This window comes from Mesocricetus auratus, unplaced genomic scaffold (genome assembly GCF_017639785.1).
Source record: "Mesocricetus auratus isolate SY011 unplaced genomic scaffold, BCM_Maur_2.0 Super-Scaffold_100025, whole genome shotgun sequence".
In the NCBI taxonomy this organism is placed as follows: Eukaryota; Metazoa; Chordata; class Mammalia; order Rodentia; family Cricetidae; genus Mesocricetus; species Mesocricetus auratus.
Window position 1 is genome coordinate 1,273,280 of NW_024429206.1, and position 63,548 is coordinate 1,336,827.

Consider the following 63,548-nt stretch of genomic DNA (forward strand, 5'->3'; position numbering starts at 1 on the left):
CCTCAGGTCTCAGGTGTTTCTTTCCATGGAATATTGTTAAGCATGAAGTAATACTCATTTGCCCATGAACTAGTCAGCCTTCGTTTACTTAAAGACATCCCTGACATACTCATCTTACTTGGAGGAAAGGTTTATTTTGATACCTGGTTGGAGTGATTTGCTAGCTTTCTGAGCTCATTACTTGAGTGCATTGGGCCTAAATTGAGGCAACCTGCAGTTTAGAAAGCTGTTTTGGAGGAAGCTGCCCTCCTGGGAGCCACTGGGATGCACTGAGTGAGAGCAAGGGGCTGGCCCACCACCAGACAGTGGACCTGTGCTGCAGAACTAAGCCTTCAATGCACACACTGCAGAACTTGCTATTCAACTTGGGTAACTGGTCAAGGAACCCTAGCTTCCAACATTTTGTGTACTGGGTTTACAAGGCAAGCACTACATAGACTGATCTGCCCACTGGGTTCTTCTCCCAGGCTACCAAGCACGCATGTGTTGCACAGACACAGGCAGCCAAACATTCAGCATACCAAGTAAGTGAAAAACTATCAAAACAGCAAAAGCACACAATCCTCTTCATATCACCACACCCCTGTGCTCAGAGCATCCTGTGTTTTCCTGCCTCTGGGTTGGAATATGGGTAGAGGGTGAAGGCTGATGTAAGCTAACTCTCTTCTCCATAGTATCTCAGGAAATCTCTTCTTACATTAGTGTAACTAATGTAACTAAATATGTGGATAAATGCAGTGTGTTTGTATGTATGAATCCTTGCACTTGTGTGTGTTCAGGGATGTGTGTGTGTGTGTTTGTAAATGTGCATGCACATGGATGCACACATATACACATGCATGCAGACAACCCTGTCCTAAGAACACAATCTTGTAACAAAAGGGAACCTCAGAGACTGGAGGAAAATCTTCAGTCCCTGCTGAAGCAGAAGGAACTGGTTACCAAGCAAAAGGTATTGGCAGTAAAGATGCAACATTACTTCAATGTGTCTAAGATGAGGTAGTAGCCCATACTTGCAAAAGCAGGTTGAGTCAAGAGGGTCCCATGTACCTGGATCTCTGTCCCCTTTGGGTTTTTGTTTAATTTGGCAAGGTTCCTAGGCACAGCCAGGGAAAGAATACCTCGAAGTATCACGCTGGCTAAGTCAACAGGAACTTCTTCCAAGGAAACAACATGCTTGATACTCTCTGCTATGAGGATCATGTCCCCTCTTCCCTTTTTGAGATCTCTAGCTTGGTCTGAGTATCTCATCACTTAGGTTAGGTCTCCCCACAAAAATTCCCATGGTATCCCCAAACCTCGAATGGGAGGGTCAATTGTGAAGACAGAATGTCCTCCACCATTTTACTTTCCTTCAGGAATATCAGCTTTAGAGATAATTTCCTACTCTTCAGCTGATCAGCATGCATCACACTCCTGCTGATTACAGTTCTTTGCGGTGTTCATCAGTTTCCTGTGAGAAGATTTCTCTGGTCGTACACAGATTAGGAGTTGAAAAATTACTTCCATGCAGGGTCTGAGCTGTAGGAATAATCAGAACCTTCTCTGCAGTGTTTTGTAGGGTCCATTAGAGGGGAAGCATAGAGTTTTCCAGGTTATTCACATTCACCTGGTATCTAAGAGGGCAGTCACTCTCCTGGATTCTTCCCTCCCAATAAATGTATGAGGTTTCGGTGAGACCTTCTTTCACCGGAGTAGAGACCACCCTGGGCAGAGCAGAGTGAGCAGGGCTGTAACACTTTTTTCCGGGGAAACCTTCCCTGGCAAAGCAAAGTTGTTACACTCGGCTCTCCAGGGTACTGGAGCTGAACTGTAAAAACTTTGCCAGGGAAGCCCTTTCCTGCAGGAGCAGAGCTGATATACTAGGGAAGCCTTTCCCTAAAGCAAGGCTGTAAGCTGCTATGCTTACTGTGACTTGTGGTATTCCTTGGCTCCCTCGTGACAGAATATGTTTCCATATGAGCTGTAATTCTCATTATTCTTTGGTTCCCGAGTGCCATAATCCATCCCTATCCATGCCATCAGATTTGTGGAAATATTTATAATTTACAATGAGGTCACTGAGAGGACCAGCGCTGAAAGTTCTTTTGTTCATGTCTGGTACATTGGTCAGGGCTCTATGGGGTAAAAGAACTCACAGCATGAATCATAGAATGAATTTCTCTGTATATAGAAATGTATTTCTGGATATGATGGTGAAGTCCTAGAATCCAGGAGTTGCTCAGTCCATGAGCCTGGATGTCTCAGCAGTCTTTAGTAGAGTCTGTAATCCCAAAACAGTTGGCTCCAATACCAGTGAAGGAAAGGACTTGTTAGCAAGGTCAGAGCAAGCAGCTAAAGAGGAAAGGCAGGTCAGAAACCCCACGTGTCCCTCCATGGAGGGAGGAGCAGCCTCAAATCTGAAGACTGATGAAGGCACACATTTGCCATTCATCTGCTCGGGTCATTAATTTTGTCACACAACCCATAATATTCCACTTTCCATCAACTCTAGCATAAATCCTCAGGTCTGAGCACTTGCTGGGGGCTTCCCTTCCTTAGGAAGGGTGTGGTGCTGTGAAAGTTCGTTCTAGGTAAGTCTTCATGCCTGGCTTTTGTTAATCTCCATGTGCTCTGGAGTCCCCAACAAGGAACCTAAGATAGGTAGAAGGAAAAGGCATTTTTTCCTCCCTATTTATTACTTTTCTTGTAAAACTGTTATTTGTGGACCGAATGATAACAAAAAGTGTTCTTTTTAAAAAAGTGCTCTCCTCTTCAAAAACACCTATTAGAGTCACTGTAAAAGTGCATAAGTCTTCCTTCTAAGTATACCTTGGAGGTAACCAAAATAATTACAAAGAACAATGGATCAAAATGAATTGTATTTTGCAGCACCCTTTGCCACAGATCTGGTATAAAAAGGCTCAGATACAGAATGCCTTGTAGGGGTTTCAGGTATAAACTGAGCTGTATTTGCTGCAAACACTTTCAGATCTGTGTCATCTCCACAGACATCCCTGCTGCCCAGTGTCAATGAGTTCACCTTGCTAAGTGGGAATCTTTGACAGCCATGTCAACCTCACAGTAAAAACCACTGTCTGACTTAGCAGTCAGGAGTTGTGGGGAGAAGGATCATGAGTTTGAGGTCAACATGAGTAACATAGTGAGATCCTTGCTTGAAAAATATAAAAGGGCAGAGTGGAGTCGGTATATGGAATGCTGTGGAAGCTCTGGTATTGGGGTGTTCAGATCCAGGTGAGGAGGTTGGCTTTTTTCTTTGGGGAGCTTGAGATCCTTTGTTTTTCATGGGAGCCATGGTTTTGGACACTGGCATTGTGCTGGGAAGATTAACCACAACAGGGGAGTGGCAAGTGAGCTGTGGAGAAGCTTAGCTCTTGTGGTCACAGGAAAAAGAGCCCCAACCCCACTACCCTGCCTGTATGATGAGGCCCAGCCCAACTTAGCTGCTTGGATGATGAGGCTCCTCCCCTCCTTCCTAACAGAGTGATAAGGTCTGGCCTTTCACATCATTCCTGGGTGCTGAGGGCCCATTTTTTCTAGTATTCTTGGTACTTGAGGCCCTGACTCTCCCAACCTCCCTGGTACTTGAGGCCTCATCGTTCTTCAGTGTCCCATGCAGATGAGTCCTTTCCAACTTCCCAGGGATAAGAACCCCTTTCCCTGTCCCCTAAACTCCTTTGGCTATGATGCTTAGTTTCTTCTGGTCTCCTGGGACTTGAAGCTTTGCTTAAACTTTGTGGACCATTAAGGCCCACCTCTTGGGGCTTCTCTGGGCCATGAGATCCTGTTCTCTGCCTTCATAATGTGAGGACACTGCACTCCCAATTCTGTTTTTGATTCTTCTGTAAAGGGAGGAAAAATAAGACCAGGACCTCCTCCAAACCACTGCTCTGTGTGACCTCCAGCGATGGGGAGTGCATACTTTGCTCACTTCCTGGTACTCACCTGTCCAGGTTTTGGGCAACCTGGGCGGATCCTCATCCCTGTCTTTTCCAGTTAGGAGCCTCCACAGGCCATAGCTAATCTGTCCTTACCCTGCTGTAGACCCTGAATGTGGCCCTGTACTGGTGGTACCTCCTGGCGCTGGGCTTCTACATTTCACTGCTAATCACTTTGCCCTTTGACATCAAACGCAAGGTGAGTTATGAATCACACATCCATCTGGGTATGTGGGCATCATGGGAGAGATGCTTCCTAATCTCTGGGGAGGGGCTGAAGCAGAATGAATTGGCCTTGACATTGTACCCCGAGATGCCCTTGATACCTGTCAGAGGGTATGGGGTCCAGCAGCCTTATGAATCTCCTGAAGAGGCTTGCTTCCAGGCATGTGGCCCTCTGGCCATGCAGACTTGTCCCAGGGGTGAACCATGACTTCAAGAAGCAGGTGGTGCACCACTTTGTGACCGCGGGGCTGATAGCCTTCTCCTACAGCTCCAACTTTCTGCGCGTTGGCTCCGTGGCATTGCTGCTGCATGTCTGCTCTGACTACATGGTGGAAATGAGATCAGAGGAGGTCCTGCCACAATTGGGATATCTGATATGACTGCCTCTAATGCTCCCCTCCCGCCCTACCCTCTTTAGTTTCCCTGTGATATAAGGAGTCTTGGTCTCTCTGGGACAGGAAATCCACATCCCTGTGTGACTCATTTGCATATAAGACCCTGCCCCTCCCAGGCTTTCAGGGACTAGAGGCACCATGCCTCAGTCTCCCTGGAGATGGGCTGTTCTGTCTCTGCTTCTCTCACATTCTTTGCTGTTCTTAGGTAGTGCTGGAGATACGGCCTTCCCACAGTTCACTTGGCCTCACCCCATAGCTTCTTGTCCCCAAGTTGAGGACTCTCCTCGTTTGATCTACCACTTTCCGTGGATTCTTGGTCTTAAGACTGTTTCTCTTTGCTGCTCTCCCCAGGCTTGTAAGATGCTCAACTATACACTCTTTCGGCAAGTGTGCAATGCTCTCTTCATCCTCTTCTCCTTAGTCTTCTTCTACACTTGCCTCATATACTTCCCCACCCAGTGAGGCCTGAGGGTTAGGGAGACAGGAGGGTGTGTCCAGGATCCAGACAGGCCTCTCTCTTGGTGCTGCATCTCAGGAAACTGGAGGTGCTGGCTGAGATTTTCCCAAGGAGTCAACCAGAGCAGGGCTTATGCAAAGGCCCAGAGGTAAGAGGAGCAGAGACTTACTCAGAGGTAAGTGCAGCAGTAGTGCAGTGCACTCCCTGGACAGGAAGAGAGAAGGAGGAGGCTGTCCAAGTGCCTGATCACTAAAATTGTCTAGTAAATGTCTTTTGAGATTTGCTGAGCCTCTGGAATATGTCGGAGGTGAAGAGATACCAGAGAGAGACATTCGGATGCCTGAATCATTAAGATAGGTGGGGGTGAGAAAAAGGATACACAGGCAAGCAAGCAGACCACAAGGCACAAGGTAGTGCTAGAACTTGAGAAAAATCAAACTAGTGTACAGGAAGCAGGCTTGTAGGTAGCTGGCCCTGGATGAGCCCCTCTTCAGGGATGTTTCATTGATAGCTGTTGTACATAGCGAATGAATGGGGCTCAAGAACCATACTGACCATAGAGGAAGATGGGCCAGGTGGAGGGAACAGCATATGCAAAGGATCCGAGGCTAGGATCTAGTGTTGGGAGAAAGGAAATGAGCTCATGTGGTTGGAACACAGAGAAGGATAAGGTGAATGCAGGTAGGTCACCAGGGGAAGTCATGAAGGACCCTATGGGATGTTATCTGAAGGGAGGTGGGAGCCATGGAGGGCTGAGGGCAGATGGTGAGAAGCTGGGGCAGGTGGATCAGAGCAGGTGAGAGAAGACCAGAAAGAGACACCACAGGGCTAGGAGAAACTTCAGGAGGCATCAGGAGCCCAGCTACTTCCTGCTGCTTTTGAGGGGCTTGTGCTCCTTTGTAGGCATATGGGAGAAGATGGCATGGCGGGCTGCTGCTAGCTTGTGGTACGGATTTGCTCCAGGAGGCTGGGCAGTGTCATCTGTGGCTAAGGTGTGGATAAAAGCCAATTCCTAGAGTTCTCTGAGTTTTGTTGGAGACTGATGGAAGAGTTATGAGAGGGGAAGGCTGGAGTTGTTGTGAAGTTCAGTATTAAAGATCTCCTAGAGGAGAGGGAGTCAAAGGGAAGAGAGAGAAGGAAGGGGAAAGAAAGAAAGAAAATGGAGAAGATGGAGGGAAAGGTGGTGAAAAAGGATGAGGAAGGAGGAAGAGAAAGATGGAAGGAAAGAAGGAAGCGGGACTTGTTGAAGAAGATGGAGCAGTAGGAGGAGGGAGGAAGGAGAGGAGGAGGAAGGGAGATGAGTGCAGAGGAAGCAGAAGAAGTAGGGCACAAGAGTGGTGGGCATTTGGGCTCCTAGAAGTCATAAGAGTCTCAAGTGGGTGGGGGGTGAAATAGACAGGGACAAAGACTCATCAAGGGTGTATGGTTGAATATTTCTTTTTTGCATATAAAACAACAGCAGGGTTGGATTTGATGGTAAAGGTTGTGTGTTGGAAACAAAGCTGTGACCTTGCAAAGACTTGGTATGGGCAGATGGTGGAGGTGCAGGAAATTGTGTTAAGGTACTATGTCTCTTGACTGGCATCTGGTGGCTCTGGGAGTTGAGTATGTCAGTCTCAAGTTGAGGTAGAGAGTTATTGTGTATCTAGGGACAGATCAGTAATCAGAAAGGGTCACTTAGCAGGGCCAATAGGAACTAGGTACAGCCTCAGAGTTTGTGATACAGAAATGCCACTTGGCAAACTTGTATGTTCCACTGACTTAGTATAAGCAGGTCAAGAGAGATACCATCGCAGGATAGGGCACTAGGGAGTTTCAGGAGCACAGATGGCCCATGCAAGTTCCTAGAATGGGGAGCCATACAGATTGGTGTAACTCCTTCTGGCTTCCTGCCTTAGGGTTATCTATTCCACTGTGTTTGACGCCATCATGAACTCACGCCCCTTCTTCGGCTACTATTACTTTAATGTGCTCCTGGTGATGCTGCAGATTCTTCATGTGTACTGATTCTGTCTCATCCTGGGCATGGTCTGCAGTTTCCCGAGGAAGGGTCAGGTATGGAGGCCTGGCAGGGTCAGCTCCCAGTGTCCCTCCTTGGCTCATTGCTCTTTGTTCTGTTCTGAGCTCTGGAACCATCTGTTTTCACAGATGGAAAAACACATTCATAGTGATGCAGAAGAATCAGACACCAGTGATGACGGGGCAGTTCCTCGAGGTCCTCAGCTGAAGAACAGAATGGCTCAAGGGTCTGGGCCAGCCATTGCCAATGGCTCACGGAGACAGACAGCTGGTTACCTGACCAACGGGCACACCCAGGGCACCTACAACTGACATTGAGGGGTTGCTTTCAGCACTGTGGTTGTTCAGATGCTGGGTTGGTGACCTTGGGAGACAGGGAGGCCTTCCACTAGCTAAGAAGAGGACTGATGATCTGTTTCCAGTACGTCCCTCCTATCCCTTTATCCCTTTGAGCAACTGGACAGAGCCTGGAGGAGCAGTACACTCTGCATCTATCCAGAGTCACCATCAGGCTGTAGCCTGGGGGCTGTGGGGAGCCCTGGCTCCAAGGACCAATAAAACTTCAGCAGAAATGAATTCTCTGCCTGAGAGCTTTGGTTCCCTTCCCAACTCTTCCTTTCCCTTACTCTGTTGACAGGATTTCTCCCTGCCATGTTAGAATTTATGTCCATTCCTACCCACATGGCATCATGGTGTAAAGATACTCCCTGCCCCTCAGTTAGCACCTTCCATGTTCTCCTCCAGAGTAACTCCCCAGGATGTTGGCATTAGCTGAGAGCCCTGCTTTACAGGAAAAAAGTTATTGTGCTTAGATGAAGCTCCTGTTTGAGGTTACACACCATTCCTGATCCAAGTCAGAAGGTATAGCAGAAACCCAAACATGTCCTTGTAGTCCCTTGATAAAAGCAGCCTGCAGCCCAACCCTGGGGTCTTTATACTCTCCGGACAGTGGACACCAAAGGGTCAGTGTGAGGTCACTGCCTTCAGATATGCTATAGGAAAACAACCTCCTCCAAGATGGAGGCTCGGTGACCAGTGTCATTTAACTCAGAAATCAAAGCCACAGGTTCCATTCCTTGTCAGATCATACTTTCCTTGGGAGTATGCAAGAGGAACTAAGTGTCATATAAGAGAGACAAGTAGAAACAATGCAGAGAGTTGGGCCACCTCAGGGGATATCCAAAAATAAATGCTCTGGAGACAAAGAGCAGAGCCTAGCATGGCAACTCATGACTATCATCTAACACTAGGGAGGAAGAAGCCAACAGACTAGAAAAACACACAAGCCTGGGATACAAGGCACGACCCAGTCTCAAATCAAGTAATGGGAGAGAGTGTCAACGAACAGGTACCCAGAAGAGAAAACTGGACAGAAATCTGAGAGATAGGAACAGCTCAAAATAAAGATGGGGAAATGGCCAGCTCTGTATGCACAGCGGGTTATTGAGATGAGACGTGGATCTTGTTTCCTTGAGAGACATGGCAGAATGGAAGAGAAGTAAAGCATCTTTAGCAGTTCAAGGGCATCAAATTCAAGCAACATAGGCAGAGACTGCATAGAGGCTTGTGAAAGAGCCATGAAGACAAGGCAACAGAAGGAATGAAACAGGAGTCAATGTGGAAAGAGAAGAAAAGAAGAATAAAGAAAAAAGGAAAGGAGAAAGAGAAAAATGTAGATAGTGCATGGATGAGAAACCTGTAAAAGTTTAGGCAGGGTCATTTGAGAAGGAAGGAAGGAAGGAAGAGGGATATTGAAGAGAAACAGCTCCAAGAGAACTTGAGGGATGAAATGGGGTATGGTCACAAGCCAGAAATCACAGTACTATGGATGCTAAAGGATGAAGATCATAGGTTTGATGTGAGTCTTTCTCTTTTCTGCCAGCCAGATCACAAATCATAACACAAAGACTTATGAAAGTTTGACTGATAGCTTAGGTTTGTGTCTAACTAGTTTTTATAACTTGAATTAGCCTGTGTCTTTTAATCTACATTCTTTTATGTGGCTCAGTCATCTTCATTTTGTGAAACTCATGCTGCTTGCTCTGCATCTCTGGCATCTCCTCATGACTCTGCCCTTCCTCTTCCCAGTGTTCTCCATGTCCTGAAAACCCTGCCTAGCTATTGACTGTTTAGTGACACATATTAACAATGTACAAAAAGATTCTTCTACAACATTTCTCCCTTTTTGTCTAAATAAAAAGGGAAGGTTTTAACTCTAACATAGTAAAGCTATATACAATAAGAACAATTATCAGGTACTATCGAAATAGGAAGGAAAGGTATTCACTTTAACAAATGAAAGTGTAAGGTAAGGATAGTTATCAGGTAAGAATTACATATACAATGTTCATTCCATTTGTATTTGGCAAATTTTGAGAAAATACTTCATTATCTATCTTCTCTTGATGAGTCCAAAATTTCGTACTAATTTATCCTCTATCATAACTAAGGAAAACTATAACTGTTTTCAATTCTATCAAAGACCCTATAAGGATAAAATATTACCTGAATAAACAGGAAGTGCAGTACAACTTGCTTCTAAACATATAGAAATGACAGACATCTGGCTGTCTGGACAGTCACCCAAGATTCTTTTGCAATGTTGGTGCATCCATCTTCACCCTACAGGCCTAGGATATCTGGCAGGCTTTTCTATGAAGCAGGAATTTTTAAGTACTGCCCGGTCTTACCTTCACAAATTTTCCTTTGTTTTCTGCTTGTCCAGTTTGTACTTCCAGACTTTTATTGAAATTTGAAGGACTAACCTGCCTTATCTTGGCAAAGTTCAATAGTCTTTGTCCTTTGTGTCCTGTTTGAATACTATATTGTCAGCAGTCAGGGCAAGAACGTTTTCTTTGCCCAATGGCTAACCTTGCCACAATGAAAGCAAACTTCATAAGGAATTTCTTTGACTCCCATCATCTTCTCTGAAGTAAATTGGTTTTTCCAGGAGCAGACATGTCTCACTGTTAAGAAAAGCCTCAGGTTATTAAACATCTTAAATGCCATATTCTATAGGTCTTTGAAGTATTTGAAGAATATCTATCTATATTGGTTTAACCTTGATAATTATAGATGAAAAACCACTAACCTGCATTTCTTAGTTATACATTACATTTTTAAAGGAGCCGTGTAAGAACAATACCCCAAACAAGAGTAGAAATGTAATTTTGTAGAACAAAAATAATCTTAAAATTACATCAATATATAAAACTACATACCAATGTAAAATATTTGAGACAGTGTTTGTTCAAAAGTAGTCTCAAAATCCACATTTTATTCTATCATGTCTGTACATGCCTTTCCCTTCAGAAAGAGATCCCCGGATCTAATGTCCTTTATTTAACTTTCTTCCTGACCATGACCAGTAACAATTTGTAACCAACCTCCTAAATGATGACAAGCATCTATAACCCAACAAATGCCCCAAACACCCACCCCACCTCTTGGTAATTTTGGTGTTGTGTTCTCTGGGCTGCTTTCTGTTGTCTGGGGGTGCAGGCATCTTTGGGGGACCCTGAAAAATTAGGATAATGGTCAAGTTCCAGGTGGAATTGTGACATTGGATCATCTCAGCCAGCAGCCTTGAAGCTGTTCTGAATGAGGAAACTGCAACAGAGATTTTCTGAGAGGCTGGATCACCTGGGCCACCCATTTTCATTGGTGTCTGGCCCCCTTGCTCTGAAAACACAAACTTTTAAACGTAACACACATATCTGCATTTACACAAGCAAGGACTGTGCATGCACACAAACCAACCAAAGATTTGTTTGTTTGTTCGAGAAGGTAAAATATGCATCTGTCATATTTCTTTATGTCTGTAACCAGGCTTTCAGGGGGCTCTTCCATGATCAAATCTTATCTTTATAAACCTTGAACAAATTCACAGCCTTTTGTTTCCTGTGGAAAGAAAAGCACAATCTCTTCCCCAAAGCAAGATGTCTCTTGTAGATTTTAGAGAGGTGGCTGTGTTGATGAATTTCAGCAGCAGCTTAGACTATGGGGAAAGAAAGCACTACAAATTTGCCAATCTCCTTGCTAGACTCTAAAGTCTAAAACTTTAAAAGTTGACCCCACACCCTATCTTTTTTCCTTTGTGAGTAGTGTTCCATGTTTACTAGGACTTTTTAAACCACTGTCAAAAGAGTGTAGAAGTTACTATCAAAATTAAATATAGATTACCAATCAATCTAACATACCACTGCTAGTTATATAAACCCAGAAGACACCTAAAGAGATATTTGCACATCCATGATTGTTACTGTACTTGCATGGTAGCTGAGAAAAGGAAGCAGCAGGTGAACAGATAAAGTAAATGTGGAACATATTCACAGTGGCATTAGTTCAGCCTTAAGGAAGAATAAAGGTCATGACATTTAAAAGGAAATTTTTGGAACTGGAAATTTTTTAATTTGGTGACTTAATCCATGGTCATTTATAAATACCACAAGGGGCTGGCTTTTTCTGTCTCTCTCCTCAACCTGAAAGAAGAAAGTAGCTGAGAGAGGGGAGAAAGTAAGGGAGGTGGAAAAGGGAAGGGGTAAAGAAACACATGTATGAACGTAGAAACGAGGAGTGTTTTAAGATAAGGAAGAAACAGGAGGAGGTAGAGGGGATAGGGTATCAGATTGTGAAGAGGATGGATAAGAACAAAATACACATGAAAATGTAATAATGAAATATCCTTTATGTACAAAGTTGAAAATTAATTAAAAATGTATTAAGACTTGGGCCTATAATGTATTTTGTCCCTGAGACCCTGAATAGAGTTCTTTTGTGGTCTTAACAAGATGATGTAGCACTTGGGGGCAAAGATGCACCCTAGAAGCCCTGCACTGGAGGCCAAGATGGAGAAGACCTCCACAGCCACCATGACCTTCCCTTTGGTGCTGTGGTAGACAGGAAGGAAGGTGACCCAGACACTGCAGAACACCAGCATGCTGAAGGTCAGGAACTTGGCTTCATTGAAGGTGTCAGGCAGGTTCCTGGCAAGGAAAGCCACAGTGAAGCTTCCCAAGGCCAGAGCTCCCAGATATCCCAGCATGCAGTAGAAAGCAGTGACAGAGCCGTTGTTGCACAGGACGATAATGTGTTCCTGTTCAGAGTGTGTGTCAGTGTCAACGAAGGGGGGAGAGTTCCCCAGCCAGACCCCACACAGGACAATTTGGATGAAGGTGCAGATGGGAACAATGAAGTTAGGTGCCCGTGTTACCAACAACCACCTGATTCTTCTTCCGGGAGCAGTGACCTTATAAGCCAGAACCACAGTAATAGTTTTGGCCAAGACAGTGGAGACAGCTACAGTGAACAGCACTCCAAATGTGGTCTGCTGTAGGATGCAAGTGGCTGTGTTGGGATGGCCAATGAAGAGAAAAGGGCAGAGAAAGCAGAAGTGAAGGGTGAGGAGCAGGATGTAGCTGAGAGTGCGGTTATTTGCCTTTACAATGGGAGTGTCTTGCTTCTTCACAAAGATCCCAAGAACCAGAGCTGACAGTGCAGAGAAACACAAGGCCATGCATGACAGACCTATCCCCAGGGGGTCGTCATAATCCAGGAAGGTCATAGACTTTTGGAGGCAGTGGTTTCGCTCTGTATTGACATATTGATGATCTAGACACTTCATACACTGATCCACATCTGGTGAAAACATGAGTGTTATTTCATGGTCATTATCTTTCTGTTGTCCACTTCACTCACTCATTTGACTAGGTGAGCCTAGTAGCCCTCCTTTGCTACTTCAGACAACAAATGAAAGTATGCAGTGTGGGGTTAATGTGACTATTGCCCATTGCCTTCATGGTGACATGAAGAAAGTCACATTTTCTCCTGCTTATTCAATTGTGTGTTGCTTTGAAGATTCTGGTATCATTTACCCCCTTTCCAGAAACTTCCCTACTTACTTCCACTACACAGCTTGAATTTAGTCACAATATTGCCTTCATATGAAATATTGCCTGGGCTGGGAAAGCTGATTCATGGGGTAAAGCCTTGCTGCTCAAGCCTGATGGCTTGAGTTTGGATTCCCAGGACCCACGTAAAAGCTGAATTCAGCAGCACAAGCATCTCTAATCTCAGTGTACCCCTACAGTAAGATGAGAGACAGACAGTACTTCCCAGGAGCTCATGGGGCCATGTAGCCTGGCTAATGCATCTGTGGAGAAATGTGGTCTCAAGCAAAGTGGAAGGGTATTGGCTGTCTCTCCAGTTCCATCTGTGCCCCATGACACACGCGCACCCGCTCACATGGACACACCACACACACACACACACACACACACAATTTTGAAAAATTAATTTAGTGATGTAAGAAGGGGCCTCTGAAGCTCTCTCCTAGTAACGGTGTTCTCAGATATGGAGTTCAAAGGTGAACTGACTTCCCTGGTTGCTTTTATTCTGTCTGAAGGGGTTTAATGAGTAAGTACTGCATTCTAACAGTTTGTCACATGGTGGCACACATCTGTAGTCCTTGTCATTGGGAGGTGGAGTCAGGAGGAATAGGAGTTAAGGCCAGATACAGCTATTTGGCAAGGGGAACAGCCTGGTCCTCATGAGATCGTTTCTGGAAAATAACAACAAACAACAAAAAGCAGACTGTTTAAAGGTGTTAACAAAAAATGTGGGAAAAAATTCACTTCATTTATAGACATTGGATTCTTTTTGTGTAGATCAATTTTTATTAGGGAAGACTAAAAAAATTTAATTATATGCAAGTGTGCATGTGTGTGGGCTTGTACACATGATTGAAGGTGGCCTTTGGTCCCCTGGAATTGGAGTTATGGATGGTTGTGACCAACTGGATGTGTGTGCTGAGAACTGAACTCATGTATGCAAGAGCAGCAAGTGTTCTTAACCGCTGAGACATTGCTACAGTCCCTAGGTAGTGGGCTCCTGATAATTTAATCATGTATTGTTGGGGCAGTTGTTAATTTTTATTTCCTTTATGATTGTCAATTCACCTAGAATTTCAAGTATGTGAATGTGAAATTATTTATATCATATTTCATTTTATTAAAACTTCAATGACTCCATTTGCAGTATTAATATTTTTTAAGTTTTTATCCTATGGTTATCAAACTTCTAAACAGTTCTAAATTTTAGTTTAACAATTTTAAGTTTTAATTTGTTTTATTTTAAGTTGTCTGTGTGTTTTGCTGGATGTGTGTTTGTGCACCACATGTGCGCAGTATCCGCAAGAGTAAGAAAAGGGAGTCAGATCCCCCATGAACTAGAGTTTCCAATTGTGAGACTCCACATGGGAGCTGGGAACTGCACCTTGGTCCTTTGGAAGCGCAGCCAGTGCTCTTAACCACTGATTCATCTTTCCAGCCCTGAAATTTAATTTTTAGTATTCTCATTTTTTATTATCTTCTCTTTTCCTTAAGATGTTCCTTTGTTAATCTCTTCTACTTTACTTTTGTTGTATTCAATTTTTATATTTTTCCACTTTTATATGAAACTTTTAAAATAAATTTTTATTTAATTTGGAAACAATCCCATTTTACATATCAATCCCAGTTCCCTCTGCCTCCCATCCTCCCATCCCCTCTACCGACCCATCAATCTCTTCCCAACCATTCCTCAGGGAGGGTGAGGCCTTCTATAGGGGTCATCAAAGTCTGTCACATCATTTGGGGCAGATCCTAGGTAGTCCCCTGTGAAACTAGGGTGAGAGAGTATCACTCCATGGGGAATGGACTCCCAAAGTCCATTTGTGCACTAGGATAATACTGGTTCCACTGCCAGAGGCCCCATAGACTGCTCAGGCCTCTCCACTAACACCCACTTTCAGGAGGCCTGGTTCAGTCCTATGCTGGCTCCCCAGCTTTCAGACTGGGGTCCATGAGCTCCCACTTGCTTAGGTCAGTTGTTTCTCTGGATTTCCCCAGCACAATCTTGACCCCTTTGCTCATCTTTCCTCCATCTTTACAACTGAATTCCAGGAGTTCAGTTCAGTGCTTAGTTGTGAATCTCTGCTTCAGCTTCCATCAGCTACTGGATAAAGGCTCTAGGATGGCATTTAAGGTAGTCATCAATCTCATTATAGGGGAAGGACATTTAAGGTAGCCTCTCCAACTATTGCTTAGATTATTAGTTGGTTTCATCATTAGTTGTGTATCTCTGGGCACACCCCTAGTGCCAGATTTCTCTTTTAAACTGTAATGGCTCTTAAGTTCTACAAATCAAAGTTTCATTATAGATCTATAATGATTTGTAGAACTTCAGCTTTTCTTTATTAAACACAGTAAAAGCATATATGCCATGGCTACACACTATTTAGCTCATAGAAATCTATAATTTTATCTTCAGTGTACCATGTTTAAGCAGTGATATTTTTAATCCTGGAGTCTTTATAATGTATGTTTTGTTTCTATTTTTAATTGTGCATGTGTGACTGTGTATATGTGTACATGCATATTTGTGTTTGTGCGGGTGTATGTGTGTTCATGGATGTGTATGCATGCTTGTGTGTGTCCATGTAGCATTCAGAGGTCAGCCTCAGATGCATTTCTCATGAATCATTTATTTTATTTTAAAATATGATCTCTCTGAGGCTTGCTGATTAGGCTAGGCTGGCTGGTCAAGGAGTGCCAGGGATTTGCCTATTTCTGCCTTTCCAGTGTTGGATTTTCAGGCATAGGTCATCACCACACCTGGCTTTTTATGTGATTGTTTGGAATCTACTTAAGTCCTCATGTTTATTTTATTTTACTTCCTGAGCCATCTCTCTAACACTATTCTCTCTTCTTTAGCCTATGGCTTGTTGAAAAGATATTAAATATTAGATTTACAAGTATTCAGCCAACTCCAACATAGACCATGGAACAAAATGTAAAGGAAGTCAGTTATCATGTCTCCATGAAAAGTCAACTTTCTGAGTTAGTATATCTGTTGATATTGCTGTTGCCCAATGGCTTGTATATGAAACCATTTAAAACAGTTTCAAAGACATGTCTCACTGTGTTGCCCATGCTGGTTTTGAACTCTTGGTCTGAAACCATTCTTCTACCTTTGCCTTCTGATTCCCTGAGTCTTCATTATGTTCCACCATGCATCACTTGGAATTTCAATACTAAATGAATTGGGAATATATCATAGTTTGCCATTTCTACTTATCTTTGCAATACTAGATTCCATTAATCATTAATATTGTTATTTCCATAATGTTTATCAACTATTAGTATTCAGTAATTGATGAGTGTCTTTTATTTCATTTTTAAAAGTGTAAAGAATATCAGGAAAGAGGGAATATAGTGAAAAAGAGGCAGAGAGTCCTCTCATACTTTCCAACTAGATGAAACTGAAGCAGCATTGACTGGATGTATGTTAACAGGGATAGCTACATGAAAGCCCCAGGATTCAACAAGAAAGCTCCAGCCTGGTGCAACCCAGGGATTTTTCATAGTGAAATGGTCATCAAAAGAGGACCTAGGACCTAGCACCCATATTGTGATAATATTGCTGCAGGAGAGCTCACTCTATTGGAGTAGAGGCTACCCACTCTAGACTACAGTCTCAAAAGACAAGAAACCTGAAACCTATCAATCAGGGTCATTTAGAAGAAGAGGCCTCTGTGTTACTCTGCAGATTCTAAATAAGCAGTATGAGATGCTGGCTGAGATATGTCCTATTGTTTGAGGTTCTCTGTAGTCGGAAATACCTGGAAATTTCTGGAATTTCTGGAAAGGTCAGTGAGTGGTCACTCATGTGACAGTCTTGGTTCTGGGGTGCACCTCTGGCGTAAACCTGTTAAGAGTTCTGTACTGTGGGGAATTTCAACTTACAGAATGAGGTGAAAGGTGCTTCCTCTGAAAAATGGACTAATCTCTTCTGGGTGGTGTGGGGTCGAGGACTGCCTATGTGTTAAGCTAGGGGTCAAGTGTGAGGGCTCCAGGAATGCGGTTGGCAGATCATGTTTGTTCTTCTTCCCTCTCCCAGCACTGATCTTTGAAGCTCTGTCACCCCTTGCTCATGATCAAACATACCCCATAGGGGAACATTTGCCCCCGACCAGCTCTTTCCAGTACATAAAGAAACAGAGAGTACTTTCAGGTTCAAATCAGGTCAGCTAACCACCTTTTGTGTAACCAGGTTAAAAAGAGTGTGAGAATGTGAGTGTGAAATGGGCTAGTCACATCCTGTGTGTTTCACACCACCTCAGAAGACATACAGGGCATCACTGATGAATGTAGGCTGCAGCCCTCTTATCCCCATGATAGCATTCTAAAACATCAATGTGAAGGAATTTATTCATTATTAAAATTACTTTTTAAACAGTTCTCCCTCTGTAACCCTGGCTGTACTGGAACTTGCTATGTAGAACAGTCTGGTTGTAAACTCACAGAGATCAGCCTGCCTCTGCCTCCTGGGTGCAGAAGGTGTGCACGACTACACTTTACTTACTTAATTTTCTTTCTCTTATTAGCAAACATCTCAGACGAGTCGAGAATTTCTCCATACCTGTCTCATTGGAAATCTCATTCTCTGGGCATTGAGTGCAGACAAAACAGCAAACCGCCTTTCCTTCTGGGAGGGATTTTCTGTACCCAGGACCACAGCTTTCACTGCATACAGACTGGGGAGTCTGAGGAAAATCAAATGTGGCCAAGTTACCATCAGATGTTTGCCTACTACTTTATTAAGTATGCTGTTCATAGAGTTGGATCTTTAATGAATCCAGTTTTTGTATCCGTAAATAATCAACTGATTAGACGTCGCTGTAGCGTGGACATCACATGCCCCCTTAGTGGTGATGACCTTCAACATGTGGTGTTTCTGAGACATGGTGAAGCCTTTCAGTGGAGAAAACTTGGGCTGGAGAAATGGCTCAGTACTGACAGCATGGAGTGCTCTTGCAGAGGTTCTGAACTTAGCTCCCACCTTACATGGCTCAAAACTGCCTGGACCTTCAGCTTCAGGAAACCCAACAGCCGCTTTTGGCCTCCGTGGGCTCCTGCACTCAACATGCAGATTACAAAAAATGAAAAATAAAAACAAAATATTTTTTAAAAGGTGAGGAAGTTGGTGATTGGAGGCTGGCCATTGGAAGGCATATTGGGACAATTGACTAATCCTACCTCTAGTTTTGCTACCTGGCTGCTTAGAGATGAGTGGTTTCTACTGCCACGAACCACATTATGGTGCCTTATCTGAGACTCAAAAGTAACAGTTAAATGGATCTCAGAAACCACCAAACTCAATCTAGAGATATGTCAGTAATGAAAACCCACAACAGAGGGTGTGAATATTTTGACAGGAAATGTGTGAGCATTTAGGTGCATACTGGTCAATCAACATGTTGTAGTTACATACAGTATGTAAGAAAATTCTCTTCCCTAAAATGGAAGTATAAAAATTTAAAAGCACATATATGGTTCAAGGAGTTCTGGATATTATAATGGATTAAAAGCTGCCTCTGTGAGATTCAGTGAAAGACAGGGGTCACAGTAAAAACTAAAATGACTCTACCTTTAGCAGTAAAAGAAATAAGCCAGTATGGAACTTTTGTTTCCAACAGGAACAGTCAAGCAGGCACTGTTTCAGCATCTTGCTTGCACTGGTCAAGGACAAAAGTAGCAGCCAGTGAGGCACTGTTGGACATGGTCACTAGAAAACAGCAGGCTGGAACATGTCAGCCCAATGTACAGAGTTGCAGGCAGTGGGTGAGCAGAAGAAATGAGGCACAGGAATTTTAGCTGAGATTCTCCCTGGTCATCCTGGAGTCAATTGCCTGAGCAGAAAACACCCTGTCACAGCCTTGGTGAACTCCTGTGAAATATTTTCTCTAGTGTCATTCATGCCCTACACCATGCACTGCGCTTCTCATTCATACTTTTCTCTCTTCTCTCATTTCCACAATTCCATCCTTATTTTGTTAAAGTAATTATCACACCCTTAGCTCTAAAAACCTGTAGAGTATATCTTCCCCAATACCCTAGTGGTGCTATCTCTAAACCATGTTAGAAAAAAAAAGAAAAATACATAGGTGTCATCTACAGCAAGTTGGCATCAATATTCCTGTCAATTTACTGTATTTGTTATTGTAATTGAGTTCCCCTATAAAGATGTTAGGACATCCCATGCTCAAGGATTTGTAGAATTAATATTGTGGAAATGACCATATTCCTGAAAACTACTTATGAATTCAGTGCAATACCAACTGAAATCCCTATTTCATTCTATGCAGAAATAGTACTATCCTAGATTTTAAATGGACCCACAAAAATAACATATTTTATGTATTTATATTATTTTTAATACATAATAATATTTTAAAAGTTTATGTGGAAAATTTTAAAATATCAGCATATCAAAATATCACAAAAATTCTCAAGCAAAAAAATACAGAATAAATATGTAATATAATATGCAAATAATCAAAATCTTTGTCATTTGAAGTATTTTTGAAGATGTGTCTCCTGTCATATCGCCTCCAACTCCACATTCATTCAACTCCATGCTCTTTCCTTTAAAAATTTTTTATTTAACTTTTTACACATGTTACTTCCAGCTCCCTCAGCCTTCCCTTCTCCCCTCCTCCCAATCCCCCTCAACACCCCACTCCATCACCCTTCTGCTCCACAGGGAGGGTAAGGCCTTCCATGGGGGATTTTCAAAGTCTGTTATATCATCCCAGGCAGGGACTATGCCCTCCCCCATGTCCAGCCTGAGTTCTTTCTCACTTTTTAAAAACAAGCAAACAAAAGGAAAACAAACAAAACCCACGAGAGACATGCACACATAACACAAAAAGACCAGTAAGACAAAAAGAAATATGACATAAAAGTTCTACAAAATAACACTGAGTTTCTTGGGTATGGAGTCTGCCCTGAAGCAAGACTCTACTGAAAGACATTACTGTTTCCTTTGCAAGAAGGTGTCCACTGCAGATAGCTTTTTGGTTAAGGGATCCTGAGCGAGATTTGTTCTAGTATGTGTAATTCATAGAGTTACAATAATACCCACCTCACCTCTGTAATTTCTGTGGCCCATTCTATCATGTCCTCGGATAAAGATAATTGTTGTCCACGTGGACCATATGGGGAAAACTGTCCAACTTTCACCTTAAGTCCAAGACCTTCTGGAAAGTTCCAGTAGTTGAGAATGTCATAGTCTGCATTCAATTTCATTTTGTCATCCAAAGTCACTTGTTCTCCAGCAAGATTAGTAAACTGCATGTTCTTTAGAAACGGGTGCAGCTAAAAAAGTTGCATTATCTTATGAAGTTGGTACCAGAGTGAAGACAAATAAGCCAAGTGTTAGGTAAAGTCTCATATTGTTTAAATCCTTGATGCATAAAACAAATTTAACATAAGTATCAAGAATGTAGGACAAATGGCAGCCCATCAAAACTAAAATATTTTAACATTTCTGAAAACATTCATCTGTTCAACATACAGTAGTTCTCAATCACAAGCACCAAAATAATTGGTAAATGAAAGAAAACCCGTCAATTGCTAGTTTGTCTGACAAAAATTAGCCATATCTATTTATTTTCAAAATTAACCCATCCTGCTTTTCTTTCTATTACTGTGACAAAAGTTTACATGTTACAGGCCATCACAGAAGGAAACGAAATCAAGAACTTAAGGCAGGAACCTGGAGGTAGGAAATGAAACAGAGACCGTGGAGGAATGCGCTTATTGACTTATTTTACATGGCTTGCTCAGCTTTCATTCTTATCCAACCTAGGACAACCTGACCAGGGGTCACACTGTCCACAGTGGGCTGGGCCCTCCCACAACAGTCATTGGTCAAGAAAATGTCCACAGACTTGTCCATGGACCAATCTGATGGATATAATTTTCAACTGAGGTTACACCTTCCCAAGTGAGTCTCATTTGTGTTATATTGACAAAAAGTAACCTGTACATTGCCCAGAGAGTGTCTGAAATGAAACTTTGAACACCTTGATATGTTAGATGAGAATCTTTATGTGAAGTGTCAAGAGTAGTTTTAACCCTTAAATAGTTTTGGGGGCAGGGATATTTCTCAGTTGATTGAGTTTCCTAGCATGAATGAAATCCTGGGTTTGATCCCTGTTCTGCATAAAACTTGGCATTGTGGTAAAACTCTGCTATCTCTGCATTTGAGTGGAGGCACCATTCATTATTGAATATTGCTTCCATCAGAAGCAATATTAATTGCTTCTGATTAATGTTAATTCAAAATCCCAGTATTGGGTATAGAGAATTTTTATGAGTTGTTATAAAGGGAGGCCCAGAATCCCCCCAAAATTACAGGTTACTGCCATTGTTCCTACTTGTCCATAACTGAGATACTATTGTTGAAGACACCAAGCTAGAGCTGAGCTGGAAGTCCTTCCTTCAGGCTAGCCTTCAGTGGTGGACGCCATGGATGCTGTTGGGGAAGCAAAATCATCACTGGTCCTATCTAGTTGCAATACCCTTGATTATAATAATGACCTTCCTGTCGAGATATACTCACTTGTATAATAAATAGTACATGAATGTTATGGTGAATTTGAAGCACACACCATAGGAGGAAATTCATAGCTGCTACTTATGGGTGAAGAGGACATTGACCCTAAAGGTAATGAATGCTCTTCTGTTATTTTGCTGAGTGGATGTGGTGTCAAACTGCTTTCAAAATATTTATGCTGACACTGATAGATCAGTGCTGCTTTTAGCAGTCGTTAGAGACATTTCTTGGAATGAGCAGAGGTTCTCAACTGGTCAAAGTGCTAATAACAAGTGACTGAAGCACAAAGCGATTTGAACGATGAAATGTCCCTCATAAGCACAGACGTTTGAGTACTTGGTGCCCAGCTGCTGTTACTCTTTTTTCTTCAAATTATTATTAATTTTTACCGTATTTTAATAAGTTTGTTTATGCTGTTCTTCCACTCAGAGGCAAAAGGATTTTTATTTTATAAACAAATAAGAAGTTCTGAGGCTGTTTAAGTTATGCTGCTTAAACCTGTTCATAGAAATCAGCTTTGCCTTAGGCTGATGATCAGCATCAGACCTGCCCACACACAGTCTTCCACATTGATGAGTAAAGTCCAAACATAAAGACACTAAGAAGAACACAGGTTTACTCATTCATGTAATTTACAACAAGTAGTGTTTAAACACAAAAAATGGCTGATAATTTCTCTCTTTTTTTTTTTGATAACTGGTGTTTCATGTGTGGAGTATCAGCGTTTCCTGTTATCAACTGAAGTAAAATTAAAACAAAATAGATGAAAGGACAGAATTTCATATGTGAGTAATTATTTTTAGTAACATAGTATCAAATTCTGTAGAAGTGTCTAGTTCTTTTTTTGTTATCACTTTTTATTTTAATTTTAAATAGCTGGTTTTACATGTCAATTCCAGTTCCCTCTCCCTCCCCTCCTCCCGCACCCCCATCCCCCCCAGCCTCCTACCCTATTGCCAATTCCTTCCACATAGGGGATATCTAGAGTCTCTCATTTCACTCAGGGTAGGGTCCAGGCACTCCCCTAAGAGTCCAGGCTGAGAGAGCAACCCTCTTTGTGATATGGGCACACGAAGACTGTTTGTATTCCAGGGATAGACACTGATCCACTGCTCAGGGCCCCATAGGTTGCCCAGGCCTTCTCACTGACACTCACATTCGGGGGGTCCAGATCAGTCCCATGCTGGCTGGCCTCCCCGCTGTCGGTCTGGGGTCCAAGAGCTCTCCCCTGTTCAGATCAGCTGTCTCTGCTGGTTTTGCCAGCCCATTCTTTGCCAATTTGCTCATCTCTCCTCTCTCTCTGTCACTGGGTTCCTTGGGTTCAGTTCAGTGCTTAATTGTGTGTGTTTGCCTCTGCTTCCATCAGTCACTGGATGAAGGCTCCCGGATGGTTATAGACATCAAGTTCATTATCAGGAATGGGCATTCGAGGTGGTCTCTCCACTATTGCTTAGCTTGCCAATTGGTGTTATCCCTTTAGATCACTAGAGGTCACTCTGGTTCGTGATCTGTCTTCTAACCTATGATTCCCTCTTCCCCCTATCCTACCCCCACCCACTCAAATTTCCTGTTCCCCCATGACCTACTCTCTCTTCCTCTTCTCCCCCCTCTCTTCTTCCCAGCTCCCACTCCTCCCCCACCCCTCGCCATGTTCCCCATCCATTCAGAGGATCTTGTCTCAATCCTCTTCTCTTGGGTACTATGCATATATGCATATCTTTTAGGTTCTTTCCTGTTTCCCAGACTCTCTATCAGTGGAAGTGCAGACTGGTACTATCCTGATCCATGTCTAAAATCCATATATGAGTGAGTACATACCATGTTTGTCTTTTTGCGATTGGACTCTTTGGGGAGGTTAGGAGATGCTGCCTTGTTGGAGGAATTATGCTACTGGGTGTGGGCTTTGAGAGTTTAAAGATCTATACCACTTCCAGTTTGCTAGCTCTGAGTGAGATAGAGGGTGTTAGCTATTCGCAGCTTCATACTCTACTTGGTAACCAGACCTATTTCTTGTTGCTATGCTAGCCTCAAAATTGTGGACTCTGAACCTCTGGAACTGTAAGCTGAAATAACTCTGTCTTCTCTGGAAGTTGCCTTGGTTACAGTGTTTTAGCATAGCAATAAAAAGTAACTAACTCAGAAGTTGTTATCAGGAGGGAAGTATTGATGTGAAGAACCTATTCATGATTTTTTTATGGAGGAATGTGGTAGTTTTTAAACTTTGGAACAAAAAAAAACGTCGAATGCTGTAGGCAGAGATGAAAGGACCTTCCTAGTAAGAGCCTGGAAGACAGTGGAGCTGAAACAATGTGTACTGTTGGGCAGCTCAAGGGGTTGCAGAAGGGAACTATAGCAGTAACTGGGTTAGAGGCCTTTCCTGTGATATTTTGGGAAAAATATGTTTGTCTCTACCTTTGTCGTAAAACATGCCCAAGGATAATTTAAAAAGTAATGGACTAATTTATTTGATAAGATAAAGTTCAAGACAGCATAATATCAATTTGCTGGCATCATCATTATTAAAACTCTTACAAAGATCTAGAATGAAAAAGTGAAAGAGGGGCCTGCACTTCTGCAATTTGCCCTAGCCATTGTGCTTTATATAGCAACAGAAAGGTAACTATATACTGAATGCTTGGTTCTGAACGGAACATATAAATCACTCACACAAAGGTTCAGGGTGAATTGTGGAAGAGAGTACCCAAAGAAGGTAAGGGCCAGAGGATGAGAATTTTGTATAAGACTCTGTTGTTGCATTCATGAATTTATTGGAGCTGTTATTACCTACAGAAGTTCTGCATGAAGTTATGCTCATCACCATCCATTATCCAGTGGGGAACTCATACCTGACAGAAAGATTACGGGCAGTCAGTGGTTGCTGTGTGTGTGTGTGTGTGTGTGTGTGTGTGTGTGTGTGTGTGATTCATTTCAGTGTTGTAGCTAATATTAGATTGTGCATATTTCAGTAAATAACTCCCACTCATGCTTATGTGAAAAATCATAATTGAACTCAGTGAGTCACAAAGAAGGTGTGAAAGTAGGAGAAGGGACTATTGGGAAGATGTTTCAACAGGAGCACGAGGGGTTAGTGCACTTAATTAGGGTAAATGGACCAAAAAGTCATTAATACATGTAGTAAATGATCAAAAATTTGAAAAACTATATTCTAGGAATGACAAAAAAGGTGGTTTACTTTTTCTGTCATTTAAGGAGTTCATGAGGGAAGCTGAGGCCTTTGCTTTGATCATGATTTTTAAATTACTGGAGCTTGAGAGTGGGTTTCAAGTTGGTACAAAACTGAAGGCAATGACTTCCAATCTTCCAGACATTTTAACACCCAATGGTTCCACAAGGAGAGTAGGGTGCCCTCCCATTCCCATAACTTCTTGCTTAGAGCTAGTCTTGTGCAGATCCAGCATAAATAACTTCAGCTGCTATGAGCTCAAGGTTGCCATGGCCATATTTTCAGAAGATGGCATTTTGCAGCACTTCTCTTTGCCTTCAACTCCAATATTGTTTCCACCCTCCTCTTCTGCAATGTTCTCTGAGCCTTAGAGGGATTGTTGCAAATGTATAGTATAGGATTTAACACTTAACATTCACTTATTCCCAGCAACTGGAGCAGGTGTAACTGGATTGTAAAGAGAGACTTCTCACATTAAGACTCAGATTCGTACCTACCTAGTGAGGAAGAGACTCCTTCTGTACCCACTGGAAGAAGGGATGGGAAGAGGACAATTTAAAAACACACTCAACAACAGAAAAATCAGTATGATACCACCAGAGTCTAGGGGTCCTACAGAAGCAAGATCTGCACATCCCAATGCAAATGAAGCAGAAGAGAATGACCTTCATGAAAATGATAGAAGCCTTCAAAGAGGATATGAATGGATAATAAATGGAAGAATAAACAAACCGAAAAATGCAATGAATCAACAAACATCTTAAGAAAAGACAAGAAAAACAAACAGATGAAGGAAATAATTAAAACAGTTCAAGACCTGAAAATTGAAATAGAGGCAAAAAGAAAACACAAACCGAGGTAATTCTCATAATAGAAAAGCTGGGTAAATGATCAGGAACTATAGATGCAACATAACCAACAAAATGCAAGAGATTAAAGAGAGAATTTCAAGTGTTGAAGATACACTAGGAGAAATGCATTCATTGACCCAAGAAAATCTCAAGTTCAGCAAATCCCTAACAAAAAATATCCAGGAAGTATGGGACACCGTGAAAAGACCAAACCTAAGAATAATAGGTATAGAAGAAGGTAAAGAAACCCAACTCAAAGGTGCAGAAAAGATATTCAACAATATCATAGAAGAAGACTTTCCCAACCTAAAGAAGGAAATGCCTATAAAAGTACAAGAAGTTACAGAACAGCAAATAGACTGGACCACAAAAGGAAGTTCCCTTGCCACATAATAATCAAAACCCCAAACATAAAGAATAAAGAAAGAATAATAAGATCAGCTTAGCTAAAATTTCAAATAACATACAAAGGCAAACCTATCAGAATTACACCTGACTTCTCCATGGAAACTCTGAAAGCCAGAAGGTCCTGGATAGGCATTCTACCAACACTAAGAGACCAGGGATGCCAGTCCAGACTACTATACTCAGCAAAGCTTTCAATTACTATAGATGGAGAAAAAAAGGATATTTAATGACAAAAACAGATTTAAGCAATAATATTTACAAATCCAGTCCTACATAAAGTTCCATAAGGAAAACACCAACCCAATGGAATTAACTACATTCCCACCTTACCAACAGCCAAAAGAAAAAAATGGGTGGAAATCCACACATGATTCCACCACCACCACCAAATTCAAAACAAACAATAATGAACAATCAATGGTCATTAATATCACTCAATGTTAATGGTTTTCACTCACCTATAAATAGACACAGACTAACAGAATGGATATGAACACAGAATCCATCCTTCTGCTGTATACAAGAAACATACCACAACCTGAAAGACAGATGGTATCTCAGAGTTAAGGGTTGGGAAAAGATTTTCAAATCAAATGGACCCAAGAAACAAGCAGGGGTAGCAATCCTAATATCTAAAATATTATACCTTAAACTAAAATAAATGTAAAGAGATAAAGGAGGTCACTTCATATTCTTCACAGTAGAAATCCATCAATATGAAGTCTCAATTCTGAACATCAATGCCCCAAATACAAAGGCATCCATGTTCATAAAAGAAGCATTATTAAAATTCAAATCACACATAAAACCTCACACATTTATAGTGGGAGACCTCAACATCCCATTCTCACCACTAGACAGGACCACCAGTCAGAAACTTAACAAAGAAACAAAGGAAGTAATGGAAGTTTATGACACAATTTTGTTTAACAGACATCTATAGAACATTCTATCCAAACATCAGATCTTACAGGCCCCAACCTCCGGCGATGGCAGCTTCAGGTGAGCTTGGGTCCCAGGAGGACACTATCCATCCCCCGCCCAACACCCAACACCTCGATCTTCTGGGGGCCTGCTCCTGGCATCCAGGAGACTCGCCCACACTGGAAAGACTTCAGCCCTCCCAGGCCCCAACCTCTGGCAACCCCAGCTTCAGCTTCAGTGTCAGCATCCCCAGCTTCACCTTCATGAAGGAAGGAGACCAGTGGAGACAGAAAGACCCCATCTGCACACACTGGAAGAAGAGATGTGAAGAAGACAGAATAAGAGCACACTCAGCAATAGAAAGACCAACATGACTCCACCAGAATCTAGAGATCCAACGCCAGCAAGACCAGAAAAGAACTACATAGATGAAGCAGAGGAGACAGACCTTAAAAATTATTTTATGATGAAGATAGTAACCCTCAAAGAGGAAATGAGGAAATCCCTTAAAGAAATAGAAGAAAAAACAAACAAAAATCCATGAAATGGGGGGAAAATTCAAGAAATAAACAAATCTCTCAAAGAATCTAAAGAATACCAAGAAAAAACAACCAAACAAATGAAGGAAACAACTCAAACAGATGATGGATTGAAAGCTGAAATAGAAACAATAAAGAAAACACAGAATGAGGGGATGCTGGAAATAGAAAAGCTGGGTAAATGATCAGGATCTACCAATGCAAGTATCACCAATAGAATACAAGAGATAGAAGAGATAATCTCAGGTGTTGAAGACTCATTAGAAGATATACAGTCATCAACCAAAGAAAATCTCAAAGCCAACAAATCCATAACACAAAATATCCAGGAAATATGGGACACCATGAAGAAGTCAAACCTGAGAATAATAGGTATAGAAGAAGGCAAAGAAATACAGCTCAAAGGTACAGAAAACATATTCAACAAAATCATAGAAGAAAACTTCCCCAATCTAAAGAAGGATATGCCCATGAAAATACAAGAATCTTACAGAACACCAAATAGGCTGGACCAGAAAAAGAAGTCACCTCACCATATAATAATCAAAACATCAAACCTACAGAATAAAGAGAAAATATTAAGAACAGCTAAAGAAAAGGCCAAGTAACATATAAAGGCAGACCTATCCAAATTACACCTGATTTCTCAGTGGAAACTATGAAAGCCAGAAGATCCTGGACAGATGTCCTACAAACACTAAGGGAACAAGGATGCCAGCCCAGACTACTATATCCTGCAAAGCTTTCAATTACCATAGATGGAGAAAACAAAATATTTCATGTCAAAGCCAGATTAAACAATACGTATCCATGAATCCAGCACTATAGAAAGTGCTAGAAGGAAAACCTAGGCCCAACGAAGATAACTACACTCACAAAGACACAGGCAATAGATAATCCCACTTTACCAAACACCAAAAGAAAAAGGGAGGAGAACCTACACAAAATAATTCCACTACCAATAAATCAAGCACAAATAAGAATCATCAATCAATGGTCATTAATATCCCTCAATGTCAATGGTCTCAACTTGCCTATCAAAAGACACAGACTAGCAGAATGGATACGAAGACAGAACCCATCCTTCTGCTGAATACTGGAAACACATCTCAACATCAAACACAGAAATTACCTCAGAGTAAAGGGTTGGGAATAGATTTTCCAATTAAATGGACCCAAGAAATAAGCGCGTGTAGCAATCCTAATATCTAACAAACTAGACTTCAAATTAAAATAAGAGATGAAGAAGGACATTTCATATTCATCAAAGGAAAAGTCCATCAAGATGAAGTCTCAATTTTGAACATCAATGCCCCAAATACAAAGGAACCTACATTCGTGAAACAAACATCACTAAATTCAAATCGCACATAAAATTTCACACACTAGTAGTAGGAGACATCAACACTCTGCTCTCACTGCTACACATAACCTCCAGACAGAAACTTAACAATGAAACAAAAAATAATAGAAGTTATGACCCATCTGGGTTTAACAGACATCTATAGTACATTCTACCCAAACACAAAGGGATATACCGTCTTCTCGGCACCACATGGAACCTTCTCTAAAATTCACCACATAATAGGAAACAGCAAATCTCTACAGATACAAAACATTGGAATAAACCCCTGTATCTTATCAGACCACCATGCATTAAAATTAGAATTCAACAATAACACAAATCGCAGAAACCCTACAAACTCATGGAAATTGAATACTGCACAATTGTACCATCCCTGGGTAAAGGAAGAAATAAAAAAAGAAATTAAAAACTTCCTGAAATCCAATGAGAATGAAGACACAACATACCCAAGCTTATGGGACACCCTAAAAGCAGTGCTGAGAGGAAAGTTCATAGCACTAAGTGTCCACATGAAGAAACTTGAGAACAGTAATACTAGAGAATTAATAGCACAGCTGAATGTTCTAGAACAAAAAGAAGCAAACTCACCCAGGAGGAGCAGATGCCAGGAAATAATCAAATTGAGGGCTGTAATCAATTAAGCAATAAGTCAACAAGAGGAGATCAAGGGGATACAAATAGGAAAAGAAGAATTCAAGCTTTCACTATTTGCAGATGATATGATAGTTTACATAAGTGACCCGAAAAACTCCCAAGGGAACTCCTAGAGCTGATAAATACCTTCAGTAAAGTGGCAGGATACAAGGTTAACTAAAAAAAATCAGTAGCCCTATTATATATAGATGATGAAGTGGCTGAGAAAAAAATTCAGAGAAACATCACCTTTTAAAATAGCCATAATCAACATAAATATCTGGGGATAATGCTAACCAAAGAAGTAAAATACCTGTATATCAAGAACTTTGAGTCTTTAAAGAAAGAAATCAAAGAGGATACCTGTTAAGAGAAGCTTTTTCTTTGCTAGCCGCTTTGGTTTATCCCCCACCAGCTGCCTGGGCTCTGCCACATTGTAGTCCCCAAATAAACACACAAGACGCTGTATTAATTATGAAGCTGTTGGCCTTGCTTGTTTCTTACTGGCTAGCTCTGACTTAAGTAATTACCCCATAATTGTTAATCTAAGTATGTCTCTTACCGGAGAGGTTTCCGGGCTTCCTACCCCAATGGTGTTACAACTCGAACTCTTGTGTTTCTCCTTCCCAGAGTCCTCCTGGACTCCTAGTCCCTCCTATCTAGATTCCCTATTGGCCAGACAGTGCTTTATTGGCATAAGACTTCCCCAACATCTCCTCTTTTCTGTTTAAACAAAAAGAAAGGTCTTAACTTTAACACAGTCAAATTGTATATAACAGAACAGTTATCAAATAAGAACATAGTTACAATATTTTAGCAAGATTTAAAGAAAATATCATCCATCCCATCCTTGTGAGTCCAAAGTTCTATGTAGCTTATCTTTTATCATGACTAAGGAAAACTTTAACTATAACTATCTGTCTTCAACTCCATCAAAGACCACAGAAGGATAATATATAAACACTAGGATTGACAGAGATATCTTACTGCCTGGACAGTCACCCGAAGTTCCTCTGTAACGTTGGGGCATCAATCTTCAGCCCATAGGCCACAATGTGTCTGGAACACTTCTCAGCAAAGCAGGAAATTTCAAACTGCCCATCTGCATTGGCAGGCTGTCAGTCATTTTTCTGTGTCCTGCAGAAAGTCTGGTAGACTCTTCCATGAATCAGGAACCCTGTAAGACTGAGTTCAGCAGTCACTTTCCCATGGGTCCTGCATGTCCAGTTTATACAGCAACAGTCAAACAGTATAGGCAAGAGCAGTTTCTTGTCCAAATGGCTAATCTTGCCATGTTGAAAGCAAACTCCGTAACAAGTTTCTTCCATGCCCATCTTCCTCTCATACGTAATTGGTGCTGCCAGGAGCAGACATTTCTCATTGTCAAGAAAAACCCTAAACCATTTTAAATGCCACTTTCTGAAGGTCTTTGAAAGGTTTGAAGACTATCTATCTGTCTCAAATACATCTCTATATATCTAGAAAACCTAACTTACCTAACTATAAATTCTGACTATTATAAGTAACTATCTATAGTCTGTATTAAATTATGCATTACGTTTTAAAAGATCAGTATAAGCACAATACTTAATCAAGAGGAGAAATATACATATCACAAAATTGACCTTGAATTTGTATCAATAAATGAAAAACCATACTCATACCATAATCCCCCTTTTTACCATTAAAAGAGATCGGCTGTTATCATTAGCCAATTATAAACAACCCCATTTAAATGAAAACAAATATTTATAAACAAGATGGGAATTAGGACGTTGCTCATTCCAAACTGCTTCATGCTGGAAGGGGGCGCTGTTCACACCATGGGGATCATGACAAAACTCAGAAACCTGTATAAGTCCTTATTTTCATGGTCTGTAAAGCTCCATCATCTTAGCTGTTTCAATTGTTGGAACATCTAATCCACTGCTTCCGGGGGTCTTAGTTCATCAAACCACAGAAGACTGGAAGGAATCCTCAGCTTTTCATTTTCTGTGGAAACATAAACTAAAACTCCTTTTCCGAGTAACATATCCTTATACTTAAATTTTGAGGTCAAGGCATTTTCAAAAGATATAAGTTGAATTAATTCAGCAGCATTTATAATCAAGTGTACTTCAGTAGCTGTTCCTTCCTTAGCAATGAAAAAACTGAAAAACATAATAGCGTACAGTATCCAGACTCTCTGTGTATTTTCCATCTTTACATGGCTTATTTATTTATCTATTATTATTATTACTCTATTTTTTTCACTTTTATTTATTTTTCTCTGAGACAGGGTTTCTCTTTGGAAATCCGCCTGCCTCTGCCTCTGGAGTAAATCCTACCGGTGTGTGCCACCACAACGCAGGCTTTTGTATTTATATACCACTTTGCCATTTCATTTTCTCTCTCAATCTCACGTATATTTTTAAACACACTGTAAACCTTTAGAGGTTTTGTTCATCCAAGTCTGACTTTACTGTAAAGCTTTATGTTTTTCTGGCCACGTGTCTTATCTATAAAACCGCGGCTGTTTTAAACTGCCGTTTCAAGATGGCGGGCATAAGCGTGATTCGAGATTACCGCCTCAGTCCATGCTGACATCCAGCAAATGCTGCCACTTCCATCTGTACGTACACACCTTTAAATCGTTAGTAGAGTCTCTTAAAACAACCTTGCTGGCTGATTTTTTTTTCTTTTTATGCCCAGTCAGGAAGACTCCGGTAAGCGAGCCACGTGAATCTCGGGTTGTTGCTAGCAAAACAGAGCACACCTGAGAAAAATGCTGTCACCAAAATCTGTGCTTCTCTCTGTTCTTTTGTTTTTAAAATTCCTTTAAACTTTTGTTGTTTTGCGTGGAAATTCAATCCCACTCCTGACAACCATTCTGTAAAGAGAAGCTTTTTCTTTGAGGAAAGCCTTCCTGCCCGCCTGGTTCCAGAGCCACATCAGTCCCAAATAAACACACAGGAGGCTATATTAATTATAAAGCTGTTGGCCTTGCTTGTTTCTTACTGGCTAGCTCTGACTTAAGTAATTACCCCATAATTGTTAATCTAAGTATGTCTCTTACCGGAGAGGTTTCCGGGCTTCCTACCCCAATGGCGTTACATCTCGAACTCTTGTGTTTCTCCTTCCCAGAATCCTCCTGGACTCCTAGTCCCTCCTATCTAGATTCCCTATTGGCCAGACAGTGCTTTATTGGCATAAGACTTCCCCAACAGATACCAGAAAATGGAAAGATCTCCCATGCTCTTAGATTGGTAGGATCAACATAATAAAAATTGAAATCTTGCCAAAGCAATCTACAGTTAATGCAATCCCTATCAAAATTCCAGCAAATTCTTCACAGACCGTGAAAAAACCATAATCAACTTTATATGGAAAAACAAAAGGCTGTGGAATTATATATGCCTGGGCATCCTTCCCTTATTTATCTCTGCTGCCCAGTCTGACTCCACAGGCTTTGCTGCATGTTGTGGTTGTTCTGTGAAGTATTCCATCTCCAGTCAGCTCAGTCCCTTCCCTTCCTTCTGAAGCCTCTTGTCCATGGGTGGGACTCTACATATTTAAGTGTAATATTCTCAGTTGGTTCTACCCTCCAGCTTTTCTCTGCAGACTCCTTTCTCTATGTTTTGTGATTCCATGTGCTTAGGCACTGTATCCTCTACAGTCAGCTCTGGTTTCCCAGCATCCACTGCATCGCATGAGACTCATAAGACTAGAGATGTTATGCATTTTTCCTATAGAAATCCTTGATCTGGCAACACAAAACACTGATGTAGATTTAGAACACATTTCCTTTCCACAGATACTTTCTTCTTTGAACCATGTCTGTATACATCTTGACTTACCTGCTTTTCAGTGTTACAAGTAGTTTATTTTATGCTCTCAGAGATCCTAACAAGTAATGTGGCCTCCTAAAGAATACATTTAGAAAAATCGCAGTGCTGAAGTTGTGAGCAATCCTGGGGGAGACACATTACCTGCCAGGCTGGAAATATCAGGTCTTCTGACTTTCTTGTTGGTTTTCCTTCCACTTGATGAAGAAGCATCTCATGAAGGCTATGGGCCACAGCATACACAGCATTGTATGTGTTGTAAGCATATTCAGTCATGACAGTATCAAAAGAGTTCTTAGGTGATTCATACAAGGAAACATTAGGTGCACAGTTCTCCAATGTATTACAGTCATCATCAGCATAAGAGCAGTTAAAAAAGTAGAACCAGAATCTTGCAAGGTAAAAATCTTCTGGGTATTTAGAAGGGTGAACTGATTGGATAAAATTCCCATAACCAGAGATTTCTTTGTGGCGATGTGTGAAAATGAGACTGCCATGGAATGACTGCAAAATGAAAAGCCTTGAATGGAGTAAAATATCCCATTCTGAGTTCATGATCCAGACTTTCGTGGTAACTAAAGTATGTTTTAAATAAAACAGGAAACCTCTCAGAAAGTCACTGTCACCATAGGCAATGATTACATTTGCTGATGACTTCAGAAGCCGTGTAGGTTTCAATTGTCTGATTGCTAAAAAGGATACTTCACTGACTGGGAGCATTTCTACAAAATCTACACATATTCTGTTTCTGTTCATTTCTGCCCCCAAGTCTGAGATGATCTCAACACCTTTTTCTCCTTCAGACACAATCAACCCCACCCAATTCCAGTGGAAATAATTCAATAAAGAGACAATGCCACAAGCCAGAGATGTATCCCTGGAGGCCATTTGATAGAGATCAGGAAACTGGTCATCATGATTCAAGTGAAGATCAAAAGACCCAATAGCCAGCTAAAAGGAAAAGAATTAAGTAAAGTGAGCATAGTGTGCACGCCCAATCATGACAGACCTTTAGAAGCAGCTAGAGTGATGAAGAGTATTTGATTGATCATCACATCTGTATATGTATATGTGTGCACATGGAGTCAAAGGTCAATACTGGAATCCTTACTCTGTCATTCTTCACTTATTTTTTCTTTTTCTTTTGAGCATAGATCTCTAAGTGAACCTGCAGCTCACTGTTTGCATATAAGGGACTCTCTGCTTTACCAGAACTGGATAAAGATATATACTGCTCAGTGGTTTAAGAGCAGTGACTGCTCTTCCAGAGAACCTGGGTTCAAATCCCAGCACCCAAATGGCAGCTCACAGCTGTCTATAACTTCAAGATCTAACACCCTCACACAGACATGTATTCAGGCAAAATTCTGATACACATAAAATGATAAAAATAAATAAATTATTAAAAAATTATGTACACTGCCATGGCCAGATTTTATTTGAGTGATAGAGATCCAAACTCATGCTTGTGAATCAAATACTTTACTCCTGAAGCTACTTATCTATTCCATCATACCATTAAAATACTGGAATTCTATTTTCTGAGAACTTTCTAGAAAATTCCTGATCATTCAGAGTTCCAGATAATCACTGTCTTCTCCTGCCTTTCTCTTTTCTCTGTCCTAGACAAAGAAAATGTGGATATGTCACCAAGTCACTGAATAAATACTGTCTGGGATTATAAACTTTGTCAGATGCATGAGCACAATTTTTCAACATCTTTTGCCTCCTTTAATGGCAGTGAACTTACGAGTGTTTTTATGTCTCTTCACTCCACTCATTCTCACCTGTGGATATTTGTAGAGTCCCAGCAGTGTCGCTATATGGGAAGATATTATCGATGATACTCCTGTGAGTACTGCAACAGACTTCATTTCTCTCCTACAGGTGTAATTAGGAACATACTTCTTTGGGCCTGATTGCCATGTGATGCATCTATCCAAAGTCCACCATTCATTGAACAGGACATTATAGATGTCATATCCCAGAGACACATTGGGTAAAAGGTGGAGGTTCCGGTTGATCTCCTCAATGGCAAAAACCATCGCAAGGACTATCTGGTAGTTCTTTGCATTCAACCTGAACAGAAGATACATGTGTATTTAAGGGTTCCATGGTTTTATGTCAGGTATCTCCCACATACTCTTATCTGGACTCTGTCCTCAGTTCATTAATGGAGGCTGTGGATGTTTCAATATTTTAACCCTCAGGGAGGAAGTGGGTCATGGAGGAGAGGCCACTGGGCTTTACATGTTGACTTCAGTTCCCTTAGAATCTCTTGTTTCATGAGGGAAAATACAATGTGACCAACCAAATTCCTGTTCCTGCCATAATTGTGATTTCTCTCCCTACTGTCATGTCCTACCTGGCATGATGAATAGCATCTCTATGGAAGTGTAAGTCAAAACAAATCACTCTCCCTTAACTTACTTTTGTGTGGTGTCCACACAATGAACAAGTCCAAGGTATTGAGAGATGAAAGACAAGACATCCAACTGTTTGTGCTAAGAGAATGAATCTGCCACCTTTATTGCTATGAGAGTGCACGTGTGTCTGTGTCTTTGCATTCTGTATGCCTGCCTGTGTTTGTGCCATAAGTAGTGAGCAGTCTTATATACAGACTTACAGTACAGTGGAGAAACCCCAGGTGAAGGATACTGAGTTTTCCTCGTGCTAGATATTGATGAGGTGGGCAAGCCCGGGGCTGTAAGCTAGGACTAGAGAACAGGGTGCACCTGTGGCTATCAGCTAAGAAACAATGCACAGAGGTCTGTGGGGGTTGGGACCCAACAATTTTTTTATGTTATTTTATCACGGTAAGGGAAAATAAATATTAACAAGAGGAAAAATATATACTACATCATTTTAAAAGAAAAACAATACAAGATAACAGACTTTAATAATATATTTAATACACTTTAAAGCCTAAAAGTAATAGGTCAAGTCAAAACAAAAATTTGGAAAACTTTGAAGCCTATTCATCTCTCAAACTGGAGGTATGAAGGAAGAAGGTAGCATCAGAAACTTTTAGAGAGATATGCATATTTAAATTAGAACTGAGAATTGATTTTAAATCATTATAAATATCATTTTCTAAAACAATTAAAATTTGAGAATTAGGCATTGAAGTACATGGCTTTAATCTCAGCATCTAGAATACAGAGTCAGAAAATCTCTGTGAATTCAAGACCAGCCTGATATATACACCAAGTTCCATGGCAGTCAGATTTACATAAAGAGAATTTGTCTAGAGAGAAAGACAGAGAGACAGAGAGAGACAGAGACAGAGACAGAGAATTGGATGCCTAACTGACCTTCCACTGTAATCTGATTGGTGACTCTAATTGTCATCATAGAATCTTCAACTGATTGAAGCAGATACAGAGATCCACAGTCAAGCACCAGGCTGAGCTCCAAGAGTTTTGTCAAAGAGAAGGAAGAGGATTATATCAGCAAGGGGGTGGGTGGTCAAGATCACAGTGGAGAAACCCACTCAGAAATTAGTCAGGACTGTGCAACACCTCCATTCATTTTTAATATTGGGCTTGAAATATTTGATAGAACAATGAGGCAAGAGAGAGAAGTTAGGGGAATACACATAAACAAAGAAAAAGTCAAACTATCATTATTTACAGATGACATGATTCTGTATATTAGATATCCTAAAAATTCTACCAGAAAAGAAATGATTGCCAAATTCAGTAATGTGGGAGGATGCAGAATCAACTTGTAAAATCAATAGCTTTTTTGATACACCAACGAGAAACATACAAAGAAGGATATCATAAATACTGATTCACAATAGCCTCAAGGAAAATAAACCATGTAGGAATAAATCTAATCAAGGAAGTTAAGTATTTCTTTAATGAAAACTTTAAAATTCCAAAGAAGAAAAGACACTAGTAAATGCAAAGATACCCATGCTCATGGACGGATGAAATAATGAAAATGACCATCCTACCAAAAGCCCTTTATAGATTCAATGCAATTCTAGTCAAAATCCCATCTTACTTTTATCAGGAACAAATAAAAATGCTATCCTAAAAAATTTAAATGAAATACAAAGAAATCCTGAGAAGACAGTACAATACAGGAGTAGTTACAATTCTAGATCTTAATAAATATTAGAGCGCCATAGTAATAAAACAACATGGTACCGAAGCAGAGCAGACATGTAGAGCAATGGAACGAAATCAAATTCCATACATGAGAACATGTAACCCCAGCAACTTAATATTTGACTAAGAAGCCAAAAATACCTATTCCAAAGAAAATGGCTCTGAAGAGACTGGATGTCCACATGCAGAAGAATGAAACTAAACCTCTAGATATCAACTTTCACAAAAGCTAATTCAAGTGGATCAAAGACCTAAATGAAACACCAAAAACTACTAGAAGAGAACATAGACAGTACCCTCCATAATATAGTTGTAGGGGATTACTTCGTTTGTTCAAGAATTAAGGCCAACAGACAATTTTGGTCTTCATGAAACTAAAAATCTTCTGCACAGTAATCAATGAGGTAAAGAAAAAGCCCACAGAGTAAGAAAATCTTTGCCAACTATACATTTAACAGAGGTTTTATACCAATGTAAATACAAATACCTCAAAAAGCTAATAGAAATAACTGAAAAATAAAGATCCTTTGCTATTCAGGAAGAGAATTTTTCATATACTCATTTTACAGGATCCATGCCAAAAACTTGTGTTGTGATTCTAGGTAATAATGTTGGATATTATTCAGTGACAACACAGGTTTGAAGAGGGCCAGGTACGGGGAAGTAATAAGGAGAGAATTGAGTCTCAGAAAGAAGAAGCCAGAATTAAGGAAACTAGAATTCTTTTGTTCTTTTGAGGCAAAGAACCTAGTTAATAGAAACAGTAAAAATAAATCGCAGACAATCCTTGGGATATGGAGTAGAAAGAGCACTATGCAGGATGTAGACAGCACCAGTGTGTGCACACATAGTATTTCTAGGCATTATCTAGTCAAAAGTAAGGAAGACAATGAAGAAATTAAAACAAATGAACTTACTGATTATAGTAGGTCATATTTCTTGGATCCTCAGTCAAGAAATCTAAAACAAAAGTAAAAAGTGGAAAAAATGCAGCAATCACCATTTCCCCATCCTTGTACACACTGGGTTTTGTCTTTGAAGCACAGTAAGAACGGTCAAAGGAGTAGACATGGCTGGAATACTGCAGGACTAGGAAAATAAAGAGCAGGACAAGCAACATGGACGTATCTACAAAGTCTAACTCTGGGTAGAGTAAAAATTTTCAGAGCCAGCAGGTGTATACATATCCCATGTATTTTTGTCCATTCGTGTAAATTCCAATTTTGTTGTTGACTCTTATGGCCACCCCCATTCCCACAGCTCCTTCAACTCAGTTTCTAATATCCCCTGAAGTTTTTTTCAAATTATTCTTCCCATGAGCGTCACATCTGCGGTCATAGTTCAGGGTTAAAAAAGCACAAATGCAAAGCATGTTTGAGGCTCATCTTCTCCAATCCCAGGTGCCATGATGTCATTCAGCCCCACTGACAACAGTGTTTCCTCCTGAGATGAAGTCCTCCTGGAAACACTTGACCAAGCTGGCACCCAGAAATTTTTACCTTCAGCTATGGATGAAATTATTTTCATGAGGGATTAGGGTATAGCTTTGTTTCATTTTATTATGTTAAAAGCCTTGGGTTTTCTCTTCAGCACCACATAAAGTGGCATTGTTACAAACATCTGTAACAATGTACTGGCAGACCAAAAGATAGGAGAATCAGGAGGTCAAGACCATCTTTATGTACAATAGGGTGTTTGAGGTCTACAGTTACTACAGATTCTGCCTCAAAAGTGTTGTTATAATCCATCTATATGTTCACAGCACTTATTTTCACATTTTTGTGGTTTTCTTAATGTATGTGGGGTATCTGTCACTTTCTCCCTCTTAAAAAGAATAAAATGAACTGAAAATATTAGTAAATTATTCTACAAGTAAGATATTGAGAACAAAATACATGGACATATCTTTATTGATCTGGAGCCCAGAAACATATCAAGGAAGTGAAATTATTCATTGTGATGTTGTTTGTGGTGTATCATTGCTATCATATCTTTACTAAATAATGATGTACTCAGTTTGGTTTATAAATTGTGTCATGTTCTACTGCATGTGAGTTATTAATAATATGAGAAATCACATGGCTAGGATAAAGTATGGTGTATATGGTACCTATCTGTACTTTGTTTTCAATTTTATCCAGACATAATAATTCTTTGAAATAGAGACTAGTAGTTGTGTGTGTGTGTGTGTGTGTGTGTGTGTGTGCATGTGTGTCTGTGTTTGTGTGTGGACATCATGTGGAGACAAGAGTTGAAATCAGATGTCTTCCTTAACTGATGTCCATCTTATTTTGTTCTAGACAGTGTTTCTTAGTGAAACCAGAACTGTATGATTTAGGCAACCAGACTCTGCCTCTGAAAGGAAGCACCAGAACTACAAGTGTGTGTTGTTTAATAGCAGCACTGGGGAACTTAACTCAGGTTCTCACTATTTTATGGTCAACTGAACCATCTTCCTAGTCCCACAGTCTGCAAGTTTTAAGATAAAAACACACAAAACTAGCTTTCTAGTGGAGACATGTTACTATTATTCTTTTGACAGAAAGGTTTAAGGTACAGAATAAACAAGGAATTTCAAAGATTTTGTTGTTGTGAAAGTATTTATTTGCAGCACTGAATATTGAATACAGTGCTTCCTACATCCTAGAAAGGTCCTTTTTTTACTAAGGGATATTCTCAGTCCATAAATCCTTATCTGGTTTCATGCTATGATGCTGAAACGTTGGGTTTGTTGGTTTAAATAAAAAATAATGAAGACTTTGGTCTGTACTGGCTTTGGCATTGCACCCCATGATATACCCAGTGCATATATATGAGATTATGGCTGATCCACCAGGTGAATGATGACTTGCCACATACAAGCATATCTCCTAAAATCTAGGGAAATGCTGCTGTTATCTGGTGTCTCACATCTCAACAACCAATATATTACAATTTGAACTTCTGATTATGTGGCTTTATTTGATATCAAATGTTTGTAGCTGCAATTACATTAGGGTGAGGTCCTGGGGCTGGACTGCAAGCCTATATGACAGGTGTCCTATATGATTTGGAAAGATTTACAGGATGTAGAGACAGAGAATGGAGTGATACAGCTGCAATTCAGGGATTGCTGATATTCAATTGTGGCACCACCAGGTAGTATAAAAGGCAAGAGAAATTCTATCTAGGTGTTCAGAGGATGCATAGGATGGACCATTGAATGTTCAAATTTTGAAGTATATACCTTTAACTCTGAATGAAAACAATGTCTTTGTATTTTATGGCAGATATATATGGGTAGATTGACCAAAAGCAATTTGTGGAGGAAATGGTTTATTTGGTTTATTATTCCACATCATTGTTCATCATCGAAAAGGAGCCAGGATAGGAAGTCAAACAGGGCAGGAACCTGGAGGCAGGAGCTGATGCAGAGGCCTTGGAGAAGTGCTGCTTACTGGTTTGCTCCTCATGGCCTGTTCAGCCCAATTTCTTATAGAATCCAGTACCCCAGCCCAAGGGTGGCCCCACCCAAAATGGGTTGTGGCCATCTCATCTGACCTACAGTCAAATCTTATGGAGTCATTTTCTCAGTTTAAGCTTCCTCTTCTCTGGTGAATCTAGCTTGTTTCAAGTCAACATAAAATTAGCTGGCAGCACTCATGAATAAGTCAAGAATTCAGTGAGGTGAATCAGTCACACTTTACGCTTTGCCACCAAGGGCACCAGGTTTCCTGCCTTCCGAGTGAAATCACAACAAAACCTGCATCCCAACAAAACCTGAACCACTTGCAGGCTGTCCTACGGTTGGAAAACTTTATTCTCCTAGCAGTTGATGCTGCGTATGTAACTCTGGGGAGCACTCTTGTGAGCAGTTTTAGCTTTAGGGACTTCCTTGAACTTGTGAGTTTCAGGTTTTAGAAAACGCATTTGATCCACTTGGAGTTTGTTTTTTTTTTTGCAGATTGATTGATAAGAATACAGTTTAATTACACTTTGCACTTTGTATTTCTTAGGTTTTTCATAAGTATATGTCATTCATTATCACATAAGTGAAATAACTGATGACAATAAATATGTAGACTATTTTTCTAGCACAAATACTACATATTGTAGATATTTTGACTGGGGTACAATGAAAAATAAAAATAATTTTAATTTACATTTACTTAATAGCTCAGGATGTTAACCATAAACATTTTCTTCTTTGCCATCTTTTTTGTTTGAGATTCTCTTTTAAGTCAATGTCACAGCATCCAGTTGGGTTGTTTTCTTCCTTGGTGTTAATTTCTGCATTCTGTGTACATTTTATTCAATACCCCAGTAAGATATACAGCAGGAGTGATGCCAACTCTTTGTTTTCAACATAATTGTATACAAAGTACTGTGTACTACTTTGATGGATATTCATTTTTGTAATTGATATCAAAACTTTTATCAATACATTTTATAACTTTACTGGAAAAATACTGCAACATAAAACAACATGTATAGAGATCTATTAGTTAAAAAGAAGCCAGTTATCTATTCCTAAAGGTGTGTGCATTTTTTGGGAGGTTAGAAGGAAAGGTTTCATCTTATCTTACAACTCTAGCATCACATTCCATCACTGAGGGAAGTCAGAGCAGGAACTCAAAGCAGGAACCGTGAGACAGTTTGTGAGGTAGAGACCATGGAGGAGTGCTGATACTGCCTTGCTCAGTCTGCTCTCACATACAAGCTGGATGCTGAGGAGCATCTAGGTTGTTTCAAAGATCTGGCTATTATGAATAATGTTGCTATGAACATAGTTGAGAAAATGTCCTTGTCGTGTGAATGTGCCTCCTTTGGGTATATGCCCAAAAGTGGTATTGTAGGGATGTGAGGTAGGTTGATCCATAATTTTCTGAGAAATCACCGTACTGATTTCCACAGAGGCTGTACAAGTTTGCACTCACTGAGCATTGGAGGAATGTTCCCCTTACTCCACATCCTTTCCAACATATGCTGTCATTGGTGATTTTGATCTTAGATGGAATCTCAGAGTGGATTTGATTTGCATTTCCCTTGTGACTAAAGATGTTGAGCATTTCCTTAAGTGTCTTTCTCCCATTTGAGATTGTTTTGTTGAGAATTTTCTGTTTAGATCTGCATCCCATTTTTAAATTGGATTATTTGATATTTTGATATCTAGCTTCTTGAGTTATTTGAATATTTTGGAGATGAGCCCTCTGTCAGATGTGTGGTTGGTGAAAATCTTTTCCCATTCTATAGGGCGCTGTCTTGACTTGTTGACTGTGTTCTTTGCTTTACAGAAGCTTCTCAGTTTCAGGAGGTCCCATTTATTCATTGGTGCTCTCAGTGTTTGTGCTACTGGTATTATATTCACAAAGCGGTCTCCTGTACTTATGCTTTCAAGTGTATTTCACACTTTCTTTTCAATGAGGTTCGGTGTGAATGGATTTATATTGAGGTCCTTGATCCATTTGGACTTCAGTTTTGTGTGCATAGCAATAGATATGGATCTATTTGATTTTTCCGCATGTCGACAGCCAGTTATGCCAGCACCATTTGTTGAATATTCTTTCATCTTTCCATTTTATATTTTTAGTTTCTTTGTCAAAAAGTAGGTATTCATAGTTGTGTAGTTTGATATCAGGGTCTTTGATTTGATTCAATTGGTCCACCTGTCTGTTTTTATGCCAATACCAATCTGTTTTCATTACTATAGCTCTATAGTGGAGCTTGAAGTCTGGGATGGTGATGCCCCCAAATGATCCTTTATTGCACAGGGTTGTATTTGCTATCCTGCGTTTTTTGTTTTTTCATATGAATTTGAGTATTGTTCTTTCAAGTTCTGTGAGGAATTTGCTGGAATTTTGATGGGGACTGCATTGAATCTGTAGATTACTTTTGGTAGGATTGCCATTTTTACTATGTTGACCCTACCCATCCAAGATTATGGGAGATCTTTCAGTTTTCTGATATCTTCTTCAATTTATTTCTTTAAAGATTTAAAGTTCTTGTCACACAGGTTTTTCAATTGTTTGGTTAGAATTATCCAAAGATATTTTATGCTATTTGTTACTGTTGCAAAGTGCGATGTTTCTCTAATATCCTTATCAGCCCGTTTATCAGTAGTAGGGTTACTTAGGTAAACTATCAAATAGCAAGAGTTTGACTTCTTCTTTACTCGTTTGTATTTCCTTCATATGCTTTTATTGTGTTATTGCTCTAGTTAGAACTATGAATACTATATTGAATATATATGATTGGACAGTCTTGTCTTGTTCTTGATTTCGGTAAGATTGCTTTGAGTTTCTCTCCATTTAGTTTGATGCTGTTTGTTGGGTTACTGTATATTGCCGTTTATGTTTAGGTATGCCCCTTGTATTCTCTCCCAGACATCTATCATGAAGGGGTGTTGAATTTTGTTTCAGGCTTTTTTAGCATCTAATGAGATGATCACGTTTTTTTCTTTATGTTTGTTTAAATGGTGGATTACTTTGATGGATTTTCATATGTTGAACCATTCCTGCATTTCTGGGATGATTCCTACTTGGTCATGGTGGATGATTTTTCTGATGCATTCTTGGATTTTTTGCCAGTATTTTATTGAGTATTTTTGAATCTATGTTCATGAGGGAAATTCCTCTATAATTCTCTTTCTTAGTTGAATCTTTATGTGGTTTGGGTATCAGGGTAACTGTAACCTCTTAAAAAGAATTTGGCTGGATAGGGGGTTTGTTGGGACTAGGGGAGGAGGGGAGGGAGAGGGAAATTTTATTGACATGTAAAAGAAGCTTGTTTCTAGTTAGGAAAAAAGTGTTTGTCAATGTAATGTTCCTTCTGTTTCTATTGTGTGGAATAATTCGAGCAGTATGAGTATTAGATCTTCTTTGAATATCTGGTAGAATTGTGTGCTCAAACCATCTATGCCTGGACTTTGTTTATTTATTTGTTTGGGAGACTATTGATAACTGTTTCTATATCCTTAGGAGTTATAGGTGTATTTAAGTTTTTTATCTGTTCTTCCATTAATTTTGTTATGTGGTACTTAACCAGAAATTGCCCATCTCTTTAAAGTTTTCCAATTTTGTGGAGTATAGTTTTTTTGAAGTAAACCTGATGATTCTCTGGATTTTCTCAGTGTCTGTTGCTATGTCTCCCTTTTCGTTTCTGATTTTGTTAATTTGGTATTCTTTCTCTGTCTTTTGGTTCATTTGGATAAATGTTTGTCTATTTTGTTGAATTTCTCAAAGAACTAACTCTTTGTCTCATTGATTTTTTGTGTTGTTTTCTTTGGTTTTATTTTATTGTTATCAGGCATCAATTTGACTGTTTCTTGCTTTCTGCTCCTTCTGTGTGAGTTAGCTTAATTTTGTTCTAGAGCTTTCAGTTGTTCTGTTAATTCGTTAGTGTGGGATTTTTCTAGCTTCTTTTTATAGTCTTTTATTGCTGTGAACTTTCCTCTTAGCACTGCTTTCATTGTGTCCCATAAGTTTGGGTATGTTGTAAGAACATTTTCATTATATTTTAGTAAGTCTTTTATTTTTTTCCTTTTTTCTTTCTAGATCCAGTGATGGTTAGTTGACCATTGTTTGATTTCCATGTGTTTGTGGGCTTTCTCAAATTAATGTTGCCTTTGAATTTTAAGATGTGGTGACCTAATAGGATACAGGACTTATTCAATTTTTTAATATTTGTTGAGGTTTGCATTGTTACCAAGTATGTGACCTATTTTTGAAAAGGTTCCATGAGATGCTGAAAAGAATGTATATTCTTTCTTGTTTGGGTGAACTGTTCTGTAAATGTCTGTTAATTAAGTTCATTTGAGTTATAACATCTGTTAGTTCCCTCATTTTTCTGTTAAGTTTTTGTCTGGCATATGTGTCCAGTCGTGAGAATGGGTGTTGAAGCCTACCACTATTAGTGTGTGGGGCTTGATTCTCGATTTAAGCTTTAGTAATCTTTCTTTTATAGATTCAGCAGCCCTTGTGTTTGGGGCATAGATGTTGAGAAATGGGATTTCCCCTGATGGCCTTTTTTCTGTGGTGAATATGAAATACTCTTCTTTATTTATTGACTGATTTTAGTTTGAAATCTATTTTGTTAGATATTAGGAAATCTGCACCAGCTTGCTTCTTAGGTTCATTTGATTGGATAATTTTTTAAGAACCCTTTATAGTAAGGTAATATCTACTTATGAGATTGATATGTGTTTCTTCTATACAGCAAAAGGTTGGATTCCAGTTTTGAATGCAATGTATTAGCCCGTGTCTTTATTTTATTTTATTACTTTTATTTGTAAATAACTTGCTTCACTTTTCAATCCCAGTTCCCTCTCCCTCCTCTCCTCCTGCATCCCCCTTTCTCCTCCCCCCCACCAGCCTCCCACCCTATCCCTACTTCCTTCCACATAGGGGATAACCACAGTCTGTAATTTCACTCAGGCCAGGGTCAGGTACTCCCCTAAGAGTCCAGGCTGAGAGATCATTCTTCTTTGTGTTATGGACACACGAAGTCTGTTTGTATGCCAAGGATAAATACTGATCTACTGCCCGGGATCCATAGGTTGCCCAGGCCTCCTCACTGTCTCTCACACTCAGGGGTTCTGGATCAGTCACATGTTGGCCTCACATCTGTTGGTCTAGTGTCCAAGAGCTCCCCATTGTTCAGATTAGCTATGTCTGCTATTTCGCCTGCCCATTCTTTGCCAATTTGCTTATCGCTCCTCTCTCTGTGTCACTGGATTCCGTGGGTTCAATTCAGTGTTTAATTGTGGTTTTTGCCTCTGTTTCCATCAGTCACCGGATGAAGGTCCTAGGATGGCATATAAGGTAGACGTCAATTTCATTATCAGGAACGGGCATTTAAGGTAGTCTCTCCACTATTGCTTAGCTTGCCAGTTGGTGTCATCCTTTTATATCGCTAGAGGTCTTACTGGTGCCAGATCCCTCTTCAAGCCTATGAATCCCTCTATTATAGTATTTCTCATTCTGTTCTCCCCTTATTCTACCCTCCACTCAACCTTCCTGTTCCCCCGTGACCTACTCTCTCCTCCTCTTCTCCCTCTCTCTTCTTCCCAGGTCCCACTCCACCCCACACACCTCCTGCCTGTTTTGAATCTGTTCAGGATATCTTGCCACATTCCCCTTCTCTGGGGTAACATGCATATCTCTCTTAGGTTCTTTCCTGTTTACCAGATTCTCTGTCAGTGGCATTGAAGACTGGACCTATCCTGACACATGTCTAAAATCCATATATGAGTGAGTATATATCATTTTTTTTTGTGACTGGGTTACCTCACTCAGGATGGTTTCCTCTAGTGCCATCCACTTGTCTGCGAATTTCAAGATTCCATTGTTTTTCTCCTCTGAGTAATAATCCATTTTGTAAATGTACCAGATTTTCTCTATCCACTCTTCAGTTGAGGGGCATCTAGGTTGCTTCCAGATTCTGGCTATTACAAACAATGCTGCTATGAACATAGTGGAACAGACATCTTTGTTGTATAAATTTGCATTTTTTTGATTTATGCCTAAGAGTGGAATTGCTGGGTCTTTTGGTAGAATGATTCCCTTTACCAGAGGAATCTCCATACTGATTTCCCAAGTGGTTGTACAAGTTTGCACTCCCACCAACAGTGGAGGAGTGTTCCCCTCTCTCCACATCGTCTCCAGCATAAATTGTCTTCGTTATTTTTGATTTTAGCCATTCTGACAGGAGTAAGATGGTATATCAGAGTTGTTTTTATGTGCATTTCCCTGATTATTAAGGATGTTGAGCACTTTCTTAAGTCTCTCTGCCATTTTAGACTCCCCTATTGAAAATTCTCTATTTAGTTCTATACCCCACTTTTTACTTGCATCTTTTGGTGTTTTGGAGACTTACTTCTTGAGTTCTTTGTAAAATTTGGAGATCAGCCCTCTGTCAGATGTGGGGTTAGTGAATATCTTTTCCCATTCTGTGGACTGCCTTTTTGTCTTTTTGACTGTGTCCTTTGCCTTACAGAAGCTTCTTAATTTCAGGAGGTCCCATCTGTTAATTGTAGATCTCAGTGTCTGTGCTACTGGTGTTATGTTGAGGAAGCAGTCTCCTGTACCAACTGGATGAAGAGTATCTCCCACTTTCTCTTCTAAGAGTTTCAGTATGGTTGGATTTATGTTGAGGTTTTTGATCCATTTGGTCTTAAGTGTTGTGCAAGGTGATAGAAATGGATCTATCTGCAGTCTTCTGCATGCCAATATCAGTTATGCCAGCACCATTTGTTGAAGATGCATTTCTTTTTCCATTGTACAATTTTAGCTTCTTTGTTAAAAATCAATTGTTCATAATAGTGTGAGTTAAAATCAAGGTTTTCAATTCGATTCCATTGGTCTACCTGTCTATTTTTGTGCCAATACCAAGCTGTTTTCAGGACTATAGCTCTATAATAGAGCTTGAAGTCAGGGATGGTGATGCCTCCTGAAGTTCCTTTATTGTATAGGGTTGTTTCGGCTATCCTGGGTCTTTTGTTTTTCTATATAATGCTGATTATGGTTCTTCAAGGTCTGTGAAAATTGTGCTGCAATTTTGGTAGGGATTGTATTGACTCTGTAGATTGCTTTGGCATGATTTCCATCTTTATTATGTTGATCCTACTGATCCAAGAGCATGGGAGATCTTTCCATTTTCTGGCATCCTCTTTGATTTCTTTCTTTAGAGACTCAAAGTTCTTGATATACAGATCTTTCTCATCTTTCGTTAATGTTATCCCCAGATATTTTATGTTGTTTATGGCTAATGTAAAGGGTGATGTTTCTCTGGTTTCTTTCTTAGCCACTTTATCATCTGTATATAATAGGGCTACTGATTTTTTTTGAGTTAACCTTGTATCCTGCCACTTTGCTGAAGGCGTTTATCAGCTCTAGGAGTTCCCTTGCAGAGTGTTTCGGGTCACTCATGTAAACTATCATATCATCTGTAAAAAGTGAAAGCCTGACTTCTTCTTTTCCTATTTGTATCCCCTTGATCTTCTTTTGTTGTCTTATTGCTCTAGTTAGAACTCCAGGTACAATATTGAAGAGATATGGAGAGATTGGACAGCCTTGTCTTGTTCCTGATTTTAGAGGAATTGCGTTGAGTCTTTCTCCATTTAGTTTGAGGGTAGTGTTGGTTTCCTGTGTATTGCTTTTATTATGTTCAGGTATGTTCCTGTTATCCATGATCTCTCTAGGACCTTTATCATGAATGGGTGCTGGATTTTGTAAAAAACTTTTTCAGCATCTATTGAGATGATCCTGTGGTTTTTCTTTTATAGTTTGTTTATATGTTGGAGTACATTAATACATTTTCTAATGCTGAACCATCCCTGCATTCCTAAGATCATGGTGGATCATTTTAATGATGTGTATTTTAATCTGATTTGCTAGTATTTTATCGAATACTTTTGTGTCAATGTTCACGAGGGAAATTGGTCTATAGTTCTCTTTCTTAGTTGTGTCTTTGTGTGGCTTGGGTACCAAGGTAATTGTAGCCCCTCAACATACTTTGGCAGTGGGCCTCCCACTTCTATTGTGTGGAACACTTTAAGGAGTATTGGAATTAGCTCTTCTTTGAATTTCTGGTAAAATTCTGCACTGAAACCATCTGGCCCTGGGTTTTTTTTTTTTTGGTTGGGAGAATTTTGATGACTGCTTCTATTTTGTTAAGGGTTATAGGCCTGTTTAGATTGTTTATCTGTTCTTGATTTAGTTTTGGCAAGTGATATCTATCCAGGAAATTGTCCATTTCCTTTAAATTTTCGAATTTTGTGGAGTACAGGTTTTCAAAGTATGACTTGATGATTCTCTGAATTTCCTCAGTGTCTGTTTTGTGTCCCCTTTTAATTTCTGATTTTGTTAAATAGCATGCTCTCTCTCTGCCTTTTGGTTAGTTTGGATAAAGGTTTGTCTATCTTGTTGATTTTCTCAAAGAACCAACTCTTTTTTTCATTGTTAATCTTATCTGTTAAAACTGCAGCTCACTTAAGGGAGTCTTCCTGACTCAGCATAAAAAAAAACCAACAAGGTTCTTTTAAGAGACTCTGCTAACGATTAAAAGGTGTGTATGTACAGCTGGAAATGGCAGTGACCACATCTCCAAGCCGGCAGCTTTTGTTACATGTCAGCATGGACTGAGGCAGTGAGCAGGAATCATGCTTATGCCCGCCATCTTGGAAAAACTGCAGTTTAAACAGCCGTGGTTTTAACAGATAAGACACAAGTCAAGATGTAAATGCCATAGGGATAAGAAGACCGGAAAACTCTCCGGTAAGAGAAATACTTAAATTAACAATTAAGGGATAAATACTTAAGTCAGAGCTAGCCAGTAAGAAACAACTTCATAATTAATATAGCCTCCTGTGTGTTTATTTGGGACTGATGCAGCTCTGGAACCAGGCTGGCGGGAAGGCTTCTCTTTACAATGGTGACTTTCAAAAATTTATCATATTGTCGTTTCATTAGAAGCAGTGTTCAAGTCATGTATAGATGCCTGTCAGAGGACAATTTGTTGGAATTTTTCTCACCCTCTTGCAAACTGGTCCTTCAGATAAAACTCAGGTTGTCAGGCTTGGTGGCAAGCACCTTTATCCACTGAGCCATCTCATGGACCCAACATTTTCTTTTTAGCTCCTGGTGCTGAGTGGAATACAGGGCTCACACAAGCTAGACAAGATCTCTCCCACCCAATCCTTCCTTTTTTGATAAAGCCTCATGGTAACTCCCCCTCCCTTCCTTCTTTTTAAGATTTTTTTCTTTGTTTTATGTACATGGATGTTTCCAGTAAATATCTGTGTGTCATGTGCAGTATAACTCCTTTGGAGGTCAGAAGAGTGAATCAGATCCCCTGGAGCCAGAGTTATCTTGAGGGTTCAAGGAGTTGAAACCTGCTTCTCCAGGAGATCAGAAAGAGCCCTTTACCACTGAGCCAATTCTTCAACTTGTTGGTCACACTCAGTCCAGTTACTTTCACAATGCGTTCTGTTAGTTGGACTGACCCTACGTCCTACAGCCCTTCTATTACAGTACAACCAGGACAGGGAGCCAGATCTCCTTGCGTGCATGCATGTGTACACATGTGTGCATGATTCATGTGTATTTCCTATGCAAATTAGCAATGAGCACTGAGGGGAGGGGCAGGAACAAGCAGTTTTGGAACAAGATGGCACCTGTGGTAACTGGGAGTCTGACACCCACTGTTGCTTGTGGTGGTGCTGCTGCTGTTTGTGAGCCTTGAAGGCTGACTCAAGTGTAATGATCTGGTGTCTTCCTAATTCCAAAGTAGTAAGTGCAGAAAACAAGCGCATCCTGACAATGCCATAGGAAGTCAGTTGCCTGCATCTCCACAGCACACAGGAGCACAGGCCCATCAAGAGAACTGGGGTGATAAAGGCCATTAGTTTCCTGTGCCTGATGCATGTGACTGTCCCCTGTTAATTAAGTCCTGCTTGTCCTGTGTACTCTGTTTCAAGACTCCTGCATCTCCCTCTAACCTCTAATTAATTGTGTCAGGACCCATGAAAAGGAGTCCATTCCATCTTGCCTTAAGTTCAGAGAGCTCAAATCTGTCTTACTGTCTATAAGATATTAGTTTGGTGACTACAGCTTGTTTTGGCCTTCGTGGTGGACATCTCTTATAAAAATAACAACAGACATGGACCCAGGTGCTTTTATTCTAGACCTGAAGGCCAGATGGCAGGTGTGACTACTAAACACCTGGAGGATTTTTTTCTCAGTTTCAGGAGGTCCCATTTATTAATGTTGATCTCAATGTCTGTGCTACTCTTGTTATGTTCAGGAAGCACTCTCCTGTACCAATTTGTTCAAGGGTACCTCCCACTTTCTTTTCTAAGAGGTTCAGTGTGACTAGATTTATGCTGAGGTCTTTGATCCATTTGGATTTCAGTTTTGTGCATGGTGATAGATATAGATCTATCTGCAATCTTCTACATGTCCGTATCCAGTTATGACAGCACCATTTGTTGAAGATGCTTTCTTTTTTCCAATGTATAACTTTAGCTTCTTTGTCAAAGATCAGATGTTCATAGTTGTGTGGGTTAATATCAGGGGTTTCAATTAAATTCCATTTGTCTACCTGTCTACTTCTGTGTCAATACCAAGCTCTTTTTCAGGACTATGGTTCTATAATAGAGCTTGAAGTCAGGGATGGTGATGCCTCCAGAAGTTGCTTTATTGTACAGGTTATCCTAGGGTTTTTGTTTTTTCCATATAAAATTGAGACTTGTTCTTTCAAGGTCTGTCCAGAATTGTGTTGGGATTTTGGTGGGAATTACATTGAACCTGTAGATGGCTTTTAGCAAGATTGTCATTTTTACTATGTTGATCCTACCTATGCAAGAGCATGGGAGATCTTTCCATTTTTCTGGCATCTTCTTTAATTTCCTTCTTAATTTAATCTGTTCTTACTATACAGGTCTTTCACTTGTTTGGTTAGCGTTACTCCATGATATTTTATGTTGTTTGTGGCTATTGTAAAGGGTGATGTTTCTCTGATTTCTTTCTCAACCCATTAAATTTGTGTATATAGAAGAGCTACTGGTTCCTTTTTTTAGTTAATTGTGCCACTTTGCTGAAGATGTTTTTCTGTTGTAGGAGTTTCCTGGTAGAACTCTTTGGGCCACTTATATAAACTATCATATCTTGTGCAAATAGTGAAAGTTTGACTTCTTCCTTTTCAATTTGATATCCTTTTGTTGTCTTATTGCTCTAGCTAGAGCTTCAAGTACAATATTGAAGAGATATGGAGAGAGTGGACAGCCTTGTCTTTTTCATGATTTTAGAGGAATTGCATTGAGTTTCTCTCCATTTAGTTTAATGATGGCTGTTGGTTTGTTGTATACTGATTTTATTATGTTTAGGTATATTCTTATTCCTGATCTGTTCAAGACCTTTATCATGAAGGGGTGTTGGATTTTGTGAAAGGCTTTTTCATCATATAGTGAGGTGATCACGTGGTTTTTCTTTTGTAGTTTGTTTATATGGTGGATCACATTGATGTATTTTCACATGTTCACCCATCCCTGCATCCCTGGAATGAAGCTTACTTGAGCATGGTGGATGATTTTCCTGATGTGTTCTTGGATTCAATTTACCAGTATTTCATTGAGTATTTTTGCATCATTTGATGGGGGAAATCCTTCTGTGCATATGTTGTCTTATTGGTTGATTAAATAAAGCTCTGTTGGCCAATAGGGAAGCAAGATAGGTGGCATTAGGAGTCGAGGAGGATTCTGTTGAAACAGAGGCACAATCATTGACATTGTAGGACACCAGAGGTGTAAGAGTTCTGGACCCTTTCTCTGGTAAGAGAAGACAGAGTGGAAATGCTCAGATGAGCAGTTCTGGGTTAATAATTAAGTCAAAGCTAGTCAATACGAAACCAATTAAATGACCAACAACTTCATAATTAATATAGTATCTTGTGTGTTATTTGGGGGCTGAGACAGCTGAGGGACCCAGGTGGCTCACGGGAAGATTACATGTTACAAATGTTCATGAGGGGTATTGGTCTCTTTGTGTGGCTTGCGTACCAAGGTAATTGTAGTCTCTTAAAATGAGTTTGCCAGTGTCCTTTCTGCTTCTATTGTGTGGAATAATTTGAAAAGTACTGATATTAGCTCTTCTTTGAATTTATGGTAAAATTCTGCACTGAAACCATCTGGCCCTGGTTGGGAGACTTTTGATGACTGCTTCTATTTCATTAGGGCTTATATATACATTTAAATTGTTTATATGTTCTTGATTTAATTTTGGTAAGTTATATCTATCCAGGAAATTTTCCATTTCCTTTAAATTTTCAGATTTTGTGGAGTACAGGTTTTCAAAGTATGACTTGATGATTCTCTGGATTTCCTCAGTGTCCCTTGTTATGTCCCCCTTTTCCTTTCTGATTTTGTTAATTAGAATGCTCTCTCGCTGCCTTTTGGCTAGTTTGGATAAAGGTTTGTCTATCTTGTTGATTTTCTCAAAGAACCAACTCTTTCTTTCATTGATTCTTTGTATTGTTTTCCTAGTTTCTACTTTATTGATTTCAGTCCTCAATTTGATTATTTCCTGGCATCTACTACTCGGGAGTGAGTTTGCTTCTTTTTGTTCTAGAACTGTCAGTTATGCTGTTAATTCTCTAGTGTGATATTCTCCAATTTCTTCATGTGGGCAGTTAGTGCTACAAACTTTCCTCTTATCAGTGTTTTCAACGTGTCCCATAAGTTTGGTTTTGTTGTATCGACATTCTTATTAAATTCTAGGAAGTCTTTAATTTCTTTTTTTTTATTTCTTCCTTGACCTAGTAATAGTGAAATTGGGCATTGTTCAATTTCCATGAGTTTGTGTTGTTTCTACAATTTGTGTTGTTGAACTCTAGCTTTAAACCATGGGGATCCGATAGGATACAGGGGGTTATTCCAATTTTTTTGTATCTGTTGATGTTTGATATATTTCCAAGTATGTGACCAATTTTAGAGAAGGTTCCATGTTGTGCTGAGAAGAAGGTATATTTTTTGTGTTTGGATATGATGTTCTATAGATGTTTGTTAATCCCAATTGGGTCATAACTTCTGTTATTTCCTTTGCTTATTTGTTAAATTTATGTCTGGTAGTCCTGTCTAGTGGTGAGAGTGGGGTGTAGAAGTCTTCCACTATAAATGTGTGAGGTCTTATGTGTGATTTCAGTTTTAGTTATGTTTCTTTTATGGATGTGAGTGACTTTATATTTGAGTCAAATGTTCAGAATTGATACTTCTTCCTGATGGACTTTTCCTGTGATGAATATGAAATGACCTTCTTTATCTCTTTTGATTAATTTTAGTTTAAAATCTAATTTGTTAGATGTTAGGATTGCTTACCCCGTCCATTTGATTGGAAAATCTTTTCCCAATCCTTTACTCTGAGGTATTGTGTATCTTTGACATTGAGATGTGTTTCTTTTTTAATTTTTTAAATTTAACTTAGAAACAAGCTTGTTTCACATGTCAATCACAGCTCCCTCTCCCTCAGCTCCTACCCCACCCTCCCCACTGAACCCCCCAGTCTCCCACCCAATCTCCACTCTGATCCCCAGGGAGGGTGAGGCCCTCCATGGTTGATCTCCAGAGTCTGTCATTTCGTCCAGGGCAGGGCCTAGGCCTTCACACAAGAGTCTAAGCTGAGAGAGCATCCCTCATCGTGGGACGGACACTCAAAGTCTATTTGTATGCCAGGGATAAATACTACCCAAGGCCCCATAGATTATTACCTAGGTCTCCTCACTGACACCTACATTCAGGGGATATGGGTCAGTCTCATGCTTTCAACACAGCCATCAATCTGGGATCCAAGCACTCCCCCTGTTCAGGTCAACTGTTTCTGTGGGTAGACCAGCCCAGTCTTAACTCCTTTGCTCATCAGTTCTCCCTTTCTGTCACTGGATTCCAGGAGTTCAGTTCAGTGTTTAGCTGTGGGTGTCTGACTCTGTTTCAATCAGTCGCTAGATGAAGGTTCTGTTTCCCAGACTATCAGGAAGTGGGATTGAATGCTGGCACACCCCCTGATTCATGTCTAAAATCCAAATATGAGTGAGTATATACCATGTTTCTCTTTTTGTGTCTGGGTTACCTAACTCAGGATGGTTTCTTCTAGTGCCATCCATTTGCTTGCAAATTTCAAGATTCCTTTTTTTTTTGTTTAATAGTACTCCATTGTGTAAATGTACTACATATTCTCTATCCACTCTTCAGTTGAGGAGTATATATGTTGCTTCCAGGTTGTGGCTATTATAAATAATGCTGCTATGAACATAGTAAAATAGAAGTTCTTGTTGTATGAAATTGCATCATTGGGGTATATGACTAAGAGTGGTACTGCTGGATCTTGGGGCAGACTGATTCCCATTTTCATGAAGAAACTCCATACTGATTTCCAAAGTGGCTGTACAAGTTGGTACTGCCACCAGCAGTGAAGCAGTGTTCCCTTCTCCACATCCTCTCCAGAATAAACTGTCATTGGAATTTTCGATTTTAGCCATTCTGACAGGAGTAAGTTGGGATCTCATTGTTGTTTTGATTTGCATTTCCTGGATGGCTAGGGATGTTGAGCACTTTCTCAAGTGTCTCTCAGCCATTTTAGTCTCCTCTATTGAGAATTCTCTATTTAGTTATGCACCCCACTTTTTGATTGGATCCTTTGGTGTTTCGGATGCTTGCTTCTTGAGTTTTTGTAAATTTTGGAGATCAACCCTCTGTCAGATGTGGCGTTAGTGACTATCTTTTCCCAATCTGTGGGTTGTCGTTTTTTCTTGCTGACTGTCTTTTGCCTTACAGAAGCTTCTCAGTTTCAGGAGGTCCCATTTATTAATTGTTGATCTCAGTGTCTGTGCTACTGTAGGTATGTTCAGGAAGTGGTCTCATGCACCAATTAGTTCAAGGGTACCTTATACTTTCTCTTCTATCAGGTTCAGTGTGGCTAGATTTAGTTTGAGGTATTTGATGCATTTGAATTTAAGTTTTGTGCATGGCGATAGACATGGATCTATCTGCAATCTTCTACATGTCAGCCTCCAATTATGCCAGCACCATTTGTTGAAGATGCTTTCTATTTTCCATTGTATAGTTTTAGCTTCTTTGTCAAAGATCAAAGATTATTTTTAGGTTTGGCTGTTCACAGTGTCTCACATTTCCTTCATATTTTGTGTTAGGGGTATGTTGGACTTGAGATTTTCTTTGGTTGATGACTGTATGTCGTCTGGTGAGTCTTCAACACCTGAGATTCTCTCTTCCATATCTTATATTCTATTGTTTATACTTATGTGCATAGTCCCTGATCATTTGCCCAGCTTTTCTTTTTCCAACATCCTCTCATTCTGTTTTCTTTTTATTTTAATTCTTGAAATTTTTGTCTTTTCCTCCATTTCATGTATTTTTTGTTTGTTTTTTCTTGTATTTCTTAAGAGATTTTCTCATTTCCTCTTTATGGATCTCTATCATCTTCATAAAATAGTTTTTTTTTTGCTTTTAAATTCTTTTTTTAATTTTTTTATTTTATTTTCCAGTTTAAATTTAGATAAGAAACGAGGTTGCTTCACAAGTCAGTTCCAGGTCCCTCTCCCATTCCCTCCCCTCCTCCCGTGCCCTCCCCCCAACCACCCCCCCCCCGTTATCCCCTCATTCCCCCAGGGAGGGTGAGGCCCTCCATGGGGGTGTCCATAGTCTGTCATTTCATATAGGGCAGGGCCTAGACCCTTCCCCAAGAGTTCAGGGTGAGAGTGCACCTCACATTGTTCTATGGGAGTCCAAAGTCCGTGTGTATACTTGGGATGGGTACTGATCTGCTGCCCAAGGCTCAATAGATTCCCTAGGCCTCCTCACTGACACCCAGATTCAGGGGGGTCTTGATCAGTCTCATGCTGGATTCCCAGGCTGATGCCTGGGATTCAAGAGTTAACCTTTGTCTGGTCAACTGTTTCTGGGGGTTAAACCAGCCCAGTCTTAATCCCTTTGATCATCAGTCCTCCCTCTCTGTTACTGGCTTTCTTGAGTTCAGCTCAGTACTTAACCAAGGGAGTCTGCCTCTTCTTCGATTAGCCACTAAATGAAGTTTCTGTTTCCCAGACTTTCTGGCCATAGGAATGTAGGCTGGCACTCCCCAGATCTATGTCTAAAATCCATATATGAGAGAGTACATGCCATGTTTTTCTTTTTGTGACTGGGTTACCTCACTCAGGATGGTTTCTTCTAGTGTCGTCCATTTGCCTGCGAATCTCATGATTCCATTATTTTTTCTGCTGAATAGTACTCCATTGTGTAGATGTACCACATTTTCTCTATCCACTCTTCAGGTGAGGGACATCTAGGTTGCTTCCAAGTTCTGGCTATTACAAATAGTTTTTAAGGTCATTCTCTTCTGTTTCATCTGCATTGAGTTTTTCAGGTCTTGCTGGTGTGGAGTCCCTAGATTCTGGTGGTGTTATATTGGTCTTTCTGTTGTTGAGTGTCTTCTTTTCATTCTGTTGTCTTCCCATCCCTTCTTTGAGTGAGTGCAGGTGGGATCACCTTTTCTCCTCCAGTCTGCCGGTGGTATATATGAGCCAAGACTTCAGTGTCTGCAACTGTGAATGGCTTGCTTCTCGTATTCTCCTCACTCAGGCTGAGGGCATAGAGGGGCCAAGACTCAAATGGAGCATGGAGGAAGATCCAGGAGTGGGTGAAGGCTCGATGGAGTTGGTGCCTGAGTAGAGCCCATACTCACCTCAAGCAGAGGATGGGGGGGCAAGGATGAGGTGTGGCCAGACTCAGGGTGGTTCCACTCTACCTTCCTGGGTAGTTCCACTCTAAGCAGGCCAAGGAAGATTCAAGGAGGGGGTGATGGTGGGAGTTGGGTCCCTAGCAGAGCCCACACTCACCTCAAGCAGAGGGCAGAGGGCACAGGGTGGGCCGCACCTGGAGGATTAACGGAAGTAAATCTCTTTGTCCCTTATATATGATAATAGAAGTCTTCTGACAGTTTTTCCTCACTGTTGGTTGAATACATATGATTGTGGAAGAATGAATAGACTAAGGGCACATTCAGTATGGAGTGAAAGGCCCTCCAAACAGCTATCCTGTTGTCTCTTTCTTGGATTCTTAACCCCTTTATCTAGCCTTTTTCTCATCCACACTCCTCTCTCAGATATGAACCTCAGGCTGCTGGGCTAGCAACTACTGCAGGCCCACAAAGACAGCTTCTTACACAAATCCATCAAAGAGAAAGTGTCCTTTGACTGTTCCTATAACAGGTTTGTGAATCAGACAAAGGAAGGAAGTTACCTGAGGGACAGAGGGCCAGTATAATGCTTAGAAGTAAAAGAGGTATGACCTGACTGGGAGCCGGGCCATCATCTGGGGACCAGGACTCTGGGATCAGGGAAGGGGTTGCCAGGCCTCCCCCAGGGCATTCAAGACATCCCCTTGCAGACAAGCCCACAGGCCAGCCTTATCCAGGCAGTTCCTTACTTCATAGATGATCCTAGATTTTGTCAGGTTGGTGTTGAAAAGTGACCATCAAGGGCTCTCTGTCAGAAAGGTGTTTATGATGGGAGTACAGGGCAGTGTCTGAGGACACAGCCACATGCCCATGGATCTACTTCTATATCCAGGGCACAGGCTGAATACTGTCAGGAGCTGCTGCTGGCTAATGGTTTAGGGGTTCTGCAGAAATTACAGTACAGTGGGGTGTATGATATCTGAGCACTTGGGAAGTTGAGGCAGAAGATCAGAAGTTGAAAGTCATCCCTAGCCACATGGTAAGATTAAGACCCTGTTTCCAAATCAATCAATCAATCAATCAATCAATCAATCACCAAAACAAAATTTTTCTTTACCCAGGCAGGGATGAGAGAAGCACATAAGCTTGGCTACTATTTTCTTATGTCACTTAGTGAGGGCTGTGCTTGAAGCTGGGTCAGTCAGGGGTCAGGACCTGCCTGGGTTTAAACAGGTGTTCACCTAACAGTGACTCTGGCCCTGAAGGGAAGTATGCAGACATTTTATTAGGATTTTGTTCACTGGTGGATGGAGCCCCAGATGCTGATTGAGTCCTTGATGCACAGTTACCAAAGTTGAGAAAGGGGTTTTTAAATTTTCTCTTTGTTGGTTCTTGTTGGTAGTTTTTCCTGGCACCTTGGCACAGGTGGCAACAGCACAGGTCTGTGTAGCCTTTCTCTGCTTCCAGCTTCCTGGGAGCTCCAGGCATCAAGACCATCATCAGGCTTGCCAGACAAGGAAGCACCTTTATGGGCTCAGGCAGCCAGTTAGCCAGCCAAACCATCATGTTTGTTTGACAGATTATCTGGTGTATCCTGGACTGGCCCAGAACTTGACTTGTATTGAGGAGAGCCCTGAATTCCTGAGTGCTGTATATGCCTTGAGCACAGGAGCTGCTAACTTCATAGCTCCAGGACCATGGAAGGGTTGCTGTAACCACTCCACCTGACTGTGTAGAAAATGGACTGTCTTGATTCTTCTTGATGCCCAGACTACCGTAAAAGAACTAAGATAGAGCAGGGGCCTCCACATTTCTCTGGGTCCTCCAATGTCAGGAAAGGATGCACTTCAGCAAAGGAGGACTTGTCCCAGACATCTGAGCAATGAAGTGAGCCACAAATCCACATGTGAGGTTAGTTTGGGAACAGAGGGTCCGGTGTGGACATAAAGGGAATCAAAGAAAGATGGTCAGTCCTGAGCCTCCATAAAAGTGAGGAGGAGCTAGACTGTCACTTGTATCAGATAGGGACTTTGTGGGGATTGATGGACAGTCTGGGAGGAACAAGGTCCCATACAGTGGTGTCTATAGGTATCAAAGTTGCTTTCATTTGTTGACAGAGTTTTCTGTCCTGCCTGGTCCTGCAGCCATTGAATCCCAAATGAACACAGAGACTTTATATTAAACAGCTTGGCCAATGACTCAGGCTTCTTATTGGCTAGCTCTTTCTTAAATACTAACCCATTTCTATCAAACTATGTATTGTCATGAGTCTGTGGCTTACCCATAATGCTCCAACACGTTACTCCTTTGGCAGTCACAGGTGTTTCTCCTCCCAGCCTTCTCTTAGTCTGGTAGCCCTATCTATACTTTCTGCCTGTCCATTGGCCCAAAAAGCTTTATTCATTAACCGATAGGAGAAACATATATTCACAACATGCAGAAGGACATCCCCCATCATCTCCTCTTTCTGTCTAAATAAACCCTCAGAGGGTTTGCCTTCTACCTGATGATGTTCTCCCAATATCGTCAACAGTTAAACACCCCCTGTCTCTCTCTCTCTCTCTCTCTCTCTCTCTCTCTCTCTCTCTCTCTCTCTCTCTCTCTGTGTGTGTGTGTGTGTGTGTGTGTGTGTGTACATGGATCCCTTTTGGTGTCAGGATCTTGAGAAGTAGTTGAATCTTTCTGGAATTTGACTGTTCTCTGGCTTTTGCCTGCACCTGGGTGATGCGGTGATGCTGGCATGACTAACGTGGGCTCTAGCCTGTGGCTGTCTGAGGACTTGGGACCTTGCAGGGACGGTAGTATTAGGAAGGAGGAGTGGCAGATGGAGGTTGACTGGAACAAAAAGCAGACTTCTTTCCTTTCCTACACAGGAAATGCCTGGTTTGTCTCACTGGCTTCACAACATGGAACCCAGGGAACTTGGCAGTACATCTCTCTGCTGGCATTTTAATTCTCACAGAGACCCCTTGGGGCTGGGGCCCAACATCTCTCCCCTTCTTTATATATAAATTAGCACCTATCTCAGGTGACTAGGATATTAATGCCAACCTTACCCGACAATGTAGAAATCACACAGACTGCATGACCCTCCTGTCTTGGGTTTGCTGGCATCCTCTTAATCTCACCTGTCATTGGCTGCCTAATATTTCTGTAGGCTCAACCGTAGTCGAGCTGAGGGATTCTTTGTGGTCCTCAAGTGACAACTCCAGCCTGGGCTGGCCTAGCTCCGAGGCACCTTAACCAAAGGAAGCATATGATAGTAAGTCCTATGGCTACAAGGCCCAGAGATGGGGACCCGGCCCATTCTTTGATTAAATGGCCTGCCATCTGTGATTCCCTAAGGATGATCTCTCCAAAGGATGGAGGAACCTGGGACTCATTCTTTCTAATGGTTTGATTGGCCAATTGATGAGTATAACCTTTGGCAGGGGTAACACAAATGTGCACCAGAGTAGGCAAACAGGTTTAAGGATGTATTTAAAATTCCTAACGGACTAAGTTATTTAAGGAGCTCTGAGTGCTGAGAGCCCCTGTTACTTTCGCTGTTGTTTCATCCACTGTGCTGGCTGTAGTCACAGACTGTGAGATGGCAGTCCCAGGTACAATGGCTGCTGTAGCAGCAACAATGACAGATTCAATCACTCCAACAGTGATGACAAGGTCTCCTTTTTGCTGCATTAGGGTAAGTTGCATTTCTCCAGAGAAATACACTGGCATAGGAGCTATTCCAGGAACAGGAACCACCAAGGCTGATATTTCAAGTGACCATGTCCTGTTCACATAGTGAAAAGGGGCCTTCGTCACTCACCACGGTCCTTACCAGTGTCCAGTAGTTTTAAATGGGTCCTTTTTTCCCCAAAGGGAAAAACTGGCAAAATGAATTCTGTTGTTTCAAGGTGTGTCAAGTGCAAACTGCTAATCTTCCAGTTCTTTGTTGGCTTCAGGATGAAAACTCACGTGTCTGGGAGGTTGATGCAGCAGGCCTGTTGAGAAACTGGAAATCTTGAACTGACTGTTTCCTTTCTTTCTCAGGCTGTAGATAACATCAAGGGTAAGGAACACTGGCTCTGGGGATCTCACTTGAACTGGCTTGGGCAGGCTCCCACAGTCTCAGGTCTGGTTTTTCTCTGCTCCATGCATCTCACCAAATGTTCTGACAGCAGCTGAGCTTTATTCTTTTCCTGCAAGAAAACACAAACACACCCTTGACCCCAAATTAGGGCAGAATCAGGTCTTCTCCACTGTCTAGTGCATGGATGTTTCCATTTGATCTGAGCAAAATTCGCTAGAATTCTATCATGCCAGAATCTGTCTGTAGCAGATTGCTCAGTGGCATCCATATTTACAAATTTTAAATGAGGAGTGCATGATTTAATGAATCATGTGGGGATTGGGGACATTACTTCCCCCTTTTTTGTTTTTTGAAATTTTGTTTGAACTGTTTGTTACTCTGTAGAATCTTTCATAAAGATTGCTCTGGCTCTCAGACCATGTTGTGGGCTTCTGCTATTTTTCACTGACGGGCTCTGAGGAGTAAAATCATCAACCTTTCCTGTTAAGACATTAGCTGGCTGGTTGCTCTTTTTGGCTATATCGTTTTAATCATATCCAAGGCAATTTAAGCAGTTTACATTCATGCACTCATAATCACATTTCATGCATAACGCTGTGGCCACACCATAAATTCAGAACATAATGCATCTTTCAGTCATCCTTTTTCCCTAGGTCATGATTAGTTTGTTGAAATGAAAATCCCTTAATTGAAATCTCTTGTGACACAACAACTCCAGCCAATCCTTGAATTAAAACAAAAGGTTGAAAAAGTCCTGTGTGCCCCTCATCATCCCTCCTTTTGAGAAGTTCTGAGCTACACTCAGAGGCTACAACCATACCCACTCCTTGTAATTCCACCAAAGCCATCTTCTTCCCATGCTACTCACCCTTGTGACATCTGTGTCCTCAAAGCCTAGTGTAATGAGTGCTTCCTATGTCTACACAGAAACATAAACTAGTAGATTTAGAAATTAACAACTCTACTTGTAGTCAATCAGAAGCTGTCTTAAATAAGGATGGTAGTGGCCATAACAGTTATGGAGAATGATTCCTCATGACCTAAATATATTTAGACTGTACTATTCAGGCAATAAAAAGGTTTTATAAACAGGATTAATATCAAAATAGTGGAACAATATGTATGCATAGTAAAAAACCTTGACTGAGCAGCAGTGGTGCATGCCTTTAATCCTGAGGGGCAGAGGCAGGTAGATCTCTGAGTTCGAGGATAGCCTGGTCTACAAAGCGAGTTCAAGGGCAGCCAGGCTGTTACACAGAGAAACTCTATCTCAAAAACACTAAGAGAAAAAAGCCTAGAAACCGGTTATGATATTAATCTCTATATGATTAAGCAAAGCTTATTTCTCTTGTTTCCTCTACTTGATAGTTAGATTTTACATAGTTTCTAATAAGGCAAGTGTAATGTCTCTGTTGTGAATAACTGATGCCTTTCAATGAAACATAAGAGGAACTCAGCATGGTAAGCAGAAAAGAGCAGACACAGCAAGCTGGCCACTCTCCTTGGAAAGCGCTGCTTCTTCCTTGCCTGGTGTCTGAGAGCTGGGATTGCAGTTCATAATTCTACTTATATATACGCATGTATATCAGTTAGATATGTTTGTGGAAATTATGATAACTATATGGATACTCATAAAAGCATGCACATAACTATCCACATACTTTTGCATACAACATACATACCATACACACAAACTCAACTATTCAATGTGTGTACACATAGTTAGGGATACAATGTGCTTAGAATTCTTGGTTTATTATTTGTTTGTATGTTGAGATAGGGTCTCACTGTGTAGTCTGGGCTCACCTCAAACTCACAGTCCTCCTGCCCCAGACTCTTGACTTTGTGCTCACAATTGTCACCACTATGCCTACTAGGTACAATATATTCATACACATAGGTCTATGTAGAACAGTGTCATCTTTAAAATTGTCATT

The 63,548-nt window shown here is 40.6% G+C and overlaps 1 protein-coding gene and 1 pseudogene across 1 annotated transcript; one reads left to right on the top strand and one right to left on the bottom strand.

Moving 5' to 3' along the window:
• The first annotated feature begins 835 nt into the window (after positions 1-835).
• Positions 836-7,346, top strand: LOC101826415 (annotated as a pseudogene).
• Positions 7,347-11,754: 4,408 nt separating this feature from the next.
• On the bottom strand, positions 11,755-38,440 carry LOC101826673 (vomeronasal type-2 receptor 116-like). Its single transcript, XM_040731605.1, has 6 exons — positions 38,238-38,440; positions 34,990-35,281; positions 33,347-34,153; positions 20,003-20,230; positions 17,493-17,616; positions 11,755-12,671 (listed from the first exon to the last, which is right to left on the bottom strand). Exons 1-6 carry the CDS (start codon positions 38,438-38,440, stop codon positions 11,755-11,757), a joined length of 2,571 nt encoding a protein of 856 aa, XP_040587539.1.
• Positions 38,441-63,548: the final 25,108 nt, after the last annotated feature.

What these genes read in the sequence shown, in the direction of transcription:
- LOC101826673 (XM_040731605.1), bottom strand. Translation starts at nt 38,440, where the DNA reads ATGTTGCTTGTCCTGCTCTTTATTTTCCTAGTCCTGCAGTATTCCAGC. An exon ending in AATATGACCTACTATAATCA is followed by an intron (nt 35,282 to 38,237) that starts GTAAGTTCATTT and finishes TCTTCTGTTCAG; the next exon opens with GTTGAATGCAAAGAACTACC. An exon ending in TGATATTTCCAGCCTGGCAG is followed by an intron (nt 20,231 to 33,346) that starts GTAATGTGTCTC and finishes CAACTTTTTTAG; the next exon opens with CTGCACCCGTTTCTAAAGAA.